This window comes from Rhinopithecus roxellana, chromosome 14 (genome assembly GCF_007565055.1).
Source record: "Rhinopithecus roxellana isolate Shanxi Qingling chromosome 14, ASM756505v1, whole genome shotgun sequence".
NCBI classification, from domain to species: domain Eukaryota; kingdom Metazoa; phylum Chordata; class Mammalia; order Primates; family Cercopithecidae; genus Rhinopithecus; species Rhinopithecus roxellana.
In genome coordinates this window covers 30,549,270-30,617,397 of record NC_044562.1, presented here as the reverse complement: position 1 = coordinate 30,617,397, position 68,128 = coordinate 30,549,270, and the positions used below count along the sequence as shown (strand labels likewise).

The 68,128-nt window shown below is 53.9% G+C and overlaps 5 protein-coding genes across 5 annotated transcripts; all 5 read right to left on the bottom strand.

Annotated features, from left to right (window-relative positions):
* Positions 1-1,791: 1,791 nt before the first annotated feature.
* FEV (FEV transcription factor, ETS family member) lies at positions 1,792-6,370 on the bottom strand. Its single transcript, XM_010360260.1, has 4 exons — positions 5,731-6,370; positions 4,935-5,009; positions 2,334-2,970; positions 1,792-2,300 (listed from the first exon to the last, which is right to left on the bottom strand). Exons 1-3 carry the CDS (start codon positions 5,780-5,782, stop codon positions 2,381-2,383), a joined length of 717 nt encoding a protein of 238 aa, XP_010358562.1. The 5' UTR covers positions 5,783-6,370; the 3' UTR covers positions 1,792-2,300; positions 2,334-2,380.
* Positions 6,371-11,089: 4,719 nt separating this feature from the next.
* CRYBA2 (crystallin beta A2) lies at positions 11,090-14,393 on the bottom strand. Its single transcript, XM_010360261.2, has 5 exons — positions 14,263-14,393; positions 13,907-14,071; positions 13,000-13,141; positions 11,742-11,884; positions 11,090-11,299 (listed from the first exon to the last, which is right to left on the bottom strand). Exons 2-5 carry the CDS (start codon positions 14,065-14,067, stop codon positions 11,152-11,154), a joined length of 594 nt encoding a protein of 197 aa, XP_010358563.1. The 5' UTR covers positions 14,068-14,071; positions 14,263-14,393; the 3' UTR covers positions 11,090-11,151.
* Positions 14,394-23,708: 9,315 nt separating this feature from the next.
* Positions 23,709-50,368, bottom strand: LOC104660081 (cilia- and flagella-associated protein 65). The gene is made up of 23 exons (XM_030916673.1): positions 50,257-50,368; positions 48,614-48,751; positions 46,631-46,877; positions 45,826-46,050; positions 44,792-44,950; positions 44,415-44,565; positions 43,786-43,914; positions 41,792-42,005; positions 41,337-41,465; positions 35,417-35,593; positions 35,074-35,140; positions 34,814-34,924; positions 32,042-32,233; positions 31,783-31,941; positions 31,178-31,321; positions 30,188-30,301; positions 29,888-29,995; positions 27,316-27,360; positions 26,890-27,089; positions 26,303-26,431; positions 24,817-25,320; positions 23,995-24,132; positions 23,709-23,881 (listed from the first exon to the last, which is right to left on the bottom strand). Exons 4-23 carry the CDS (start codon positions 46,039-46,041, stop codon positions 23,797-23,799), a joined length of 3,171 nt encoding a protein of 1,056 aa, XP_030772533.1. The 5' UTR covers positions 46,042-46,050; positions 46,631-46,877; positions 48,614-48,751; positions 50,257-50,368; the 3' UTR covers positions 23,709-23,796.
* Positions 46,320-51,016, bottom strand: LOC104660041 (cilia- and flagella-associated protein 65-like). The gene is given in 7 exon segments (XM_030916797.1): positions 46,320-46,446; positions 46,618-46,877; positions 48,614-48,751; positions 48,853-48,877; positions 50,051-50,544; positions 50,546-50,617; positions 50,807-51,016. Coding segments are annotated over 7 exon segments (1,326 nt in total).
* Positions 51,017-58,585: 7,569 nt separating this feature from the next.
* On the bottom strand, positions 58,586-61,860 carry LOC115893233 (cilia- and flagella-associated protein 65-like). The gene is made up of 2 exons (XM_030916674.1): positions 61,702-61,860; positions 58,586-58,888 (listed from the first exon to the last, which is right to left on the bottom strand). Exons 1-2 carry the CDS (start codon positions 61,858-61,860, stop codon positions 58,586-58,588), a joined length of 462 nt encoding a protein of 153 aa, XP_030772534.1.
* Between the last annotated feature and the right edge of the window lie 6,268 nt (positions 61,861-68,128).

Below are 68,128 nucleotides of genomic sequence, written 5' to 3'. Positions count from 1 at the left end.
GTGTGTTTCCAAATTTTCTATGCTGAGTGTGTGTTCTTTGGAAAACTAGAAAAAAATTAAGTGAAAAATAAAATGAAATGAATAAAGACTCTTTCCCTGGCTAAATCCTTTGGGAAGGGGCGTCAGGCCCACTCCACACCTCCAACTGCCCAGCCCCCCGCCTGCATTGCCCCTTCCTGTGCCCAAGAAGAGGTGCGCGCGTGGAAAAGAACAGCTAGGGCAGCGGGTGAAAGGTGAGCCAGGGGCTTGCCTTGAGGAGCAGTTGCCTTGAGGTTGGGATTGTCCCTTTAGGCACCTTCCGCAGTGCTGTTTTCCTCTAAGCGAAGGCGTTTAAGGCAGCTTTCCTGCCAACAGGTTTTGGAAAAGGTAGGAGCTAAGGGGCAGTGGCCTTGGTGGGCGGGCGCAGTATTCAGAAGGGCCTCTAGGGGTGAGGAAAGGGGCCCAGTCAGGAGAATAATCCACTCGACCCACTTTTCGGGCTTCCAGAGGTCAGACCTGGGATGCAGAGTTCCCTTTTCACTCTCCTCTCTGAAAGCCAAAGGAGATCTGGAGACTACTGGGTCCCGCAGTCCTGAGTGTGGCCAGGCACACGGGTTTGCACCGCGCGGCACACAAAGCCCTCGGCGTACCCTCCTCCAACCAGCAGAGGGCGCGCACCGCCCGCAAGAAGGAGGTGCAGCCACGAGCCTCGGCGTGGAGGCTGCGAGCCGCGAGCGCAGGAGCCGGGTGGGAGACAGACCCCTTCTTCTGCAAATGAGGAGGCCGAGCCAAAAGAAAGACGGCGACAGATGTTGGGGGGAGGGGGCGGTTTGTGAGGGATAGGGCGAGAAAGTCTAAGTGAGAGTCCGATGAGGAGGGGAGGGTGGTTGGGGAAGGGGATGAAATAAAGTGGCTGAGGGAAGGCTGAGGTGGGGTGAAGCTCAGCCAGAAGGGATGAAGGTTGGGATGAGGTGAGGGGCGGGTGAAAGGATGGGTGAGGGGGGAAGATATGATGTGGGTGCCTGTTAGGATGGGATGGGGTGAGGGGCGGGTGGAAGGGTGGGTGAGATGGGGAGGTGGGGTGGGGTGGGAGTGCCTATTGGGATGGGGTGGGATGAGGGGTGGGTGGAAGGGTGAGTGAAATGGGGAGGGTGGGGTGGGGGTGCTTGTTGGGATGGGGTGGAGTGAGGGGCGGGTGGAAGGATGGGTGAGATGTGGGGGTGGGGTGCGGGTGCCTATTGGGATAAGGTGGGGTGAGGGGCGGGTGTAAGGATGGGTGAGAGGGGGAAGATGTGATGTGGGTGCCTGTTAGGATGGGGTGGGGTGAGGGGCGGGTAGAAGGATGGGTGAGATGGGTGGTGGCGTGGAGTTGGGGTGCCTATTGGGATGGGATGGAGTGAGGGGCGGGTGGACGGGTGGGTGAGATGGGGAGGGTTGGGTGGGGTGGGGGTGGGGTGCCTATTGGGATGGGGCGGGTGAGGGGTGGGTGAAAGGGTGAGTGAGATGGGGAGGGGAGGGTGCAGGTATCTGCTAGGACGGAAGTATGGGTAGGGTGGGGTGAAGGGCAAGTGGAAGACCGAGTGAGGTGAGCTAGGGTCGCCTGGCAGGGTGGGTGTGAGGCAAGGCGGCTCCTTGGGCTGAGCCCATTCTCCAGGACCCTCGCTCCCTGCAGGCGACGCCCAAGCCCACGCCACCCTCCTTCTTGGGACCTCTTCCTTGGCAGTTCTCTGCTGTGGCCCGAGATGAACCTCTCCCTGCTTTCCCCTAACCACGGGTTCTGGTGCAGCAAAGAACAGAGAGAGGAGGCAGCGTAGAGCTCAGGAGCTTTAATGGGGCTAAAAGGGTCAGAAACACACTGGGCCCTCCTGCGAGTGTTAGTACGGGAGGAAGGGGGCCATGTGTCATGGGGCAGGGTGGCTTTCACCAAACCTGCTCAGGTCCCAGGAAGGAGGACTGTGAGAGGCCTCCACGTGCTGGGGTGGGAGCAGTTCCTTGGGGAAGAGCAAAAGTGGGAAAAGATGTGATATTGAACGGGGCTTCTAGAAGCCAGGCGGAAATGCACTGGAGTGGTGGGGAGACGGCAGAGGTCCACAAATCCCCTCCGGGACCTGGAGACCCAGAAGAAAAAAAGTCAAAGAGGGCGCACATCGCCCTCCTCAGGGGACTGCGGGGTGGAACGGGGACAAATCTAGTATCAGACAAGGATTGAGGGAGCTCCGGTCTGTCCCCCGGGGCTAAGTGCGGCAGGTGGAGTAAACTCTTGGTTAGAGGACGATTGGGAGGCTCCCGGTCCCCTCCCCGGGATGTAGATGGGATCGGATGTAGATGGGATCGGATGTAGATCGGATGTAGATGAGACTCTGGGCGTGTGGGCGAGGCCGCAGGCACCCGACCGCCCCGTCTAGTGGTAATGGCCCCCCAAGTGCGAGGCTGTGGCCACCGCCCCGAAGGGCCCGGGCGGGGGCTGCAAGCTGGGACTGGGGTAGAGCGCGGCGGTGGCGGCGGCAGCCGTGGCGGCGGGGCCCGGGCCTGGCCAGTAGGAGAAGCCGGCTGGCGCGACGCCGGCCGAGGCGGCCATGAGGTTGAGTTTGGAGAGGCCAGGGAAGGGCAGCGGGGCGAGGCCAGCGGGCAGCTTGTAGAGCGCGCCGTCTTGGGCGGCGGCGGCGGCAGCAGCAGCGGCGGCGGCAGCATGGGCGTGCGCGGGCGGTGGCTGGCAGGCCTGCGCCAGGCCCTGGAAGTCGAAGCGGTAGGCGTAGCGCTTGCCGTGCACCTTACTCATGATGTTCTTGTCGTAGTAGTAGCGAAGGGCGCGGCTCAGCTTGTCGTAGTTCATGTTGGGCTTGCTCTTGCGCTCGCCCCACCGCCGCGCCACCTCGTCCGGGTCCGTGAGCTTGAACTCGCCGTGGCCGCCCTCCCACGCGATGCAGCCGGCGTTCGCGCGGTCAGCCAGCAGCTCCAGCAGAAACTGCCACAGCTGGATCTGTCCGCTGCCTGTGGGGAGGGGGGCGGTCAGCCACAGGTGGGAGTGGGGAGGCGGGAACTGGGAAAGAGTGCAGGCGGGAAACCGACCCACCCCGGCAGGAACCGGCACTGGGGGAGGAAAAGTGCAATCAAATTGTGCAGCTGAGTTCGGCAGGAGCAGCCGGCCGGGGAGGAGCTGATCAGCAGAGTGGTCTCTAGCCTTTACCACGCTTTTGCACAATGGAAATGCGGCTTCCATTGAAGAGCACGTAGCTTGCCGGATGCACGGTTTTGTGAAACTTGGGTGGGGGGGGGGAAGGGGAAGCGTCGCCTCCCCACGTGAGCATAGCCGCCCCCCAACGCATTTGGCTTTCCAAGGCGAGCAAGGACAGATACCTGCCGCCACTCGCCATCTCAGCCCGGTGCTCTTATTTAGGGAAAAGCCGCACAACCGTACAGGGCGGCATTGGGCAGAATGATTGGACTGCCCCATCCCAGCTGGACCACATCCAGAGATGGGAAGGGATGGGCGTGCAGCGGGACGACCCAGCCACTGCTGGACAAGGCCCAGCCAGTCCCCAAAGACGTAGTTGGACAGGCTACACCTGAGGTGGAGTGGTGGCTGGCTTCCTTGGGACACTACATCCGACAGGAGTAGGAACAGTGGCTCCCTATACGTGACAGGAGGGGCAAGCTCTCAGGGGCTCCCCATCCTAGCCACCTTTGGGTGCGCAGGCCTCTGCGCTGACCCTGAGAGTTTGGTCTCTTGTTTTCGGAACAGGCGGGATTCCCTGCCTACGAAGGTGCCATCGTTCTCGAGGCCTGATGAGCAATTCTGAGGAGGAGAACGGACCGAGCAGCTGTTGTGCTTGGCTATCAACCTCCTCCTGTCTTTGTGTGATATCCCTCTGAATTCCCTGTTGCTGGAGGCAGCAAGGAGGTTTTTCCAGGATATGCCAGTGGTGAGAGAGTGGGGTCCCAGAATTCCTGCTCCCCTGTCTTGTAGCCTCAAGCAGACAGGCAGAGAAAACTCCCCATACAATTGCCCCCACTCCTTTTTAGAATAAAACGGATTTTCCTCGAATTGGTATGCTTACTGTCTCAAATAGAGTCTGGCGAACCCTTCTTCCTTTTTCAGCCACTGGCTTAGAATCCAAATGCTACCCTCTCCCATGGTTTCAATCCCAATCCCTTCAAGCCAGCCCAGCAAAGAGCTTCCTGGTTCCTGGTCCCCAGCGTTAAGTTTTAGAGTCAGAAGCAAGGGAAGATTTGGGTACAAAGGTGCACCTGGCACCAAAGGCGGAGCAACCTCAGCGGTTTGGATGCCCGTTCCTGTTAGGCATAGTTTCCTTCTGGATAAAACAGTCGCCAACCTCGTTTTTGTGGTTTCTGTCTCTTGGTGAGATCTAGGGTAACAACTGAGATGGGGACTGTGGGGAGACGCTGCTTGAAGAGCCAGCCGTCAAAAGGGTAATTTATCGTCTATCCGTGGAGCGCTGGTGGTGAACCTGGGAATCAATTGCAATCGTCTGGCAGACTTGGCTGGCAGAGATCAGCCAGTGTAGGCCAGCGCGGGAGGGTAAGCAGGTGGCAGTGACCAGGGTCTAGTGATTGGGAAGCCCACTGTGTTTGGGGAATAATTCCCCCGGTTCCATTGCCAGCTGGTGCTGCGGCCTTGAGCTCCTACTACCAGCAGGGAAAGGACACTAAGTGTCCCAGCCCCTGCCCCAAAGCCTGGAAAACCATACTCAGCAGCAAAAGGGCCTGGGGCTGGGATCCTCTCCACCTGCCTTGGCCTGCAAGTCTTTTCCTGGTGCTCAGAAGATGCAGGAGCCAAAAACCAAGTGAATGTCTTCCCAAGGTCTCCCCACAACCAGGCCAGGACTCCGGGCTTCAGTGTGAACCCTGAGTCCACACTGCTCCCACCTTCTGTCCGCCTGTGCCCTGACCCCAACCAACCTCGCCTCCACCGCCCAGCGCACCAGCCAGCTCACCTTTCTGAACCGCGGGGCTCAGCGGCCCCCAGGTCGGGTTCTTCCCTTCCTTGAAGAGACCGTCTCCGACGGGATCTGCAAGCAGCGGACGAAAAGAATCAGGCGAACCCCAGGCGGAAGTTGTGGGCTTGACAAAAGGGCCCCGGGCCAAGGCTCAAGAGGGGTGCTGTGGTCCCCAGGCGAGAGGCTGGGGGCCCGGGCCACCCGGCTCCTCCTCCCGGAGCCTGGTCCAGGCGCGCCGCGCGGAGCCCCTCCGTAGAGCCCAAGTCAGGAAACGCGTCCAGGAAAAAGGAAATCCGCTTTCCGAAGGGGCCGGCTGGAGCCTTATAAAGCCGAGCGGGGGAACTGCGCCAGCTGAGCTGGAGCGCGGGGAGAGAAGAGGAGGGCGCCTGGAGGGCCGGCCCGAAGCTAGTAGCAGGAAGGTGAGGAGCCGTGAGAGCGCAGGGGCGACGCCCGCGGACCACAGCCTTCTGGTACGGCTCGGCCACAGAGTCCTCCACCATGCCAGAGATCCCTGCTTTCCCTCTCAGGCTCTTTCGAGTCACTGAGTCCCGGCTTTTGGCCCCCAGGCTCCCAATCTGCTCATTTCAACTCCTCTAGACCCTGCACTGAAACCCAGAGCTCTCTGTCTGCCTTTAGGTCTCCCCAGTGCCCTAAATTACAATCGGCCCTCCATGCAACCCGAATCTCTGGACACTTCTCCTTCCCCTGGACCCCAGTACTCTCTTCCTATGTCTGAGCCTAGACTTCCCGCCCCAGGTTCCGGTGCCACCAGCGCCCGGCTGGTCCCTGGTACCTGGCAGGTACATGTTGATCAGCAGGGGCTGGGAGGCGCCGCTCTGTCTCATCGCCGCCGGGGACTGGGCGGTGGGAGATGGGGGGGACGGGGAAGGGGGGCGAGGCAGGCTTTGCGGTCTGTGGCACCGATCCCCGCCCGAAGCGACCGCGGGTGACAAGGAGGAGAAGACGCGCCAGGTCCGGCAGGGCCTGGCGGGAGGGGGCAGCCCGGGCGTGGCGGGGTTTGCGCGGGGCGGGGGGGTCCTGGAGCAACGCTTCCAGCTAAGGGTCCGCTTGGAACCCTCTGGTCCCCGCGCTGTCAGGGGCCGCAATTTCCGTTTTAATTAAAGCGCTGCCGCTTCGGCCCCCGGGACCCCGCCCCCGCCCCTCTTATCGTCCCATCGCAATAAAGTCTCCAACGCGCCGCGCCACAGCCAAGCGCACCCGGCAGCCCCCCGCGCCCCGCAGCCGGGGAGACGCGCGGGGGATGGGCCCGGGCCATGCGCCCTGATGGGGGCCGGGAGCGCGTGTCTTTTCCGCCTCCCTGATTCTCTGCAAACAGTGATGGGGCTGGTGTACCTGGCCCCACCTCGGACCCCAGCAGCCACAGCCCCCTCCCTAGTGCCCTTCTTCCAGTCTGCTCCCGCTCCACTCGCCGCTCACTCTCCTCCCCCTCCCTCCCTCTATCCCCACCCGGGTTCCCGTCTCCAGGCTGCGTTATCTGCATCTTCACTTTTAAATTTCCGCTTCCCTCCCTCTCGCCTGTCGCTGCGCTCCCGGCCCTGCAGCCGTTGCTCCCTTTATCTCTGCCCGCACCCCCGCTCCCTCCTCCTCTTCTTCCACTCTCTGCTCTTCCCTAGAGACCTGAACCCCTTCCCTGTCTCCTTCTTGCTTTGGCCCATTTCCTGCCTTTCTAGGGCCCCCAAGCCTTAGGCCTGGTGCTGGGCCATCTCTCCTGGCAACTTACGGTGGGTGACCCCCTCCTCTGTCCTCTCCACCCCCTTCTAGGTCTCTCTTTACCATCTATTCTAGGCTTTTCTGACTCCCATCTCCCCTCCAGCCTTCTCTCTCCCTCTCATCCTTCTCCCTCCCTTCCTTTTCTCATTCATTCAGTCCCCACAAATTAGTAGTGGCCTGGACTGCTGAAGGCCTCTAAAGATGTTGAGAATCTGTCCTGGCTTTCCCTGATGGGTTTCTGAGCCCCTTGCTACTTCCCTCTCCCATCCTTCCCCATCCCCTGTCCTCCCAGTCTGCCACCCACCCTCACCACTATTCCCGTTCTGGCTGTCCCTGAACCAGGCTGGAGAGGTGGAGGGGTTAAGACAGGGTTGTGCACTGTGCAAGGCTGAAATCCACTCCAAGAAAAGTATTCCTATTTCTAACTCATGCAAAGATGTTGATGTGGTTCCCAAGTGTCCTAGAGCCTCTCTGGGTACCTGTGAGACTTCCTGGCTCTGGAGAGGCAGGCTAAGGAGGATGCTGACTGAAGATGAGGCTCCAGCCCAGAAGCCCACCTTCTGCAGCCTTGCAGTATGGAATGGGTACTGTCAAAACTGGTATTCTCCAAGTCCTCTCTCACTGCTTGAGCCCAGGGGTGGAGGAGGCCTGGGAATTGGCAAATCTCCTGCTAAGTGCCTGGTCCTGGGGTGCCTGATTGAGGATGGCTAGAAAGTCCTACTTCTGGGGTTCTACAGGGCCCCTGTTCACCCTCATTTGCTGCAACTGCTGGGGTATTCATCTTTGCTTGTGGACGGTGCAAAGGAGCCAGGGAGAAGTGTGGGAGGCAGAATGTGGAGGGAAAAATGAGGGATCCCAGGTCCTGGGAGGATCCTAGTGGGACTAGGCTGAAGCCTTTGGGATGTGGACCTGGAATCTGGTGGGAGCAAAGACTAGAGGTTGGAATGTTCCCTGTGGACCAAACTCGGACTCCGCAGAAGGTAAGGGTCTTGAAGGTGGGATCAAGATCCCAATCCCTTTACCTTCTCGTTCCTCTTACTGTTTCCCCCACCCACTATGGACAGAAAACAAGGAGCAGGAGGTAAGAACAGGAAATAGCAAGGGGCAGGAGGTAAGAGCTGGGAGAGCTGGGAGGCATCAAAATTCGCCCACTTAATGCTCTCAGTGGGAGCCTGAGGTGTAAAGGAGAGGGTCCTAGAGAGGAGGTCTCCCCAAATATCCCAGCTCTGAGCTGGGCAAGGATCAACAGTACAGGCTTTATGCCTCAGTCTTACCAAGAAATCAGTTGCTGAGCAGGTGGGGCACCAGGTAATGTGTGCATGGGGGGCAGTCATCTCCACCCACCTGGGTCTTGATCTTCTCCATCCCCTTCTGCTGCAAGTACAGCTAGGGAAGCCAACGGGAGAGTCCTTGGCAGTTTCCCCTTCATCCCCTTCCTACCCTGCTGGGCGCTGGTCCCCATGTGGTTCTGCAGATGGTCAGCCTGCCCAGAATGAAGGGAGGACCAGAAGGTGAAAGCATTCGAGTTTAGACTGGCCTCTGTGACCCCCACTCCTTAGCTGTAGACAGATGTAGGAAGCAAAACATGACCCCTAGGTCCAGAAAAACCTAGAAGGTCCATGCTGGCAAAGGCTGCAGCAAATATTAACTCCCCTGACTTCTGCGTTGCACAGATGGGGAAACGAGACCCAGAGACCTGAGCCCAGTTCAGAGTCACACTTCTAGTTCCTGAAACTGTCTTGCTAATTCTTCCGAGCAACCACAGATCCCCCTGCAGGGAGGGCAGCTCAGTCAAGGGTGGATTCCATATCTCCCTTTGCTCATTGCCTGCTCCCCAAAGCAAGCAGTGGGGAAGTGGCCTGCTGGGCTCTGAAGCCAGTTTGTCTGGGTTCTAGTTTCAACTCCTGACTCTCCCATTTTTTGGTTATGTGACGTTGGGGGAAGTAACATAACCTCTGTACTGTACTTGCGTCTCCTCATTTATAAAATGGGTATGGGGCCAGCGCAGTGGCTCATGCCTGCAATCCCAGCACTTTGGGAGGCCAAGGCGGGCAGATCACCTGAGGTCAGGAGTTCAAAACCAGCCTGGCCAACATAGTGAAACCCCGTATCTACAAAAATACCAAAATTAGCCTGGCATGATGGCGGATGCCTGTAATCCCAGCTACTCAGAGGCTGAGGTGGAAGAATTGCTTGAATCCGGGAGGCAGAGGTTGCAATGGCTGAGATCATGCCACTGCACTCCAGCTTGGGCTACAGAGCAAAACCCTGTCTCAAAATAAAAACAAAAGTAAATAAAAATAAAATGGGTATGATAGTACCTGCCACAGAGAATGATGAGGTTTATATGAGATAACACATGTGAAGGGTTTAGAACAGATTCTATACATGTAGATATTGTAAATATTGCCATTCCACAAGGGGATGGGGAGGTGCCCATGACCAGCCAGGAACCACAGGTTCCTCTGGGGCCCACAGAAGTTTGGGGCTCTGCTGAGGCCTGAGGCTTTTAGCCACAGCTCAATTCAGCCTCCACCTAACAGCCTGGATTTAGGGCCAGGAACTCTGTGTTCAAATCCTGGTTTTGTCACCAATTAAGTGGGTGATGTCATCAAAGCTTCTCCTTGGACCCCCAGTTTGGTAAAGTAGAGGAAATTGGAGAGTATTAGGAGGATTGAATGCAACAGGGGCCATGGACTCTAGAGCCCATTTGAGTGTAAAGCAAAATTTATACCCCACCCAGAGCTGCTTCCCTTGGTCCCCTGACCCAATCCTAGGATCCATGTGGGGGAGGTAGGGGAAGGATGTCCCTACATTGACTACTCCAGTGCTTTTCCATAACACCACATGCTTGTGGTGTTATGGAAAAGGGGTTTCTCATGGAATCCTCCTAACAGCACTGTGAGACAGGCAGGATAGCAGTCAATAGCCCCAGTTTACAAGGTGAGGGAACTGGGTCCCCGGTGTTCTGACTTATGGTCCAGAGCACTTCTCAAAGGAGCAGCTGCCTGACTTTGCACAGCTGAACCTCTGGGGACTTCAGGTCCAAGTCTCACTGCTCCCTGGCCTTGCCCTGCCCTGCCTGACCTGGGGCAATAATCAGAGCCACCCTTCGCCACTGATAGGTCCACTGGGGACTTGAAAACACAAGAATCCCTGAAGGACAAGATGAGGGGAGTCCCAAGAATCTTGAGAGGCTCTGTCTGTGTAGGGGTCGGGGGGCATCACCAACTGGATCAAAGAGGGAACTGGGAAAAACCCATACCAGTGCCAGGGGCTCTAATGGCTGCAGCCATACTCAGCCCTGCCATGCCTGTGGGCACCTGCCACTTGCCCAGAACCCAGGCTTACTCTGAGCAACTGAGGGGTGGCTCCTACAGCTCACCAGTCTTCTGAAGGGTAGGGAGGGAAAGGAAGAGTGAAGAGGGGGTGGTACAGAGCAGCTGAGACGGGGAGGTATGAAGATGCTTTCTAAATGCTGGAGTTCAACACCACTGCAAGGGATCGTCATTGCTCAAAGGATCTGCGGTCTGGGCTCACAGGGTGAAAGTCTCCCCTTCGAAGGCCTTGGGAAGCAGTGGGATTTCCCACTAATTTCCCTCCTGCGAATGGAGGAAAGGGGACAACTGCAGGAGGCTCAGGCTTCCCTGACTGGGCAGGGAACTGGGTGAAGATAAAGGTTGAAAAATGCTCTGGGATTACAGAGGAAGCTCAGACCTTCAGTGTACAGTAAGGAAGTTCTGCCCTGCATGATGGTACCTGGGCCAGGGGATGTGTGGAACCTGCAATACTGCTATGAGTCCTGCTGTGGGGGTGTGTCCACCCCACCCACAGGATGGCAAAGGTGCCATCTGAGCTAGCAGTACCCCTGGCCCATAGTGGTGAACCTTACCAAGCAGAGGTTTGGGATGGGTGCCATTTAACAGAATTGCTAAGGTTTTTTTTTTTTTTTTTTTGACGGAGTCTTGCTTTGTCGCCAGGCTGGAATGCAGTGGCACAGTCTCGATCACTCCAGCCTCCGCCTCCCAGGTTCAAGCGATTCTCCTGCCTCAGCCTCCCGAGTAGCTGGGATTACAGGCATGTGCCACCACACCCAGCTAATTTTTGTATTTTTAGTAGAGATGGGTTTTCACCATGTTGACCAGGATGGTCTCAATCTCTTGACTTTGTAATCCACCTGCCTCGGCCTCCCAAAGTGCTGGGATTACAGGAATGAGCCACCGCACCCAGCCAGAATTTCTAAGATTTTTACCAGCACTTTGCTGTCAGCCCCACCAGAGCCTATCCACACACAACCTCAGCCATCTTACGCTTGGTAGCCAAGGATTCTGGAGCCTGTGGGGAGGATCAGCTTGGCAGGGAGGGACTCTCGCAAAGATGAGGATGGACATCACAAAGCAAGACACCAAGGAGGCAAGAGGGGCAGGAAGATTCAGGAATCTTTATTGAGGGTCCTCAGGGAAGGTGTCTGGGGCCATGGATCCTAGTGCTGGACTCTCCGGATGGACTGAAGCTGCCCAGTGTGGGCCTGTGTGCCGAACTCACTGTAGGTACGGAACTCTCCGCTGTGCCGGTCCCGCTCCAACACATACTGGTAGCCTCGGTAGCCTGGATACTGGTAGGCCACCCACCTAGGCCAGTGAGGGCACAGGGGCGGGGAGTAAGCTCTGCCCCCACCCCTACTCTATGTTCTCCACTAGCAGCCCCCCTTTTTGTAGCTCCCAACCCCCAGCTCCAAAATCATTGCTTCAACTTTCCCTACGTGGTTCTCTCCCTCCCCTGGCTACTGCTCCCAGTCTTCCTATCACCGTTCTCATCCTGTCTCCTGTACCGACCCTCCATTGCCTCCATCCCCTCATGTTCTCCAGCCCTTCTTCTGTGCCTATATTTTCCTCTGCCCCCCATTCTCCTAGGACCTCCTCATTTCCTCCCTCCCAGTCTGACTCCATCCTTGCCTCCAAGTCCCCAATATCTCTCTTAGCACTCTCCCTACATCGCTGTTCTCCACCCTCTCCCTTGGTCCCCATTGCCTTCCTGCTCTTCTCTCTGAATGGTTCCAGTTCCAGGACTCACGCTCCGGAGCTGACTTTGAGGGAACCCACATCCTTGCTGGCCCAGCCCATGGAGGGCAGGGATGGGTAGTCATCAATGAGGTCAAACTTGCAACCTTGAAAGTTGTCCCCCTCAAACAGTGTCACATGGCTGTCACTGTGGTTCTGAGGCACAGGAAGGTTGGGACAGAAAGGTCAGGGCTTCCAAAGGGTTGTTAACAGATACATCCCCAGCCTCACTTGCCCCACCCATTGCCCCACACAAGCTGTGCAGCTGTCTAGGACCCACAGGCACTCCCAGAGCTCAACCCATCAGCTCCCTGGCAGTCTGGGAAATGGATCGCTCAAAGGCTCCCCCAAACCTGGCCTCTCCCATGGCTTTGGGCTAAGGAGGTGACTGGGGAGATAGGGTTTCCAGAGACCCTTTCAGGTCAGGACTAGAGAGCACCTTGTGACATGGGCCTGTTTTGCAGGAGCAAAGCCAGAGGTCCTTAAAGAAATCTGTCCCATTCATCAAGACAGTTCCCTGAGGGCTTCATTGACTAACTGTGCAATCCCCTGCCCAGCCCCTCAGCACAGCCAGCCTCTCACAGATTAGTGCCCAGCTAAGGGGTACTGGATGGCAGAATCAGAACAGACATGTCAGGGCATCAATACTGATTGCATCTTGGCTCTGGCCTTCCCACTGCAGGGTTCTTCAGCCTCTTGGAACAGAGGAAGTGGACTGGCCTGGGCTGGGTCCTCTGCTCTCCACTCCCCAGCCCTACCAGTAACCAGGTCGGCACAAATGGAAAATGAGATCCTTTCTTCCGATGTATTTGATTCATTACCAACACCCTCACACATACAATAACACATACACAAACACACACTGAGACTCTCTTTTCAGTGACCCTGGGCAAGCCACTTTGTCCCTTTGAGCCCCATTTCCACACCTGTGTATCGGGCTAACAGCAGCCACCCTGACCTCACAGGGCTGTGTGACGCCAGAGGCACTCACTCACACGTGTGGACTATTGGATGTGAGGGAACGCTAGGCGCTCAGGAATGGGATGGCCTCAGCGCTGTCCATGGTGATGATTTCTGGATTCCAGGCCTACGCCCACAATCCCAACTTTCTTGGAGACACCCTTCTGATTCTGAGAAATAATGCTACTACCACCCATCTCGGAGTTTGTTTACATATCCCCGATGCAGGGTTTGAACAACCTTTCCAGGCGCCATGGTGAGGCCAGGGCCTGGAGTTAGGAGGCAGAGGAGGAGAAGTGGGCTGTGCTCACCGCGCAGAGCACTGGCCTGAAGGACAGCAGCTGGTTGCTGTTGTGGCTGCTGCTGCCACTCCAGGCGCTCCAGCGAGGATAGTCTCCCTTCTCCAGAATGAACTGCTGTCCCTGGAAGTCGGGGTACTCAAAGGCCACCCAACTGTTAAAGGAGAAGAGCTGGGAGGTATCTGCCTGAGCTGCACCCCCACTGCCTCCCCCTTGCTTGCCATGATTGAAAAGACTGAGAAGCACAGTATTTTTCTCCAACCCCAAACCCTTCCCCTGACACACCCACTGTATGGCAATCCAGCCCCTCTAGGGACTAAAGGTCCCAAACCTGCTGCTCTCTGGGGTTTGAGGAGCCCAGGCTTCTCGCTCAAGGACCCCAGGTTGGGAAGGAGTTTTCCTGGTTATGAAGATCTCCCGACCAAGTGCTCCTACCTCAAAGGTTTAGGCCTTTGCACAGGGACACATTGGAGGACCCCTCCCGAGTATCATAGCAGGAACTGGGACCTCAGTTGGGGCAGGGGTATGGGGCGGGAGGGTGGGAAAAGCTGGGCTCTAAGACCAGGGTGGGGCCAGGGAAAAGGATTGGGTTTCTTTTGTTAAGCCAAGCACAGAGCCTTCTACTTTTGCACAGAGAAAAACTCTGGGAAGGATGTAAATACATTAGAAACCCCTTCACGGTGGGGTACCATAGGGACCCTCAAGGGGTCGCTTCTCGCCTGTGTCTCTTTAGCACAAAAATACACACTTTCCCATGATTTATCTTGGGATGGGTGGGGAACTTTGGGGAGGCTATGGGGTTTCCCAAGTTGGCAGGTCTCTCCAGCGTTCACGGGACAGGGGGCTGAGGCTCTGAGCCTGCGCCGGTGGAGCCCAGCGCCCCTCAACCTAGCCCAGCCGCGGCCAGGCAATCACTCACACGCCGTTTTCCACCTTGACCGAGCGCACCCTGCGCAGGCCTCCGCGCTCGCAGACGTTCGCACAGTCGCTCAGCAGCCGACAGCGACGGCCCTGGAAGTCCTCCTCGTCCCAGAGCGTGAGGCTGGCGGGCGCTGGGCCCGGTGCGGGGGCGCTGCTCATGCCGCTGCGGACAGGAAGGGTGGGACCACGCGCTCAGCGTCTCAAGAGCCCCGTTTCGAGCCACAGCCTGCCCAGTCTGGGTAGGAGGTGAAGAACCCGGGGGCTGGACCCGGCCTTAGCTCTGGACCCAGCTGCCAGGGGCTCGCCCTCTTCCCGCTCTCCCCGCCCTTTCCCACCCCAGCAGCGGGCATTCACCGGGTGGGTGAGCGCCGCGCGCGAGAGAAATGGACGGGCTGCGAGGCTGCGCGCGGCCAGGCAGGCCGGGCTTTATACCCGGGCCTTGTCCCCCTGCCCGCACCCTTTCCTTCGGGGGTGGGGAGCTGAGTCAGCAGGCAGGCTGCGGTCGGCTCTGGTCTCGGCTGGGGAGTCGAGGCCTCTCCCGCAGCCGCCGCTGTGGCCCCAGCCCCCGGGGAAGACAACAGAAAGTGCTGAGGCGCGCACCCCGCGCCTGCTGCAGCCCAGGCTGACTCGGCGCTTTCTTTCTTTCCAGCCTGAGCCAGGCAGGGCGTGCCAGGCCTCGGGGCAGAACTCGCCCTCCCTGGCCTGGCCCTCGGGACGAAGGGACCTGACCTCCCCGAGGCCTCGGGCTAAGACCGCGCTGCTGACTCGCGGAGCGGAAGTTCTTCCCAGAGTCTAATCGCCAGCCTTCCTCGGCTCTACTCCAGGCCTCTCTTTTGGGAGATGCTAGGGCGGAGGTAGAGAAGGCTCTGCCCAAAGGATTCGCTTCACGTGCTCAGTTCTCTTTTTCCTGGAGGATCGGTCCACCGCGGCCCCTTTCCTCCCAAGCGTGCGTTCCCAGATCCTGCACCGCGTCCTCGGGGTGTCCTCGGGTCCGGGAAGGAGAGGAGGAGGTGATCAGGACCCGCCACGCGGCGGCGCCGGGCGCTGGAAACGACAGCCCGAGGGCCGCACGGTTTACTCAGCGTTTAGGCATAATAGCTACCCAGGGAGTGGCTTGCCGCGGGAGGCAGGAAGAATGTTGGGCCTCAGCTCGGCCCAACCCGTGCCGCTTCGGGTCTCCCACAAAGTTCCAGGCTCTAAGGATTCCGGTCCCCAACGTCTGCCTGAGAGTTAGCAGCTGGGGATGAAGCGCTTAGTTCAGGCCGAGCTCTCTGTTCAGGCTATCGGGTGCGTGAACTCCATCAATCCTAAAACTGACCTGTGAGGAAGATGCTGTTATTATCCTGCGTTTCCCAGATGTAGAAGTGGAGACCCAGAGGGCTTTGGAATGTGGTGGAGAGGTCACAGCTAAGAAATCTCGCAGGGCCGGCGCAGTGGCTCACGCCTGTGATCCCAGCGCTTTGGAAGACCCAGGTGGGAGGATCTCTTGAACCCAGGAATTTGAGACCAGCCTGGGCAACACAGTGTAACCCCGTCTCTACAAAAACAAACAAAAATTAGCCGGTCGTGTTGGCATGCGCCTGTAGTCCCAGCTACTTGGGAGCCTGAGATGGGAGAATTGCTTGAGCCCAGGAGGTGGAGGTTGCAGTGAGGCGAAATCAAGCCATTGCATTCCAGCCAGGGGACAGAGTGAGCTGGGGAAAGGCAGCGGTGGGGGGGGGGGGGGGGTGTAGAGAAAGCCGGAAGGAGAGGAGGGAGAGGAAAAGGTTGGGAGCTCCAAAAAGTTTAGGAGACCCAAGGGGTAGCTCCAGGTAGGAAATTTTCTCACCACTTGCAGTGGAATTTTCTAACCACAGCAGCTGTTAATGAGACACAAAGGCTTCTTGCAAAATTGTGACTTTTCCTTAATGGTGGTGGGTGTGGGTGGGCATATTCCAGCAGAGGTAAGAGGGGCTAGTGAGAAGGGGGCTAATATTTTGTTGCTCCCACGAGTCACGTGCTTCCCTTATGGGTCCTTAGGACAGTCCAGTGAGTTAGGTTTGCATCCACCAATATGCAAACGGAGGGTCAAAGAGGTGCAGGGCCTTGTCCAAACTCATATGGCTAGCCAGTTTCAGAGCAAGAATCAAGCTCGGACCTTTGGAAGCCAAAACCTGTGCTCCACCACTGTCCATCAGAGCTCCTATGCCAAAAAGTGCTCACAGGCCAGCTGTAGCCAGCCCAGCTCCCAGAAGCCTTGCCATACCAGCCTGCCTTCTAAGCCTTCTTCCCAGTGTTCCATGCTCAGCCCATCTCAGAGCCTTTGCACTTGCTGTTCCTGCTACCTGGAGTGTCTTGGTCACAAGATGGTGGCATAGCTGGCTCCTGTGTCACCTCCTTGGTGATGCTGTTCCAGGCACCCTTCCGTCCATCACATAAGCCTTTTTTCTTTGTAGCATTTATCATGCTGTAAAGTAATCTTTTTCATCTTATGTTTATGGGTGTACCAGCATCTGCCTTACCAGAGTGTAAGCTCCATTTAAAGGGGCAGGGACTGTGTCTTGTTCTCAGTTGTTATCCTCAAACCTAGCACAGTGCTGGATGCGTAGTAGGCACTCAATAAAACTTCTTGAACGAGTGAGTGAACAAGGTGGTCAGGCGTGGGCAAAATGTCCACAGGAAAATGGGTGTAGAGAAAATTCTCCAGTGGAAGTGGGGGTGGGTGGCTTGCTCTCCCACCCTTGAAGTTCTGGGTTGCTGAGAGCGGGCGCTGGGGCCAAAGGCTCCCTTGGGCCTCTATTTTCCCTGGAGGAGTTACTGTTGGAGCTCGCGGTGTGTGTGAAGATGGATGCCAAGAGTACAGGGCCCTAGAACTGGTCATGGAGGTAGAGTCTGAGTGAGGAGGATATGGGTCAGAGATGGGACAATCTCAGGCAGGTTTGATTGGGGGTGAGGTCAGAACCCTGTCCTGATTCCCTACCCTAGCTGGGGTTTGAACAAACACAAACCGCAAGGAGGGAATACAAACTACAGAGTGCGCACGAACCAGTTCTGGACCCTTGGTGTCCCAGTCTTTGTCTTCAGTGTCACCAGCCGGGGGTGAGGGGTGAAGAATCAGATATCTCCTTCCCTCCTTCCGCCACCTCTATCCGACAATTCTGGATTCGGCCACCAGAAGGCGCGAGCAGGCCGCGCTGGCCCGACAGCTGGCGCGGAGGGCGGGGTGGAAGGGAAGGTCCAGGTCGGTAGGGGCAGCGGGCGCGGGTGGCTAGTGCGTCAGGCTGTGCGTCTGCGCTGTCCCTGATGCGGGCGTCAAGTGTTGGTCAGAGGGTGTGGGGGTGTCTGTCGGAGACTGGACACTGTGCACCGAGCGGGGCTAGGGGCTGGGCGTACTCCCGAGGGCCGGGCTCCACATGTGGGTCCGACTGCGGCATTCTGCAGGAGGGGTGCGTAGCGCCTTTTCCAGGGTTAGGGGAGGAGGAAAAGCGGGGAGGCCGTCCAGCCGAGATCCAGGTTAGAATTAAGAGTCCCGCCTGGAGTTGGGGAGGGGACCCCGTGTGTGAGAAGGGCCCCTGCTCCTCCTCCAGTGTGAAGCTCTGGTCTTGGCGGCAGCCAGCCTCTCCCCTTCTCTACCTCTTCCCTCCTCTCGGAAATGGTATGGAGGTGTACCCCCACCCTCTCACCCCTTCACCCATGGCTTTTAGTTCTAGTAACTGCGACCAGCTCTCTCAGAAACGGGTATACCTACCAACACCACGCATAGTCACTGGCCCAGAAGACATCTAAACATCTCAGGGCTCCCCAACACCCTCAGGCCCCTCCTGACTTTGGGCCTCACAGTCATCGCCAAAGAGAACAACCACTGAGGGGAAGGGGCTTCCAGGCAGCCCTGCCTACTGTGCCAGCGGAGGACTCTGGGATCCATACCCCTTGGGTACCATGGACCCCCTCCCCGTCTCCTCCTTTCCCCACCAGGCTGGTCCAGCTCTGCCCCTCTCCGCAGCTGCCGTGCCCCCCCCCCCACCCCTAACAGCTGTTCCTGTTTGTTTTCCCAGATCAGTTGTGCCCAGAGCTTCCTGAAGGATGGGTGCCCAGGTGGCTTTGTTTGCCAGCTCAGTACAGTCACCCCTACCCCCTCCACATCCACAGACTGGCCTTGGGGCATGGAACGGGAGTTAGGTAGACAACAACCAGCAACCCCAGTCGACACCTCACAGAGCCCTCAAAATCTCACAGAGATCTTATCACCCTCAGACACCCCCACCCTGGCCTCATTCAGTTCTCCATCTCACACTGGGACTTCTGGGCCCCACAGGGAAATCCTCAGGCCCTCATCCCACCCCTAGCCACCATCTCCTGCCCTCTGATTTCACCGAAACCCCCATCCCATAAAGACCCATAAGATCCCACAGATAATCGTTTGAGCCTAAGTCCCCTCCATGAGGCCCTCAGATCCCACCCAGACCCACATCTCATGATCCCACATCCCCAGATCCCACATAGATCCTGCAAGGAAGCCTCAAACCCACTCCTAAGCTCCTGCCCAGATCGCCGTCCTCAGCAAAGGCCCTGAGAATCCCAAAGAAGTGGCACCTCTCTCACCTAGAGCCCCAACCCAGGAACAGCCTGACTGCTCAGTACTGCTGGGCAGCGGAGAGGGGCTGGTGGCTAACGTCCTCTCCTCGAGCAGCTCGCCTCCCAGCCCTCCCCCCTCATTTTACTGGGAAATTATCCAGGGTTTGGGTAGTGAAGATGCAAATTCAGGGAAGGGTGCCTTCCCCCACCCTGCCACCATCACCAGCCCCTCCTTTCCACCCCTGCTTCTCTGGCCCCCGTCCCCACCCCCAGTCTGGAGCCCAGAACCAGCAGATGAGCACCTTCCCTGGGGCTGTGCAGGACTGGTCTCCTGGGAGACAGAGATAACGGGTACAGAGACCAGTCTAGTTTAGGCCATTTAGGAGCCCCACCCCCACAGAGCCATTGTTCTATCCCACTAGAAACAGAGCCCTCTCCTCTGCCCCTCAGTGGGGTTAGAGAACTGGCCACCATCCAGGGAGCTAGCAGGCAGCTTTCACCGTCGCTCACACACCCGGACACAAAGCCACAGGGCTGGCACAGGGTGACAGGGAGAGGGCACACATAGACACATGTTCAGTCAGATGGAGACAGAGTCATCCACAGTTCCAGGCACATAGATGTGATGCCACAAGCTTCACATGCGAATAGTCTCGTTCTAGAATTCAATAGAAACCTCAATGTCATATTCATGTATAGGCAGACTTATTCCTCAAAGATTTAATACGATGTACTATGTGCCATGGGCTGTGCTGGGTACTGGACTCACACACGAATATGCCCCATCACTTTCACACGTGCACATACCCACTCCACAGTCACCCAGAGAGGCATCAGCTCAGCCACCCACCCAGGGTCATACAGACACTGAAGGGTGAAGAGAGTGGGTTAAGAGGCTGTTGTGATGATTTAAATGCATGTAAAAAAGAACTGGCCTGTAATGTCCACTCAATAAATGTCTGCCACTGCTGCTGCTGTGGTTGTGGTTATAACTGGCTCTGATGCATGTGCTTCCCATCACCCCTGGGGCTGGCCAAGTTGGGGGAGTGGTCAGGCTGCAAGCATGGCTCTGGGAGCCATACTCTCCTTCTCACCCTGGTCCCTGGCAGAAGCCAGCCTAGTGCTCAGGATGGAGCACCTTCCTGCCTCACTGTATTTAAACCACTCCTTAGTTCATGACCTCAGTTTGGGAAGATTGGGAGGGTCAGAGGGCAGTGTGCCAGTTTCCTTTGTTCTTGCTCAGGCCTCTGCTCTCTAGGAAAAGATGCTTGGGAAACGAGCCGAGGACCTGTCTTCTGGTGTCAGTGCTTGTCCTGGCGCCATTTGTGGCGTTTGGTCAGTCACTCCTCTCTTGAGGCCTCTGTTTTTTACGTGTAAACGAACCTGGCTGTGGGTCCTGGAGGGGCCTCCCAGCCTTGACTCCTGTGATGCCTCTGGAAGGTTCCTTCCCCTCCCTATCCAGCCTCTGCCTGCCCCACCCACCCACCCGCCTGGCCTAGCCAGAATGAGGGGGCGAGTTGCCACGGTCTCCATGGGGACTAATCTCCAAGAAGGTCAGTGAGGCTCTGGTACTGCCTTGGCCGGATGGGGATTAGCACCTGGGTATGAGTCTCCCCCCTGCCACCCAGTGCCTCCACTCCCGGGTCCCCCCACTCTCACACAGACATAGGCGGCCTCTACGCCCAGAAATTCCAAGGCTAGGCCAGAAATAATTGGGGCGGGTGGGGGCAGTGCAGCTGCTATAACTGTTGGCTTGTCCATCTGTGGCCAAGAGGGAAACTGAGAGAGATGGAGTCAGGTCTGTGCCTCTCACTGGCCCCCGGTGTCCAGCCACAGCCTGGGCCTTGCACCTCCCTCACGTTCTGTCCTTTATTGGGAGGAGATGGGCTTCCAAGATAAGGGTATCACCCTCCCCCCACCTCCAAACCTGGCTCCCACCTAGAAACCACCTCTTTATCCTCTGCTGGGGCTAATTCCCACTCCAGTTTGGGGTGGGATGGGGCTGATTCACAGCTTCCCCCTTTCTCCATACACACAGCACCTCCCACCTCTGGTCCCCTGAGCCCTAACCCCATGGCTCCACATCCCGCATCCCTCTCAGTGTACATCTCTTGTTATCTTGAACTGTCTCCATGTGTCTCTCTCTGTTCCTCTTCCCTGGTTTCTCTCTGGTCGTCTCTGTCTCTGGTCTCACTCTCACAGTCTGGGGTCTGCAGCCTCTGTGGCCCCTGGGATCTCCCCCGTGTTCTCACACCCCTCTGTCCTGCCTATGCTCTTGGTCTCTGTCTCATCCTTCTCCATTTCTCTTCTGCTGTTTCTCAGCTGCTGCACTCCAACTGCTCAGTTCCTTTTCCACTTCCCCCATTACCTGGTCCCTCCCCCACCCAGGGTGCTGACAGGGACGACAGGAAGCAGGCCCCAGCTTTGAGCAGGAGGGGGAGGGGGCCTGCCTCGCACACCAGCTGCTGAGTGCCCCCCTCCCCATGCAGCCCCGCACCTGCAGGCCTGCCCGGCACGGGGAGACTCCGCCCCCAGCCTGGCAGCTGAGGAGGGACCTGGATGAGAGGCCAGCAAATGCAGTCTTAGGGATGGGTGGGGGGTGGGGGGCTGGGGAAATTAGGCCCCTGGGTGAGGGGGTAGTAATTCTCAGTCACCAGGAAAGATTCCAGCCCACTGGGTGGCAGCCTCCTTCTCACCACCCTCCCCTCAAGGCCGTGTGGGTGTGTGTGTGTCTGTGTGTGTTTGGGAGGGGTCGTTCCAGGCGGAGACCTCTTTGTTGTGCAGACCCAGGATGTGGAATCCTGGCCCCTGTCATGGTTGGGGAGGGAAGCGGAAGCCCTGGAAGACACAGGGAAGGTGTGCCAGGACCATACCAGGCCCCTGACAGGCAAATCTTCCAATGCCCAGCAAAGAGCAAAGGGCTGGCCCAGGACAGAGCCGGGTCAGGGGGGCCAGGAGAGGGCTGCACACACCCTAGCCCAGGACCGAAGAACCTTCCCCTGCCCCTGGGGCTGCTCCATGAAGAGCCCTCCTGTAGTCCACCCTCTCCTCAAACCTGCCTGGGATCTGTCCAACACCATCTCGCCCCCTCCCCCTCCTCTCTCTGTGCCATGGTCTCAGGCTCAGCAGATCCTTTGGGGCCTCTGGGTGTTGGGTGACATAGGGGCAGTAGAGCGGGTGGTGGTGGAGGGGACAAGCCAGCACCTCTAGGAACATGCAATTTGGAGGGACTTCTGACCCATCTCCCGGGGCTGCCTCTGCTTGAGCCGAGGGCTGCCTACCTACCCCACCCCAGCTGATGGAAGCCAGGACGTGGGATTCTGAGGTTTGAGGAAGGTGGTGAATGGCTGTGCCCGGCGGCTTGTCCTTTTCAGTCAGTCTGACTGTCACAGACGTGGTTAGACTGAAAGAGGGACCAAGGAGGTGTCAGGGAGTGACATCTCAGGATGTCAGCAGCACCAAAGAGATCCAAGGAGTGGATTTGAGGTTCCATGGTGGCCCTCAGCTTCCCCCGCCCAGATTTTCCACACATCAGTCTTGGCTCCAACTACGTGAGGGCCTCCATCTTCCCCAGCACGGCCAGGAGTCCAAGAACCCGGACAGGAGGCTGGGGAAGCCCTAGCCCTTGCGGAAGGCCAGACCAACCGTTCACTGAGCAAATGGGAAAACCAAGAGGCCAGGAAATGACTTGCCCAAGGCCACAGAAGTCGCGGGGACAGAGGCGGACTAGAATCCGGGTTTCCACCTCCAGAAGGGTTTCTGTTCTGGGCCACGGCCCCCTTCGCCACCCGCTGGAGCCGGCTCAGCCCGTATTACGACGCAGAATGGAGCCTGGCAGCCCAGAAGCTGCGGGCAGGGCAAGGCAGGGCAAGGCAGGGCGGGTGGGGCCGGATGGGAGCCGGATCTCCACTTGAGCGGCGCACAGCCTCTCCCACCCGTATGGTGGCGATGGCGGTGGCGGTGGTGGCGGCAGGTGCCTGCGTGGCGATCAGGCCGGGCCCCCGGGCTGGTGCTGAGAGGCCGCCCCTGCCTCACGCGAGCCGAACGAACAAAACGCTCAGGTCCGGTTTGTGCGAGGGGCTCGTCGCGGGGCGGGAGCGGAGGGCCCGGGGCCTGGCGGTCGCCCTCGGAGATCTCCTGGTCCTGGTCTTCAGCGAGCGCAGTGCTGCACAGCGCCCCGCAAGCCTCCGCCCTCACCTGAGCGCATCTGCGGCTGACACGTCGGCTGCCGCGGCGGCCACCGCAGGTGCGCACCTGGCCCGCCCCTCCCTTCCCAGCCATCCTCCGCCCGGCTTTCCTGGCCCCTCCGCCCGGCCCAGCCTAGCTTGGCTTGGCTTCGTCCCCAGCCCACGCCTTGGAGCTTGTCCCGGAGCCCAGGCTCAGTGTGCTCTTATACTGCCTGTTCAGTCCCCGCCCCCAGACACACACACTCACACCTGTCCAGGCGCCCGTTTGCTCAGGGCAAATATTGACTCATGGAGGCGGAGCCCCCCCGTCCCTCCCCCGCTCTGGCTCTGAGATCGGAGCTTCTCCGAGGCCTTGGTGGCGGGGGCGGAGGGGAGGGTGCTGGGGACCTGGGCGCCTCTGGAACAACACCAGATGTCACTTTTCCATCCACCTGCCTCTGGGAGGGAGGAGCCGAGAAGTAGAGGACAGAAGCTCCCAGGCGGGGGTTAGGAGGAACCGAGAGGTGGGTATCCATCCTCATGTGAGGACTGATTCACAGTGGGAGTCGCATAGCAGGGTCTGTGGCCCGAAATTCAGTGGTGACCTCGACCCGCCCCAGCCTAATTCCTGGCCCTCCGCGGCGTGCCTCAGTTCTCCTTCCTCCCCAGCCTCTTGGGCTCTCGGAGCTCGGCAAACGCTAAAGGGTTGGCCCTGGGGGTGCCGAGCCTCAGAGCAGGCGCGGCGCGGAAACGTGAGGAGTGGCCGCCCTGCCCCGTGGACACCTGCTTCGCTGGCCAGGCCTGGCACTCAGTTACTGTGCACCAACCAACGCTGGGGCAAAGGCCAGCCAAGCCCCGCCCGGAGCGCCCTCCACTGGCCAGACCCGGTCCAGCGGCCGGCAGCGAGCGGCCAGGTCTCAGTCCAGCTGCAGTGCGGGCGGAGAGTGCATCCTCCCGGGCCCTAAGTTCCCGCCGCGCCTCTACAGTCAGCCCGGGCTGCTCCCTGCCATCCTTCCCTCTCAGAGCGTGCGCGCACGTTTCCCCCTTGTCGGGGAAATAAAGTCAAGGTAGATATAAAAAAAAGACTAGATGCTTTTACTGGCGGGGCGGCGGAGAGGGGGCCAGGCATGACCTAAGGCGGCATGTCAGAGAGGCTGGGCGCGGGCATCTACGGAAGGTCGGTAGGAAGTGGTATCACCGGGTGGAGTACCTCTGCTTGCTGCGTCGGCAGCAGCGTGTCCGGGGTCAGAATCCTGGAAGACAAAAAGTCCCAAGTAGGGGTGGGGACGAGGCTTAGGGCAGAGCCTGCCTGCCCCCCTTGCCCCTCCCGCGCGGTCTGCACGGCCGCTGGCCCCGGCGCCCCTACCTGGGCACACAGAGCGGTGGCAGGGCGATGACGCGTGGCCGCGAGGTGAGCACCACCTCCCCGCGGCTCGCTTCCACCAGGATGTTCTGGATCATGTTCTCCAGCAGCGCCTCCTGCAGGTTCGTGAAGGCCGGGAGTCTGCGACGGGGCGGGGGCTAGTATGAGCGTGGCCGCAGTGACTGCGCGCCTCCTCGCTTGCCTGTCCGTGCGGTACAGTGTGCCGCCAGCTCTACGGAGATTCCCATTCGACTCCCTTCATCCACTACAGTATGGGCCATCCTTGTTTCAATGTTACAGACGTTCCAAGTGTGGCTAAAAGATTCCAAGTTGCCAAATATGCTGCTGGTTTAAGGGGTGGGATTCAAACCCAGGCGATGTAGTAGGCATCTCAGGGTCAAGTTTGGAGAAAGGTAGGGAAGTGATGAGAGGGCGCAGAAGGGACTGGGTGGGGCCTAGGGAATCCCTACAAGGACATAAATCATCTGTAGGGCAGCCCCAGTGGGAAGTCCCACTTGCAAGACAGGTGGTCCTTTTCTGGCTCTAGGAGCCCATTTACAAGACTTTGCAGACTATAACAATTCTCCTGGTAGTCATGCCTTGGTAAATGTCAACAACCAGTTCTCAGAGAAAAAAGAATGAAGTTCAGTGTTGGTGCCCAACTGATACTCCCGCAGAGGCCTTAAGCTATCAACATGACCTCACTAAGCACTGAGTTAGGATGAAATGTGCATACAGGCAGCGGCCCTCCTTGGCATCCCATTGCCTCCTAGGAGCCTTCTGCACTTCGCCTCCTCCCATCCTCACTGGGGCCTGGCTGCTCACCTTCTGATGGCCTCCTTCTCGTCCTGTTCTTGCTCCTCCTTCACCATGACTTTCAGCTGCTGTTGCCACTGCCATTGAATGGACTCCTGGGACTCAGGCTGTGGTGTGGGCCTGATCCCTGCCCAGCTCACTTTCTCTCCCTTCTCATCCCTCTCCTCCTCCTTCTCTATCTCTTCCTTGCCCAACTCCTCCTCTTCTGTCTCCTCTTCTTCCTCCTCTTCCTCCTCCAACTCCTCTTCTTCCTCTTCACCCTTCTCCTCCTCCTCCCCCTCTTCTTTCTTCCCCAACCCTGGATCGTGCTCTGGTCTGTCTTCCTTTGGCTGCTTGCCCTTCCCGTCCTCCCAGCTGCTGGAGGATACAGGCAGGACTGGCATTAAGTACAGGGTGTTTTTCTGGTCCTTGAACTTAGTTGACAGCTCATTCCAGAACTGGCAGAAGTACGGCACCTGCTCCACCAGGCTTTGGTCCACAGCCTCATGGAAGTTCTTGTCTTCCAGCAGGCCCCTAGGTGGCAGGGAGAAGGAGAAGTCCCTTGCTGAGGGGCCCTGAAGCCCCTGGGGAGGCCTGGCTTAAGAGCTAGGTGCTAGGTGGGAAAGGGGCTGCTAGGTGGGGAGAGGGGAGAGGGGAGCCCTTGGTCAGTTGTTCCTCCTGTCCCTTCTTTTAAGGAACACATATTTGAGCCTCATGAACTTTTAGAAGCAATCATGGTATAGTGGAGGCAGGGCAGGTCAGATTCACACACATACTGGGCAGGAACCCTGGGGAGACAGTGAACTGGCTCCAGACTCATCTGCCAACCCTGGAATGGGGCAGAACTCAGGACCCAGACCTGAGAATCCCTCTAGCCAGCTCCATCAGAGCCCTACTGTCCTGAGGTGGGTGGGTTGGGGGGACAGTGGCGGGATCTTGCAAAGAAGTTGTTTCTTTTTTTCTTCTCTCGCTCTTTCTTTTTTTCTCTCTGTCGTTCTCTTTCTCTCCTCTCTTTCTCTCTTTCTCTCTCTCTTTTCTTTCTCTCTTTCTTTTTCTCTCTCTTTTCTTTCTCTCTTTCTTTCTTTGTTTTCCTTTTCTTTTCTTTTTTTGAGACAAGGTCTTGCTGTCTCCCAGGCTGGAGTAGAGTGGTGTGATCATGGCTCACTGCAGCCTCAACATCCCAGTTAATTAAGCTAATTAATGGTCTCAAGCTATCCTCGCACCTCAGCCTCCCAAGTAGCTGGGACTACAGGCATGCACCACCATGTCCAGCTAATTTTTGTATTTTTTGTAGAGATGGGGTCTTGCTATGTTGCCCAGGCTGGTCTCAAACTCCTGGGCTCAAGCCATTCTCCCACTTCTGCCTCCCAAAGTGTTGGAATTATAGGCAAGAACCTCCGTGCCCCACCAAATTATATTTCTCAAGAAAGGAAGAGTGCTGGAATGTAAGGGGCTCTGGCTGAATGAGCTGAAGGGATGAGAAAGTGGCAGTGAAGGCCCAGGGTATAGCTGGTACCTGATGATGGTGGTGAGAATGTCAACCAGGAGCTGCTTCTTCTGCTTGGAGACAGGGCCCCACTTGTTAGGGGATTTTTCCTTGGAAGTCTCTGACTCTTCCGTGGGGGCCTTCCTCTTTGGCATTTCCCTGTGGTAGCCATGACATTCTGAGTGGCCTGGGCAAGGCACCATGCTGGGGTTGGGGGCACAAGCTGTGGTGGTAGCTGACCAGTGATGAGGACCCAGATGAGTTTGAGGCACTCCCAGCCTTAACCCAAATGTAGTGCTACTGGGCTCAGAGAACCAAGCTCAAACCCTCAGAGTTAGCACAGGAGCTAGAGAGACTCCCAGTTGGAAAAAGAAGGAACAAAGAGTGGCAGGTGGTGCCTAGGTGTGTTCTCCAGGGGGCTCTGGCTGTTTCATCCCCCTTTCAAAAGAGCCTAAGTGGTAATGGGGCATCCTGGGCCCAGAGGCACTCAATGAGTCCCACTGCCACTGCCCATGCTCCACCCCTCACTATGGGTTGGGTCTGGGCAGCCCCTGCTCTGGAGTGGAAGAGGAGACAGAGAGAAGAGGAAGGTGACTGTTGCCTTTCCATGAGATTACCGGTGCAAAAAGTGGCAGGGAAACTCTGAGAAGTTAGCCAGAAAGTAGTCGGTGGCATGGGCTCGGGCGGTAAGGCCCAGGCAGAGCATGCCTGGAGAGGGTGGCTGGGGGCAGGGCCAGGACATCTCCTCCTTTGGGGTCTGCAGTTTCCAGCTGGCGGGCCGGCTGACAGACTGCTGGTTCTTGATGGGAGGCAGCGTCTTTGGGAAGGGAGGGACATGGATGACAAGGGTTTGGGCACCGTACTCACATCACCAATGGGGTCCTTGACCTAGTTCCCCATCACATAAGCGTGTGGCCCCACTCATTGGCACTTTCATCCCTCCTTTCTGGGAGGCTGGTCCAGGGGTCGGAGGTCTCTCTGGGAGAAAGCAAGGACCCTCCCAAGTTGTCCCAAGAAGATGGGCCTGGGGCTCGCTGCCTCACCTTGTACTTCCTCACAGGTTCACAGGCTGTGCAGCAAGTTCTCTTCTGTGGAAGAAGAGAGATCCTTGCTTAAGATGCGAGAGGTCCAGCCGGAGGCGGTGCCTCATGCCTGTAATTCCAGCACTTTGGGAGGCCAAGGCGGTCGGATCACCTGAGGTCAGAAGTTCCAGACCCGCCTGGCCAACGTGGCGAAAGCCCGTCTCTACTAAAAATACAAAAATTAGCCAGATGCAGTGGCATGTGCCCGTAGTCTCAGCTACTCAGGAGGCTGAGGCTGGAGAATCGCTTGAACCTGGGAGGCGGAGGCTGCAGTGAGTCAAGATGGTGCCACTGCACTCCAGCTTGGGTGACACAGTGAGACTCTGTCTCAAAAAAAAAAAAAAAAAAAAAAAAAAAAAAAAAAGATGTGAGAGTCCTAAAGAGACTCCCCTACTTTGATCCTCTTGCTGCCCTCCTGGTCCTGCCCAATTCCCTGTCACATTTTCCTCTAGAACCTTCCCTAGAGAAGTGCTGCCTGCAGACCAGGAAATTCCGGTTTCCTGAGTGAAGGAAATGCCATCAAATGTAGGTGGGCAGCTCCAAGGGTGCTTGCCCTGGTGCCCTGGAGCTCTGTGGTTCGGTGAGATGAGAAATCAGTCTCCCTCATTAAGACTTAATTCAGAAATTCCTTCTCTCATGCCCCCAAGAAGAGGTTTTTTTTTTTTAGACAGGGTCTCACTCTGTCACCTAGGTTGGAGTTCAGTGGCCCCATCATAGCTCACTGCAGCCTCGAACTCCTGCACTCAAGAGATTCTCCCAACTCAGCCTCCCAGGTAGCTGGGACTACAGGTGTGAGCCACCACACCAGCTAATTTTTAAAAATGTATTTCTGTAGATGCAGGGTCTCACTATGTTGTCCAAGGCTAGTCTTGATCTCCTAGGCTCAAGCAATCCTCATGCCTTGGCCACCCAAAGCACTAGGATTACAGGTGTGAGCTATGGCGCCTGGCCTTAGGAAGTAATTCGTATCCACAGTTGGGCCACAGCTTCAGAGGGGAGCAGTGACTCCCTGTGGGTTCAGTGTGGCAGACACCAAGATGACCGAGGAGCAAGAATACCAGAGGTCATTCTTGAAAGAGGTCATTCGAGAAAGGTTGTGAAATTAGGGGAGGAACCAAGACGAAATGCTGTCTCGTGTTTATTGTCGGACCCTCCCCCTCCCAAAACACATACTAATAGCTCCCACTCAGTGAGCACTTCCTCGGTGCCAGGCACTGTTCTAGGCACTTTACTGGTATTAACTCATTTAATCCTCACAACAATGTTACAAAGCAGATATCTCACTCACATTAAAAAATATTTTTAGACTTTTATCTTTTTTTTTTTTGAGACAGAGTCTCACTCTGTCGCCCAGGCTGGAGTGCAGTGATATGATGTCTGCTCACTGCAACCTCCGCCTCCCGGGTTCAAGTGATTCTTGTGCCTCAGCCTCCCAAACATCTAGGATTACAGGAAACTGCCACCACTGCCAGCTAATTTTTGTATTTTTAGTAGAGACGGGGTTTCACCATGTTGGTCAGGCTGATCTCGAACTCCTGACCTCAAGTGATCTACCTGCTTTGGCCTCCCAAAGTGCTGGGATTACAGGTGTGAGTCACCACGTCCAGCCTAGGCTTTTATCTTTAACCTTTTTAATATGGAAAATTTCAAATGTATACAAAAGTGGAGGGGATGCTACAAAGAACTCTCCGTTGCCCATTGCCCAGCTTCAACAACTAGCACCTCATAGCCAGTCTGGTCCGAGCTGTGCCCCACCTCTGGATTATATTGAAGCAAATCCCAGATGTAATAGTACCCACCCCTACTTCTTACAGCTGAAGGTACTGAGACGTTACATAGGTTGACTGAGATCACAGAGCTAGAAATCATTAACTCCAGGAATGAAACCTGGGCAATCTGTTTCCAGAGCCTGCCCCTGAAGCCACAGTGTCTTCCATCAGAAGGTGAACTCTAGGCTGGACACAGTGGCTCATGCCTGTAATCTCAGCACTTTGGGAGGCTGAGGTGGTCAGATCACCTAAGGTCAGGAGTTCGAGACCAGCCTGGCCAACATGGTGAAACCCCATCTCTATTAAAAATAAAAAAATTAGTCGGGTCTAGTGGTGGGCACCTGTAGTCCCAGCTACTCGGGAGGCTGAGGCAGGAAAATTGCTTGAACCTGGGAGGTGGAGGTTGCAGTGAGCCACTGCACTCTAGCCTGGGTGACAGAGTGAGACTCTGTCTCAAAAGAAAAAAAAAAAAAAGAAGGCGAGCTCTGCTTGTCTCCCCTGAATCCCCAGTGTGCAGCACACAGTAGCCACTCATTAAATGCTGGCTACACGAGGCAGGGAATGGACAGCCAGCCTTCTCTATCCAGAGAGCCTCTCCGGATGGCTGTAGAGATGCTAAGCTGAGTCTAGTGAATGGAATCTAATCTCTTAGGGAAGGCTGGCTGGTTTGGCCTGGAAGGCCACCTTGGCCCACTACCTCTGTCCCCTCTGGTAAGGCCAGACAGAAAGATCTGGGTGTTTGAGATCTACTCAGCCCTTCTCACCTTCATTTTCCTGTCAGTGATGGTAAACTCCACTTCCTGCCGCACCTTCTCATCCTTCCACTCCTGCAGCTCCTCGTGATACTGCCTCATGAGCTGCTGTGGGTACAGCTATGACCCAGGACAGAGAGAGAGAAGGCCAAGGTCTGGAGCTTGCCCTGGGCCTTTGCTGTAGGCCCTCTCCCTTCCAAGGGCTGACTTCCGCCTTTTGCTGGGGTCTGGGGATCTCACAGCTCATCTCACCCCACCCCAGCATTGGGAGCCATGTCTCCATCCCACCTTACCCCTGGGGCTGGTTCCTACCTTGCAAACCAGGTCTACACTGTAGAAGCTGGCATGCACAGAGGCCCTCAAGGTCACCACAAATGGGACCATCTCTTCAGGAGCCACTACCCCTATCATGGGACTCACGGACACCTGTTGATTTGGGGAAGGAGTCTCTGGAGATTCACAGGGTTGGATAGGATGGCATGGAATAGGATGGGATGAGATGGGACAGGGTAAGATGAGATGGGACAAGATGGGATGGGATGGGACAAGATGGAATGGGATGGGATGGAATGGGATGGGATGGGATGGGGTGGGATGGGATGAGATGGAGTTGGGTGGGATGGAGTGGGATGGGATGGGGTGGGATGGGATGGGATGGAATGAGGTGAGATGTAGTAGGATGGAGTGGGGTGGGATGGGTTGGGATGGGATGGGATGGTGTGGTGTGGGATGAGGTGTGATGGAGTGGGGTGGGGTGGGATGGAGTGGGGTGGGATGAGATGGGATGGAGTGGGGTGGGGTGGGAGGGGGTGGGATGGAGTGGGGTGGGATGGGTTGGGATGGAGTGAGGTGGGATGGAGTGGGGTGGGATGAGGTGGGATGGAGTGGGGTGGGATGAGGTGGGATGGGATGGGATGGGATGGAGTGGGGTGGGGTGGGATGGGATGGGATGGGATGGGATGGGATGGGATGGAGTGGGGTGGGATGAGGTGGGATGGGATGGGATGGGATGGAGTGGGGTGGGGTGGGATGGGATGGGATGGGATGGAGTGGGGTGGGATGAGGTGGGATGGAGTGGGGTGGGATGAGGTGGGATGGAGTGGGGTGGGATGGGATGGGGTGGGATGGGATGGAGTGGGGTGGGATGGGATGGGATGGGATGGGATGGGATGGGATGGAGTGGGGTGGGATAGGGTAGGATGGGATGGGATGGGATGGCGTGGGGTGGTATGGGATGAGGTCAGGTGGGGTTGCATGTGTCCAGAGTTCTGATGGAGGTTCAAGGGCTCAGGGGACTCTCACCTCCCCAAAATCTAGAGGACTTGGCTGCCAGGAGAAGGCAATTTCCTCATTCTTGGAGATGTTGTTGAGGAAGAGCAGGCGGCTGCACTTGCTCTGCACAGGGATGTTTCCCAGGGAAATATGAGACTGAGACAGGAAGACATTCTGTGGGTAGAGAGTAGAGGTAAAGAAATAAGAACTGGCCAGGTGCGGTGGCTCATGCCTGTAAGCCCAGCACTTTGGGAGGCCAAGGCGGGCAGATCACGAGGTCAGAAAATCAAGACCACTGGGCCTGGCCCTTTTGACACTGTTCAACACCCCCACTCCTATGCCATCTTTTAACATCCTCATCCCAGATAAGAGGGTGGGATGCAGGGCCCTGTCGCAGGTGGAGCGGCTTGAGCAGGAACACCTGTGGGCACTAGGTGGCAGGGTAGGCCTCTCAAGGAGCCAGTGCCACCTCCTGAATCTGGAGGAGGGTGAGTTCCAAGGCCTCATCTCAGACTCTGTCCCTCCTCAACTACATCTCATGTCCCTCCCAGCCTCCCCATCATTCTGTCCTGGCCACCCTGGGCTCTGAGGCTCTTCCCCAAGGCCTCAGGCCTTCCCAGTTCCCCTTTCCCCACCTGTCCAGGCACCACCAGCCTAGAGTGTATGGAACTGTTGTCCCACGAGGAGATGTTGTGGAACGGGGCTGTGTCCCCCATCATATGGGGGTCGTAGCCCACTCCCTGGAAGTGGATGAGGGCCGAGTTCCATCCCAGGATGTGTATGGGCACGTCCACCTGGGGAGTTAGGAGGGTTGGGGTAGGGACTGGTCAGAGGGAGGCCTGCTGAGGAAGCCAGCACCACCCCGCCTCCCACATCATCCAGGCTGCTGCTCACCATGTAGGTCTTGGCCTCGATAGGTGAGAAGATCCACAAGACCCGTGCAGTAGTACCTGGCTGGATCTCCCCTTTGGGGTTGAGGCAGCAGAAGATGGGATGATCGAAATTTTTTTCCTGAACCTGTGACAGGACATCGGTCTGGACCTCATATGTCACAGGCACTGAGCCACCATTATACAGCTCATAAATCTACAGGGGGCAGGAATAGGAAAATTGCCACATCAGTTCAGGACTGCAAACCAGAAAGCCTGCGCCCACTGTGGGAGCACAGGCTGGTCTCCATGATGTCACCCTTTGAGTCTGTGAGCTCCTCTAAAGATCTCTGATTTCTCGTGTGGCTTGATTACCCAAGAAGTATGTAACTGTATGTTCAGCTGGTGACATTTTAGGATAATCTGTAATCTTACTTGTAAAGGAGCAGCTTATTTTATTTGTCTTCAATTTAACTTCATCAAGTTTTTTTTGTTTGTTTTTGTTTTGTTTTTGTTTTTGTTTTTTTGAGACAAGGTCTCACTTTGTCACCCAGGCTGGAATGCAGCGGCATAATCATGTCTCACTGCTGCCTCGACCTCCTGGGCTCAAGCAATCTTTCTACCTCAGCCTGCCAAGTAGTTAGGACCACAGGCGTGCACTACCACACACAGCTGCTTCAAAAAAATATATTTTTTTAAGAGATGGGGGTCTCACTATGTTGGTCAGGCTGGTCTTGAACTCCTGGCCTCAAGCAATCCTCCCACCTCTGCCTCCCACACTGCTGGGATTACAGGATGAGCCACTGCGCCTGGCCGAGGGAGTTCTGCTTAAAGGCAAGTAAGGGGGCAGAAAGATCTGAGGGACCAAAGACCAACTCCAAAGGTTGAGAATCATAGAATGTCCTAGAAGAAACCAGATATATTCTGGTCCAATCCTTCCTTTTAGAGATGAGAAAATTGAAGCCAAAGAGAGTAGAGTCCATCTGGACTCAGTCCCGGCCCCTTTTCCCCTTTCTGAGCACTCACTCCTGAACGTGCTGACTCTATTTCGCTAGCCTGGACCACCCTTTGAGCTCCAGACCTGGTACTATGGGTTGAATGCTTGTGTCCCCACAAAATCCATATGTTGAAACCTAATCCTCCATAGAGTAGTATTAAGAGATGATCAGGAGATGATTCAGCCACAAGGGCGGAGCCCTCATGAGTGGGATTAGTGCCCTTATAAAAGAGGCCTGTGGAAGCTCATTTGCCCCCTCCACCATGTGAGGACACAGCAAGAAGCCACCGAACCAGGAAGTGGGCCCCCACCAGACACTAGATCTGCCCATGCCTTGATCTTGGGCTTCCCAGCCTTTTTAATTACGATAAATTATAATAAATTAAATTACAATAAATTATAATAAATTTGTGGTCTTTATAAGCCACCCAATCTATAGTAACTTGTTTTAGCAGCCAGAATGGACTACGGACACTTGGTGTCCACCTTCTACCTGACAAGCCCTCTTGGTTGTCTCATTAGCATCTCAAACTTGGCCAGAACCAAACTCTTCATTCTTTTTTTTTTTTTTTTTTTTTTTGAGACGGAGTCTTGCTCTGCCACCAAGGCTGGAGTGCAGTGGCCGGCTCTCAGCTCACTGCAAGCTCCGCCTCCCGGGTTCACGCCATTCTCCTGTCTCAGCCTCCCGAGTAGTTGGGACTACAGGCGCCCGCCTCGTCGCCCGGCTAGTTTTTTGTATTTTTTAGTAGAGACGGGGTTTCACCGTGTTAGCCAGGATGGTCTCGATCTCCTGACCTCGTGATCCGCCTGTCTCGGCCTCCCAAAGTGCTGGGATTACAGGCTTGAGCCACCGCGCCCGGCCCCAAACTCTTCATTCTAAAGCCTATTTCTGCTCCCAGTTTATCTCCTTTTAGCAAATGGCACTACATATTCCCAGTAGCTCAAACCAGCTTCACTGTCACAGCTCCTGCTGGGATGCCAGAGGGGTAGCAGGTGTCTACAGAAGTGAACAGAGTTGGGGATAGGAAACTCCCCTCTAGATCCAGGAAGCCCATTCCTTGGCCTCTAGGCTGAATGGCTGGAGGCCCCTGCTCAGAAACACATGGGCTTCTAAATGATTAGAAATTGCACAGCTGTGAAATGTTTGGCAAAATATTATGTCCCCCTCTTGGAGATGACCAATGTACATTTCCAGAGCAAGGAAACTGTATTGCTGTCAATCAGTAAAGAAAGAAAAGTCTAGAGTTTGCAAGTTCTTCACATTCCAGAAGGACATCCTTTTTGGAGCAGTGATTTTCACACTATGGCTAAGACCTACTGGTGAGCAGATCTAAATCAATGTTGTGGGTCACGTCCAGCATTTTAAAAACTGGACAGAATAGAATAAAAAAGAAAATATCAGTATACTTTGCATGTAGTAGTATAATTATCAATTTGTGATTCTTCCACTTTGGTTGTATGTTTACATATATACTGGGGTATAAGCATATATAACATCAAATATATTAGTATGGTTCATGGTCAAAGAAGTTTGAAGAACATTTTGCTAAAGGAAAAAAAAATCCTCATTTTTTAATTGGAATTGGACCTGGCAAAGGGCTTAGCACCAGGCACCAGGACACTGCAGCCTCTCCCCTCAAGTCTCTCCCAGTTGCCCAGTCTGGGGGTTCAACCTGCTGGCCCAGCCCCTCAAGTGCTTCCAGACAGCCATGTCTTTGTCACTCTTTCAAGGGCTGACACTCATACCTAGAGACCAGCACCTAGGCCTTCTTGGTCAACAGGACAATGTGGACCACTGACCTGCCGTGGGGGTAGTGTGTCACCAATGGGAACAGGGATGAACTGGTGGGTAGTAGAGGTGAAGTGCACATACTTCTGCTCCGGCTTCACTGTCACACCTATGAAATTTAGCTGGAAATAAAAGTTCCCCGGGAGGAACTGACACAGCCAGTGGAGATCTGGACCCCAGCTCCCCAGGAGAACACAGCTCCCTGCTCCTGTCCAGCCAGCCCCCTCCTCCAGCCTGAAACCAGGGCAGGGCCAGGGTGCTGGGGCCTCACCAGGATTTCCCGGCCATGGGACACCTTAAAGAGCACTGGGAGGTGATCAGTACCGATGAACAGGTGGCTAGAAAGAAAAGTCTGGGAGTGAGTTCTGAAGCCCTGGTACAAGAAAGAGAGCAAATGGACATGACATTTCTGTGGCTTTGAGCTGGCCAGCACCTGGGAGCAACTCACCCTTGAGTTGGGATGGGGCAAGAAGGAAACTAGACCTCCCCTGCAGGTAAGAAGGTAGTCCTCCCAGGGAATGGCCATTTGGGGTGCCCTGGAGTCACACAAGGAAAGGCCAGGGGTAGGGGTCTCTATGACTGGAAGTGCAGGGGACTTGGGAGGTGGGGAACACCTGTATTTTAACTCCACCATCTGCTCCTGCCCGGGACTTAGGCTCCCAGCCTTGGGGCTGATGGAGAAGATGCAATTGTCCTGCACGCGCATCTGGTGGAGCTCAGTGGAATTCAACTCTGCTTGCTCTGCCCAGAGCTCCACGTCAATCCGCTGGTCACTTGGAAAGAGGAAGGCCCTGGGAGACAGATGCAAAGCCATACAAAGAACTGGTCAGGCAGAACAGAGAGGTAGGGGCTCTGAGACCCCCACGGGCAGGTGAAGGCTTCTTCCATGACTCCCACACTTCATGCCCCATTTGGCAAACTGTCCCATGTGTGTCTGAGCAAATGTGGCTGTTGTGGATTCTCATTTCATAGTGGCCCCCAAACCCGGGAACAGACACAGGGCCATGGCAACTCAAGAAGTGAAGAGTGGGGCTCCCACTGTGGGTGCCAGGAGTCAAGGTGTTGCTTGAATATGGGGGCCACTTTGAGTTGGCCATGAACCCTTCTGTGACAAAGCTCTTGGGAAAGGGCCATTTGGGACACCTAGGAAGGCTGGCACCACCAACCAGCAGCCCCAGGGAGTGGGGTGTCCAGGTCAACTTGGGCACAGGGTGGAGAACAGATGCCCCAGCAGTGTTGGCACTCTTGAAACAGAAGCAAGTCTGTGCACAGAGTTAATGTCCCTGACATGCCTAGGACTGCAGTAAAGTAGATAATGCACCTTAAGTAGCTGATAAAACTAGTGACAAAGGGGTCCTGAGGTCACAATTTGAAAGGAGAACCCATTTCACCCTCAGAGATGGCACAGAACTGGTTCCAGGTACAAACCGGGTGGAGGATACGACAGGGAGCATCCAGAAAAGGGAAAAAAAGTGCACAACACACACCTGAGAGAAAGTGCGCAATGCACACCTGAATGCACACCTGAGAGGAAGCGCAACGCACACTTGAGCAGAAGCATGCAACGCACACCTGAGAGGAAGCGCGCAATGCACACCTGAGGAGAATGCGTGCAACACACACCTGAGGAGAATGTGCGCAACACACACCTGAGAGGAAGCACGCAACACACACCTGAGAGAAAGCATGCAACACACACCTGAGGAGAATGCACGCAACACACACCTGAGAGAAAGCACGCCACACACACTTGAGGAGAATGCACGCAACACACACCTAGGAGGATGTGCACAACACGCCTGAGGAGAATGTGTGCAACACACACCTGAGGAGAATGCACACAACACACACCTGAGGAGAATGCATGCAACACACACCTGAGAGGAAGCATGCAATGCACACCTGAGAGGAAGTGCGCAACACATACCTGAGAGAAAGTGTGCAATACACACCTGAGAGAAAGTGTGCAATACACACCTGAGAGAAAGTGCAGAGCACACAAGTGACAAGAATGCGCACAACACACACCTGAGAGGAAGCGTGCAATGCACACCTGGGAGGAAGCGTGCAACACACACCTGAGAGAAAGCGCACAACACACACCTGAGGAGAATGTGCACAACACACACCTGAGGAGAATGTGCACAATACACACCTGAGAGAAAGCACGCAACACACACCTGAGGAGAATGCGTGCAACACACACCTGAGAGCACGCGGCACATATCTGAGAGAAAGCGCACAACACACACCTGAGAGAAAGTGCAGAGCACACAAGTGACAAGAATGCGCGCAACACACACCTGAGAGGAAGCGTGCAACGCACACCTGGGAGGAAGCACGCAACACACACCTGAGAGAAAGCACACAATGCACACCTGAGAGAAAGTACACAATGCATACCTGAGAGAAAGCACTCAACGCACACCTGAGAGAAAGTACGCAACACACATCTGAGCAGAAGTGCACACCGCACACTTGAGAGGAAGTGCGCAACGCACACCTGAGGAGAATGTGCACAACACACACCTGAGAGAAAGCACACAACACACACCTGAGGAGAATGAGTGCAACGCACACCTGAGAGGAAGTGGGCAACGCACACCTGAGGAGAATGCGCACAACGCACATCTGAGAGAAAGCACACAACACACACCTGAGGAGAATGCGCACAACGCACACCTGAGAGAAAGCAAACAATGCACACCTGAGAGAAAGCGCACAACACACACTTGAAGAGAATGAGCACAACACACACCTGAGGAGAATGCGCGCAACACACACCTGAGAGGAAGTGCGCAACACACACCTGAAAGAAGGCAAGCAACACACACCTGAGAGAAAGCACACAACGCACACCTGAGAGAAAAAGCTCACAACACACACCTGAGAGAAAACACGCAACACGCACCTGAAACAAAGCATGTAATGCACACCTGAGAGAAAGCGTGCAACATGCACCTGGAAGCCACAGTAGGAGTCAGGGAGGCCTAAGTCCAAACCCTCAGAAGGAACCAGTCTTAAATTTTTTCACATCTGAAGCGTCAAGAATAGTAACATTCAACACTGGTAAGTTTAGAAAGAACAGACTCAAACACAGGTGGATGGAGAGGGAACTGCTCAGCCTCTTGGATGGAATTTTGGCAGCATATGCCCTTTGACCCAGAAGTCTCTGGGAAACCAATTCGTAGGAATAAAGGCACATATGTGTGCATGTACATATACACATGGATGTCTATCACCACTTTCTTTGTAGTGGTCATGAAAAAAAGCAGCTGGGAACAATTAGAGCTTCCAATAAAGGAGTGATTTAACGATTTAAAGTCCACCCATATTATGGCATATTATACAGCTATTTAAAAGAATGCATTAGATATATGTATTGATCTAAAGGAGATGTTACTGATATAATGCTGAATGAAAGCATCACTATTCCTGAAAGTAACAGGTATAGTATTGGGCTATTACTGTAAAAATAAGAAAGAGAATCACTGTAAATGTGTGCGTGTCTGTGTGTTGTGCAAATGCTGAGTGTGAAAGGCACATTCTGAGTCCTCATCACCCTAGCAGCTGGTCTTGGAGAGGGGACTGCAGAGCTTCTTACTTTTTTTCCATAGCTCCTATGTTGTCTGACTTGTTACAAGTGAGTAAAGCACTGTTGTCATTTTATTGGGGATACTGAGCAGTGGCAAAATTGGAAACCTTGTTAGTTTGGGGTCCTTTAATATTTCAGCCCCTCCTTTGTCCTCACTGCCTTCTGCCCTGGTCCAGTCCTTTTTTTTTTTTTTTTTTTTTTTTTTTTTTTGTGACAGTCTCACTCTGTCACCCAGGCTAGAGTGCAGTGGTGTGATCTCGGCTCACTGCAACCTCCACCTCTCAGATTTCAGCAGTTCTCCTGCCTCAGCCTCCTGAGTAGCTGGGATTACAGGTGTGTACCAGCACATCTGGTTAATTTTTGTATTTTTAGTAGAAACAGAGTTTCACCATGTTGGCCAGACTGGTCTCAAACTCCCGACCTCAAGTGATCTTCCCACCTTGGCCACCCAAAGTGCTGGGATTACAGGCATGAGCCACCATGCCTGGCCCAGCCTCCCTCCTAAATAATTCCAACCCCTTTTCCTTCCAGCCCTCTAGTGTGGGCTTCTACGCCATCTTGCACCCCTCTATCTGGAGGACCACAACAGCCTCCCAACCTGTCCCCTTGCCTCAAGCTGCTAACCCATTCTCCTCCAGTGTGACAGGTCTTGAAAGCTGATCCTGTCTTTGCTCCTAACTTCCCGATGCCCATCCCATGATGTCCTCAGGAAGAAGTCCAAACTCTCTGAAGGAGGATTCCAAGGCCCTGCACGTCCTGGCCCCTGCCTGCCTCCTCAGTCTCATTTGAGACTCTCCACTCTCTCCCACTCGCTGCTCCAGCCATGTGTTGTACACACCAGGCCCTCTGTCTGGAAGGCGCTTCACGGCCTTTCTGCCTTTTCCCGCCAGGCTGTAGGTCTAGCTTAGCTGTAGCTTTCCCTAGGAAGCCCTTCTGAAATGCTGCACACACCTCCTTCACAGACCATATGACCCCGCCAGAGGAGGCTAGTCTGCCGTACCTGGAAGGAAGGGACTAGGCCCATCCCCATTTCTATCCTGAAGACCAGCCCAGAGCCTGCATCTAGGAAGCTCGCAGTAAAGGTGTGGCCAATGAATTAAAGACTGCATGAGTGAACAAATGCCGTTAACCAGCATATTTGACATCTGAAAAGAATCTCCCCTTAAATGCAAGACCCTACAAAGGCCAGAGCCAGATAAAGCAGAGGCGCGAAGGGAAGAAGGTGTGGAGGGAGTGGGGCGGCTGCATGGTTCCCTGCTTCCCCTGGAGCTCCCCCTCCCACGTGGGGTTCCTGCCTGCTGCTGCCTCCTGGCCCTCTCTGACAGGCCTTGGCAGGAATAAAACTCTCCGTCTGTTCTTTATGAGCTCAGAAGAGACGGACTAGAATTTTCAAAAATAGCCTTCTAAGAAATTGAAAGGAAATACAACAACACAAAAAGCATAGGAGAGTCAATCTACTTAGAATCCTGGAAGAGGCACAGATTGCCTTCCTGCACCTCAGATGATGTCCTGATGGATGGGCCTGGCTGGCTGGGCATGCTGCCTGGGTTTCCCCCGCCTCTGTTTCCAGCAGCCTGGACCCTCTCCACAGAGAGCGTGAGTTGGTTGCTCCTACACAAACACCGGCGCGCAGTCCCCTCCAGGACACAGGCCAACACCGCTTTTTCTGCCCCCACCCTTCTCCCTGGAGCTCTGTAGGGCCTGGCTCCGGGCCCATTCAAAGAGCCCAGTGAATGGCAGGTCTGGAGCTCAAGGCAGTCCCTGGCCTTCCCCACCAGGCTGGCAGCTCTGCCAAGCTTCCCAGTCATTCAGGGCTGGGAGCCCTCAGTTACGCACAGTTCTGGCCCTTCTCAGACAGGAGCCCCCTAAAGCGCCAGTTTCCCCATCTTCCTCCACCATGGAGGAGAAAGGGGACAGTCAGAGAGTGAGGGGCCGCTAGTGCCCACCCGATGATGCAGACCCCACCCCTTTCACCCCACATTCCCCAAGGCTCTCTCTGCTTAGGCCAGCGAGTTCCTGATCACAGAAGCCCCCACCTGCCTATTTTCATTCTCCCCCACTCACTGCCATGCCCTGGCCAGACCCCTTGATCCCTCTCCCAAGTCTGACCCAGATGGAGACACTTCTTTTTTCACCTCTCTTTAGCCAAGCAAAGTTGGAAGTCATCAAAAGGGAGTTTACTAGGAAACCAAGGCACATGGTGGAGGGAGGAAAAGTCCAGGCATGGAAGCAGGATGTTTGCTGGACACAAGTTCTGAGCCCCTGGGGGAGAAAAGCCTCTCAGACAGGACCCTTGGGGGCAGCTCTGTCCCCAGCAGCAGGTCCCTGTCCTTCCCCACCAGAGACCCTCAACTTGCTCCCATTCAGGCCCAGCCTCCACTAAGCTGGGGCTGTGTCAGGTGGGCCGCAGCACCGAGCCACTGCGTACTATGTGGAAGCAGCTCAGGCTTCTTGCTGACTAACTGGGGTAGGCAAGGGCTCTGGACCGGACAAATCCAGCTTTGAACCTGGCTCTGTCCATTCATGGCTGAATGGTCTTTGCTGAGTCCTTAACCTTGCTGACCCTCAGCCTCCCTGTCTATGAAAGAGTCTAGAGAAGAGGAGTTTCCCACAGGATTGGAGGAGAAAAGGCTTGTAAAGCGCAGGTCCTGGTGTGCAGCAGATACCCAGTGAATGCGTCTCATTTGTTACGCTATTAAGGCCACTATGGGCAGTCCCACCACTTCTGAGCCTATCACCACATCTCAGCCGGTGACAGGCCCCAGGTCCTGCTGGCAACCCCAGTCCCACCCTGGCTTCCACAGCCGTCAGTGAGAGACCCACTCTTCACCGACAGCAAGCAGCCAGGCCACCACTGGCAAGAGAGTGCAGCTCTTGTTCTCCTTCAGCCTCTAGGCACTTGTCTCCCAGGCCCCTCAGTGGCCCCCTTCAAACCATACCAGTCCAGGGGCACCACTCCATTGTTCTTCAGGGCCAGGAATACCACGGAAGGTGGGGCCTTGAACGGTGCGGCCCCGAAATTGAAGTCAAGCCTTAAAGGGGTGAGGATGCGGGGGATCTGGCTCATGCTGTGTGGAACAGAGAAAGGGGGTCAGACATGGGGATGGAGCCAGGGCAGGGCCCTCCCAGGGATGGCTGGCTTGGGCACTCCCCTCCCTCCAGGTGGGAACTGGAGAATCTGGGACTCAGGGACAAGGATGGGCTGGCTCTTCAGACCCCAAGCCAATTCCTCCCTTCCCTGGGCCCCTCCAGGGATGGGCAAGAACTGGGGAGCTCTTCCCTCAAAGAGATGGGAAACAGCTTCCTTGTTCTGGGAGTCTGGGCAGGAAGTTCCATGAACATCTCTAGATAGGCCCTGCCCCCAGCCCCCACCCGTACCCCAGGCTCAGCTCACCTGTGCCGGGTGGGCACCTTGTAGGTGAGCTCACAGGGGGTGGGGTCACGCTCCAAGTAACTGTTAAGTAGGTCCAGAGAGAAGAGGCGCCACAGGTGCTTCCGGGTGATACCCTCGGCACTGCCCATGGAGCTGATATCCAGGATGGAAAGCAAGGGGTACACGGCCACCAGGGAGACACAACACAGCTCCTGCTTCTCCCCAGCCTTGTTATCTGGGGAGAGGGGTGAGGAAGAGAGAAGTGGGCTTGCCTCCCACCCTCCCTTGAGGGGGCATGCAGGCCATAGGTGCAGGAGTCCTGGGCAGTTGGCCCCAGGACCCTCATCAGGAGCAGTGGACCCCTCTTGGGCTGTAGAGCATTTCCAACAACAGCCAGCCCTTGTCTGACACTTTCTGTGTACTGGGCATTGTCCTCGGTGCCTTATACACATGCCTGCACTTAATGTGCACCGTGATTTGTTTTCAAACTATTTTGTTTAATAACAGCTTTATTGAGACACCATTATATACTGGGTAACTTACCCTTTTAACACATACGATTCAGTGTTTGTTTTGTTTTTTTTTTTTTTTTTTGAGACGGAGTCTCGCTCTGTCGCCCAGGCTGGAGTGCAGTGGCCGGATCTCAGCTCACTGCAAGCTCCGCCTCCCGGGTTTACGCCATTCTCCTGCCTCAGCCTCCCGAGTAGCTGGGACTACAGGCACCAGCCACCTCGCCCGGCTAGCTTTTTGTATTTTTTAGTAGAGACGGGGTTTCACCGTGTTAGCCAGGATGGTCTCGAACTCCTGACCTCATGATCCGCCCGTCTCAGCCTCCCAAAGTGCTGGGATTACAGGCTTGAGCCACCGCGCCCGGCCGATTCAGTGTTTTTTTTTTTTTTTTTTTTTTTTTTGTTTGTTTGTTTTGTATATTCACAGAGTTGTGCAAACATCACCACTATCTAATTTTAGAAAATTTTCGTCATCCCAAAAAGAAGGCTAGTACCAATTAGCCATCCCTCCCCATTCACCCTCCCCAGGCAACTGCTAATCTACTTTCTGTCTCCCTCTGTCTATTCTGGACATTTCATATAAATGAAATTATTTAATATGTGGCTTTTTGTGACTGGCTTCTTTCACTTAGCTTAATGTTTTCAAAGTTCATGCAAGTGGTGGCAGGTATTGTGACTTCGCTTCCCTTTTCTGGCCTGTGTGACATTATTATCCCCATTTTTATTTATTTATTTCATTTCATTTCATTTTTGAGATAGGGTCTTACTGTGTTGCCAGGCTGGAGAGCAGTGGCACAATCACAGCTTACTCATTGCAACATTTACCTCCTGGGCTCAAGCAATTCTCCTGCCTCAGCCTCCCAAGTAGCTAGGACTACAGGTGCATGCTAACACACCCAGCTAATACTTTTATTTTTGTAGAGGTGGGGTCTTGCTATGTTGCCCAGGCTGGTCTCGAACTCCTGGCCTCAACCAATCCTCCCACCTGGGCTTCCCAAAGTGCTGGGATTACAGGTGTGAGCCACCATGCCCAGCTTATTATCCCCATTTGAGACATGTGGAAACTGAGCACAGGGAGGTGAAGCAACTTGTTAGGGTTACAAGTGCTGGAGCCAGGATCCAGGTCCAGAGCCTCTGGCCCCAGTCCACACTCTTAATTTCCTTTCTATGCTGCCCTGGACTCCTTCCAACCTGCCTAGGGCAGGCTAGTAAGAACTCCATTTTATGGAGAAGGAAGATGATGTCCAGGGAGGCTTGGGAGCTAAGATTTCACAGTAAGTCAGCACAGCTCCTAACTCTGCATTGGGCATACGCACATATGGACACTCATCTGGACAGACACATCTGGTGTGCGGCATTTATGCCAGACACCAGAGACACACTCCAGCACACCCCACTCACCCTGCCAGCTCTGCCTGATGCTTAGCATCCACTGCCTCACACAGCCCTCCCCCTTCATCCCGCACTTCCCTGGCCCTGACTCTCTATGCTAGGTGGTCTAGGTACCTCTGTGGGAAAGGAGAGAGTAGCTGATGGTCCAGGAGTACTGGGACTGGTGCTTGGGATAGGCAGTCAGGCAGATGGTGTCCTGGGACCTGGGTGGCATGCTCCCCTCTGTTTGGTCCAGCTGCAGAGCTGCTCAGGGATGATGCCGGTGGGTCAGTGGGTAGAGGAGGCCCAGCCTTTCCTCCTGCTCCTTTGTAGATACCCTCCCCTGGGCACCAGGGGAGGACAGCAGGCCCTGAGGCTGGAAACAGGGACTGGAGCCCCTCCTCCCAGCCTGGGTCAGAGGGACCACACCCAACTTTGTGTCACTGGCACCTGCTAAGCACTTTTCCCCACCTAGCAGCCCTGTGAGGTAGGTGCCTCCTGTGGCCCCTTTTAACCGATGAGGAAGCTGAGGTTCAGAGGTGGGGTCTCGCTATGTTGCCCAGGCTAGAAGGCAGTGGCTCTTCACAGTTGTGATCATAGTGCACTGCAGCATGGAACTCCTGGGCTCAAGCAATACTCCCAGCTCAGCTTCTTGAACAGCTGGGACTACAGTCACATGCCAATGTGCCCAGCAGGTTAACTGATCTTAACCAGTATCTCCTCCCACCTCCCCCTGGCCCCAGTCCCAGCTCAGGCCCAAGTACCGAGTGGGTGGTTGTCAACGGCCTCAGGGCTGCCCTGCTCCAGGTAGAGGCGGTAATAGAGGGTGCAGTTGCCATCATTCAGGAGGACAAGGAACCTGGACTGCTTGCTGTTCACCAGCACATTCCCAAAGTCCAGCTGCTTTTCCTTTGCCTGGAGGCCACAGTCAGCCAGCCAGGAGTGGGGGCTCCTCAAGGCCCACAGCCCCACTCTCCCAGCCCCATTTTCAGAGCATCCCCCAAGGAAGGGCAAGTTTGGGGTGTCCAGGGCAGAGGGCTCCTATCCCCTGCCCTCTTGAGGTGAGGTTCCCTGGGGCCTTCCCTCCCACATGTCCAGGGCCCCTCCACCAGCCCCCTCCTGCCAGAGCCCTCCCACTCACAGAGAGGCTGCTGGTGAGCCCCACGCCCACCAGCCGGAGCATGTAGTGGGTGGTGGCAGCGGGGTTGGCATTTGGCGACAGGCCAGCTTCCCAGACCCACATCCCCACTTGGAACAGGTACTTGGTCTCCTCCAAAGGGCTGAAGGTCCACGTCAGCGTCTGGGGTCACAGAAATGATCCCTGCAGTGGCCTTCGGAAGCCCCTCCACGGGTACTCGGCCATCCAAGGCCCCATTGCAGGGCGTCATGCTATTGGCAGCCCTTTCTCAGAATCTACCCTGTGCCAGGCATTGTACACGGCACATGCATGGAGTCTCCCCAAGCCTCTCGATCCTATATCCCCACGGGGTCAGCAGCATTATTTCCATGCCTCATTTTCTGATGAGAAACTGGAGGTTCAGCGAAGTGGGGTCCCTTGCCCAGGGTCAGACAGTAGTGAGGGTGGGAGCAGGGTGTCAACACTCCAGGCCAATTCCACAGGCTATGAGGCCTCTTGTCCCCCCAAGGGACTGTCCCTCGGGCTCTTACAGATGCCTGTGCTGGTGCTTCTTGTCCCAAGTTTGGCCTCCCCAGCCCGTCTGTAAGGCTCTAGACTAGGGACAGGGATCTGCTATTTTGAATCCCAGCCAGCACACCTGCTATGACTGCAGTCCTCTTCCTCACCCTCACTGGTGGCTGGCCATTTGGGCCCAAATCCAGCTGCTGCAACCCACCCTCCCAGTGACCTCCCAGCTTTGGGGACCATGGATGGGGAGGTGACATGCCCCTCGGCCCTGGCATCAGAAACACTGGTTCTAGTCCCAGCCCTGCACAGCCTAACTTATGCTCTTAGTAAATGGCTGCCCCACCAAGCCTCAATTATTTGTAAAATGGTAGGGGGACAGTGAGAGTAATATTAACACCTCATCACCAGGTGGGGGAGGTTACTGTGGATGGAATAGGGGGTGCACTTGGCAAGTCTGGGCTATGATAGGCACAAGTAAGAGATGACAGAGGTGAAGGCTGCCGTCACTTGGCAGGAGGGGAGTCACTCACAAGTCTCTCACTGGGCTGGATTAGCCCCCTGGAGGGCTGGACAGCCAGCAGCTTTCGGTGCTGCTCAGAGACCCTCCACTCGAACTGCAGGGGCAGACGCGAGGGGTTGCGGAAGGTGAAGGGGCTGGTGGAGGAGCAGCCCACCCAGGTGGGCTTGAAGTAGAGGCTTTTGTGGGTGTCCAGCTTCAACTGCAGGGGCTCCTCCCGGCTGTACATGCTCACCTCCTAGAGCCAGAGGAAGGAGGGCAGTGCCCTGACCTCACTCTGCAGTCCCAGCTCCACCCACATGTCCAGGAAGCCATGGCTAGGCAACCTTCCCCCCTTGGAGCAGGGCAGTGAAAGGCCCTCTGTCAGCCTGTATACTGGCAGTTTCTGTCAAAAGCAGAGTCAATGGTGACTGGCCCAGGAGATAATTCTTGAAAAGAACTCAGGGACTGAGAGAGGATCCTATAGACCATTTCATGGGGTCAGACATGGACCCACCATCCCAGAACCTATTGCTGGCCTGGCCCCAAATATCCCTCTACCACCTGCAGGTGTCTTGCTCCCCCAGATCCTTCCTCTGGGTTCTCTGCACCCTCTTTCTTGGCCTCGGACCCCACGGGGTGGACAGGCAAGGTCCTGAGGGGTGGGAAAGTTGTTCACAGTGTGGTCAAGGGAGTTCCTTCCCTACTATGCTACTTCCTGGAGGGGAAGTGGCTCCCTGGAAATCTTAGGGGCCAACCCCAGAATGTGGCCTTGAAAAGGGTGGTTCAAGATTATGGCCCATTCCCAAGGACCCAGGTCCCCTACCTCTGCCTCCTACCTTGAGATACTGGGGGGAAGCATTGCACTGCAGGTAGAACTGTGTGCTGCTTCCAGGAGCTGCCCTTGGGGTAGGTGCAGATGAGGAAGATCTGGTGGGCCCCGGGTGCCACAAGGCCTGAGGTGGGCCGAAGGATGACGTCTGAGCCTCTCTGGGGGGCCAGGCTGAAGGTCAGCAGCATGCAGTCTTTGTTGACCAGGAGCAGGCTGCGGTAGGTGGGCTCACCGGAGGACACTGCCGGAAATAGCTGGGGGTGGGAGAGGAGGAAAGCGGCCCCCCGCTCAGCGTTCTACCCTGCAACACACTCAGGGCCGAATGGGGACTTGGGAGGAGTTGTCTCCAAGGAAATCCGAGGTGCTGCCCTGCAGCCCAGTCAACGCCCGGGGAACAGGGAATTGAAGGATGCCATGAGCTGACACCAAAGAATGCTTTTGTTCTCCAGAGACCTCCAGACAGGGAGACAGGGAGCCACAGGCCCCTGGAAAACTCAGGCCTCCAAGGCCGCTCCTCAAGGATAAAGTAGAAGTTGTCTCATTTTAGGGTGTCTTTGCATCACTCTTTGGATAACTCATTTTCAGAGAACCTGGTCCAGAAGTTCTGGGGCTGCAGTAACTAACCCCTTTGGGCCAGGTGCGGTGGCTCACGCCTGTAATCTCTGCACTTTAGGAGGCTGAGGCGGGTGGATCACTTGAAGCAGGAGTACAAGACCAGCCTGGTCAATATGGTGGGCCCCATCTCTACTAAAATTACAAAAATCAGCCAGGTGTAGGAGCATGCATCTGTAATCTCAGCTACATGGAAGCTGAGGCTACAAAATCGCTCGAACCCAGGAGGCAGAGGTTGCAGTGAACCAAGATCATACCACTGTACTCCAGCCTGGGTGACAAAGCAAAATTCTATGTCAGAAAATACAAAATAAAAAAGCAAGTAACCCTTCTAGATGATTCTCATGCAGGTAACTGATGGAAACCAGCCCGGACAATCTCAGCTCCCAACACTCTCCAGGCATCCAGGGTGTGGCCACCACCAGCTGAGAGCGGAGCAGGCTGCAAAACACAAAACCTGCAATCCCTGACCAGAGGTCCCCATCCAGCTGGGGTGACAGTGCCTGTGTGTGAGCCAGTGAGGGAGTGACACCAGATCTGCTGGGCTGCATAAAGGCCAGAACCCACCAGGAGGAACTGCCAAGGGAAGGGGGCTGAGGGAGGTATTGAGGGGGACTCTGTGAGGCAGGAAGGCCTTTGGGAAGCAGCGGCCTCCAAGCTGAACCTTGGGGTGGCATAGGTTTGGGATAGGAAGGCAGAAGTGTAGGTGGTGAGGGGAGCAGAATCAACCCAAAGCACATTGTCCCAAAGTGGTGCTTTTCCAGCAACCAGAAGTCTCATGCAAAACCTCCAGGCGATGGAGACTGGAGGAGACATTGAAGGTGAAACTGATTGGAAGCCAGAGGTCTGGCCCTAGGCTTTGTGCTTTTCAGCCCTATGTCCTCTTGCTTGTCAGGTCAGGGCTTCTGAGGGCCTTGGGGTGGCCTGGGAATTATGATCTCCTGAGGATGGGACTGGCTGTCGCTCTCATAGGGCAGGGTGCTTCCCAAAGGTGGGGGCTGCTGGTGTGGCTGTCACATCCCTGGGCCCGAACCCAGGACTTGGGGCACCCAGGCATTCAGTAAACAGGACACAAACAAATACAGGAGCTGGAGGGTTTTGAACCTGAGAGTCACAGGAGCCAGTGAGTATTTCCAATGGAGCAGCAAGGGGCCAGCTGTCCAGGCCCCAGACTCTCCCCAGTCCCAGTGTCAGGGCCCAGGAGCAAGTCCTCAACTGGCCCAGATCCCCAGAATTGGCACGGCGGAGGTGGGAACAGCCAGGGAGGGTGCAACGATGTGTTTCTGAGGCCATCAGAGAAGGGGAGAGGAATCTGCAGGCCAAGGCAGAATCTAGGGCTCTTCTTTCACCCTCCCACTGTTGTTGGGGCCACACTCACCTTGGGGACATCTAAGGAATACTGGGGGATGTGGTGCTCAAAGCCAGAGAAATAGCTGTGGCCTTGCGCCCGCACCGTCAGGCACCAGGATGGGCACATGGTACAGTCCTCCTCAATATTACTGTAGTTCTGCAGGACCTGCAGGGGGGCCAGACCCACGGAAAAGCTCAGAGTCCTGTGTCTGCCCTGTGGGGTGCCCCACCTTGCCGTTCCCTGCCCTTGTGCTGCAGGAGTCCTACACTGGACACAGACAGGAGGGCCTCCCTGGGAAGACAGTGCAGAGAACAAGCATCCCAACCAAGCCCCTCCCGCGGGGAGCTAGGCCCTGCATCCATACAGCAATGCTCCCTTTAGTCCTCACAACCCAGGAGGAGGGTGGGGCTGGGATGTGAAAGCACTATTCATTCTGTAGGAATGAGCCTAGAGAAGTGCTGGCCAACAGAAATATCATGTGAGCCACAAACGCCAGCCGCAAATGTCATTTTAAATGTTCCAGTAGCCACATTAAAAAAGTAAAACACGTGAAGTTAATGTTAATAGTATATTTTATTTAACCCAATAGATCTAAAATCTTATCACTTTAACATATAACCAATATAAAATTAGTAATGAGATATTTTACATTCTTTTCATACTAAGTCTTTGAAATCCAGTGTGCATTTTACACTCACAGCACTTCTCAGTTGGGACCAGCCACATATTAAGAGCTCAGTAGCCACATGTGGCTGACAGTGGCTGTACTGGACTGTGCAGGTCTACAGCCTGTAACCTAAATATCTGACAGGCTCAGCAGAGCCAGGCATCTACAACCTTGTTCCTACAAACCTCCACGTCACCCCACTGCCAAGGCATTAGGATGGGGGCAACTAAAGTCTCCACTTTGGAAAGCCTCCTCAAAAGATTGGATGTGGTCCTAAGTTTAGAGATGACAAGATCAGGACTCAGAGACATTAAGGAACTTGCCCAGGGTAACATAGCTGGTAAGTGACCCTGATCTTGACTGCACAGCCCTACTCTTCTCTAGGCCCCAATACCTTGGCCACTGGGCAAGGGCAGTGGGGTGGGCAGAGCCAATAAGAAAGGGACAGGCAGGACTAATGGATGAGGAGAGAGCATCATGCATCTGGGGCCAGAACAGCAGGGCTGGGGACAGCCAGCACTCGGAGTTCCCTGACCCAGGGAAGCTGAGCTAGAAGCCCCTCCCATCACAATCATCTGGTGCTGCTGACTTTGTCTCCAGGCCCAGGTTCCTGCCCACTCAAAGCTCCTTTAGAGGGACCACTTCTTAATTCAAGTACTAGTAAAGAAGCCAGGAGGCCTCCTAGCCAGGAACCCCAGGGAGTGTCCCCCTGTGCACCCAGTTTTCCCTGTGCACCCAGTTTTCCCAAACAGCTCGATGTCAGCTGAGTCCTCCCTTGGAGGGGAGGGGAGACTTACATAAGAATGAGAAAATCAGATGGACCTAGCTGGGCCAGGAGCTTTGGAGGAGACAAACCCATAGGGGCCGCTGTCCAGCCAACAGAAAGCCTGGCATGCAGAGGATGGAGCCCGAAGCCGCCCTCAGTCACTCCCTGCCACCCTACCCAGCCGTTCAGGCTCCCAGCAGAGACCCCGCATTCCTCCCTCTCATTGTGTGCACACACCTTATAGATGGCAAAGGCTTCGAGCTCCACCGCATAAAGGCAGTTGGGGTGAGGCGGCTGGAAGTGCAGGCGCATGGCCATGGACTTGAGAGGGGGCACGTCACAAGTCTCTGGGGTCACCCAGAAGGGGCAGTCAGACCTCCTCGTCCAGACAACCATGATCTTGCCCTTGGTGTGGTTCATCAGGCACAGGGGTATAGGGTTGGGGGCCTCAGGCCCTGGGCAGGCACCAAAGTCTACCTCGACAGGCTCTATACTGACGGGTGGGGGGAAGATGGTCATGTCGCTAGGTGCCGTCGAAGAAGAACTCGGTCATAGGGGGGATGTAAGGGTACTGCGGGGCCGGCATGTCCTCCAGATCCTGCATGGGGAAAGAGGTAGACAGGGCCCAACTGCCATTCCTCTTGCTATGGCCCCTCCTGGACACACTCCTGTCTAGAAAAGGCTGCACCAGTCACCCCGACTACTAATGGTGCCCATGGGACCCTGGGGGCATGGGATTGCCCAAGAATCACTAGGGAAGGGATATGCAGCTGGGGAGGGCATGTACCTGGATGGGAATCATGAGGGTCCCGTTCTGGTCCTGCGCCAGCTTCTTCTCCTTCAGCATGGCATCCAGGATGTCAGGGGGGTAGAGCGTCAGGCCCCGGGCCAGGTGTATACGGTACCAGGTGAGGTGCTGAGGCTTCAGGATGGCTGGCTTAGTGGTGTCTGAGTGGCAGGTCCCCATCAGGTCCAGGAACAGTGGGTCCTGTGACATTTGTCTGTGCGTGATGGGGCATGGGAGGGGTGGTGGGGCAAGGGGGTTGCTGGGGGGTTGAACTGAGGACAGAAGCTGGGTAGACAGGGTAACAGGCAGTGGGGCAGAAGCTCCAGGTGGCCAGTGAGCGAGCACTCAGCAGTGGTCTGGCTCAGCCAGGGCACAGCAGGAGTCCAGGGAAGGTCAGGAGAGAGCACCCCTGACCTTAGGACACTCAGCCATTACCCACCCTCCCCCTCTGCCATGGCCCCTGGGCATTCTCCCACCCACCCTACGGCCAGCCCAGAGGCCTGCCAAACTAGAATTCCGGCCCTCCCAAGGGAGGAGAATATGCGGCCTCATCAGGCCTCCCTCTGGGCTTCTGTTCTTTCCTCCATTCCCAAGGCCTCCCCTAGCCCATACTAAACTGTCAGGAGAATTAGAGAAAGGCACCCATTCCTCCAGATACACAGACACAGCCTGAGCCTGGGCACTAGCTCAGGAAGGGATTATGGGTTACATTTCAGCCCCGTTTGCCATCTTGGCCAGGCTCCGCTGGTCAGGGCACAGTGTATCTGATCATGCCCAGGGGCCGAGGGTTGGGGTCTAACTTGAAAGCTCCCTGCCCTATGCATGCTATGTGGGGTGGCTCCAGGGAAGAATTAGTCTGTGAAGTCATTGAAGGCAAAGAAAAGGCAAAGCCTGCAGGGCTCGGCGGGAGAGTGGGGGGCCGCGGGTCCAAACCGCCCTCTCCCAGGCCATGAGCACAGCAGCAGGCAAGACTAGCACAGAGTGATCTCCCCTGTGCCCAGGCCGCACACTGGCTCCAAAAGCTAGGGCTGGGACCCAGGAGTGGGAGACGACCAGGCAGACAGCTCTAGAAGTTCCAGAATACAGGGGAGTGCCCACCAAGCCTTGTCACCATCACTGGGCCCCAGGGGAGCCCCTCCTCTCTCAGCCTCACGCCCTCCCCATGACTCACCTGGTGGTGGATGAGACAGGCCACACGCCGAAAGCAGATGATGGGGTGAGTGGGCTGGAAGGCACAGTGCAGGGTCATGCGGGCCTTGCCCACCAGGGTCCCAAAGGCAGGCCTGATGCTAAAGACACTCTCCAGGCAGTCGATGGCAAACTGGAAGTAGGCCGTGCAGTCCGACTGGTTCTCAATCCACAGGGGCTGTTCGGAGCGCTCCCCAAGGTTGACCCAGCTGAAGTTGACACAGTAGTGCTGCAGGGACACAGCAGGGCCTGGACACAGGAGATGGGGTATCAGCTTCCCCAAGAATGTCTTAGACAAGGTCCCACTGAAGGGAGGTGGTACTCTCAGGGCCAGGCTACAGAGGCCCAGAGCCCTGGCAGCCTGAGCAGAACTCCAGCATCACTGGGTGCCCGTGGGACTGGAATCTCCAGGTAGTCACAAATGATTCCCCCACGGGGCCACCAGAGGGCAGCAGACACCCAGGCTGAGGCAAGGTGGCCCTGGCTCTTAGGAGCAGGGAAGGAGCTCTTCAGAATCTTCAGCATGGGCTGCTCCTGTCCCCAGGGGAGACCGCTGGGGTCATCAGTACCTCTACAGAAACCAACGACTTTGAGCACAGTCTTGGAGGCACAGCCAGAAGGCATGATGGAGAAGTAGTCCACAGTCCTGGTGTCCAGGGTCTTGGGGTGGAAGAACACTGACACGCATTTCTTTTCTCCTGGGAGCACGACGCCACGGGCTGTGGGGCATGAGAAGGCCTGGTCGTCGGCCAGTTCATCTGGGGAAATTTCAATCCTGAAGGGGGCATTTACCTGTAGGGCCAGGTAGAAGGACAAGGGGTCAGGTCGCGGAGTGGAGCAGTGTACGATGCGACAGTCTATGCATTGTACTGGCGTGCCCAGCCAAGGGGGTGGGGGCAGCTGGCATCCAGGCTGTGCCTCACTAGCCAGACTGCCTCCACATTCTGGAGAGAAGGAGCCGAGTCATGTGCCCCGTGCTGGACCTGCCTTTTAATTCTCCCCAAGGTACTATCACAGCTAACTGTGGTCCTGGGGTCAGGACAGTCTTAGGGCTGCTCGTGGCTCTGGCTGGGGTACACCCCAGCCCAACCCCCAGCTGAGGAGAAGGACACACCTGTTGACAGCTGACATGGGTTATATGAGGCTTGGGGCCAAAGGTGTAGAAAGAAAGGGTGGCATTCAGTAAGGCGGTGATTTTAGGAGACTCCAGTCCTGGAGGCCATGAGTCCTGCCGCCCCTCCCGCCTGGTGCCTACCGCCGACGGGTTGTGTAGCCTGATCTGCCTCTCCGAAGGTGCAGCCCACAGCAACAGAGCCGAAGTACAACAGCTTCTGGAAGCCCTCGGCATCCTGGTCCTCCAGGCACTTGTGCTTTATGCTCACCAGCAGCTGGGCGCACTTGGCTGGGTCAGAGATGGGGGAGTCTTGGGGGACCACCGGGGCCTCTGTGGCCCCAGCTGAACAGCCCCTCGAAGAAGGCAGATGGCCCCAGGGAAAATTTAGTCTGTAGCATCATGGAAGACAAAGGCAAAGCCTTCGGGGCTGGGGGGAGGGCAGGAGGCCAGTGGAGGCCCTGTGGGGGCCAAGGCAGATGGGAGGTGGGGGACACTGAGGCCTGGAGGCCCCAGAAGGTGCAGCAGGGGCCAGTCTGGGGATGGTGGGAGGTTGGGCCTCACCCACAGCCTGCAGCTGGATGCTGCTCCTCTGCCGGCTGCCCGCCCCATACCAGCACGTGGCCTGCACCTCGTGGATGACGGCTGTAAGGGGCTGAAAGGTCACCTTGATCTGAGAGGCCTGGCCTGGCTCCAGGAGCCCCATGGTTGGCAGCATCTGGAATGGGCTGGAGAACTCCCAGGTGAAGAAGGTGGGCAGGTCCCTGGGGATGGGGGGCAGGTCAGGGCACTGGGCTTCTGGCCCCTGCTCCTGCAGTAACAAGTCAGGGATGCTGGGCAGAGCCTCAGACTACCCTACCCCCACAAGGGTATGCCTGTCTCTCCTGCTTCCAGACACCCTCCTCACAGCTCTTGCTCTCCCCGCCTGCACTTCAGCCTCTTACTCACCCCACAGTTATCCAGGCAGAACCAGGCCTCGGTCGTGTCCCCCACAGCACACATGGGCAGCTGCAGGGATGGCGGGCAGATCAGTCTGTGGCAGGGCAGGGTGGCCCGCAGGCCCACACAGAACATCCCCTCCGCTTTCTCAAACCACAGCTGGTCCACGTACTCCTTCTGTAGTGTGAGGCGGGGCAGAGGCAGTCACCCATCAGTGGCACTCAGGGACTGCACATCCAGCCCACCCTCAGCCATCCCCAACACAACCACTGAGGGGAGGGCTGGGCCGTGGTCCCCACGTCAGACTCTAAGGGGAGCTGGGCACCTATGTTGTCTTGGTCTCAAAGATTAGAGTCTCTTTTGTAGAAAAAGTATTTTGAGGAATTGTGGGTGGGGGGTGGCAGGAAGAGGCCAAAGAATGTAGAAGGGGTTTCTTTTTTTTTTGGTCGGGGGGGTCTCGCTCTGTCACCCAGGCTGGAGTGCAATGGTGAGATCTCAGCTCACTGCAACAGCCACCTCCTGGTTCAGGTGATTCTCCTGCCTCAGCCTACCAAGTAGCTGGGACTACAGGCATGCGCCACCACACCCAGCTAACTTTTGTATTTTTTAGTAGAGATGGGGTTTCGCCATGTTGGCCAGGCCAGTCTCAAACTCCTGGCCTCAAGTGACCTGCCTGCCTCAGCCTCCCAAAGTGCTGGGATTACAGAAGTGAGTCACCATCCCCAGCCACGGACTGTAGGGCTTTCTGATGGTCAATATAATATTGCAGCCTCTACCCCCAGCATCCCCTGGGGAATGCCCTCTGTCTAATGAGATGAGGGGCCAAGCCCTTGACAGGGCCTCCCAAGCTGGATTGCTGCTGGAGTGGGCAGCATGTGTGTGTGTGTGTGTGTGTGTGGCGGGGCGGGGGGGGGGGGGGTGCTCCTGGGTGCTCTGTCCTGCTTTCTGTTCTGAGGTCACTGTTCCCAGGTGCCTCCCTGCCCTCACTCACTATGGCAGACCTTACCGCCTCCAGAGGCCGGAAGACGATGGGGAGCGTGAGGGTTATGCCTGGGCTCAGGAAGATGGGCTGAGGGATGACTGTGAAGAAGAACTTGGTCTTGGGGGGCCTGCAGGAGAGAGCGGGGAGGTGAGCACCTCAGATCAGGGCTCAGAACAACTGGAAGAGGCAGGAAATGAGGGAAGCCCTGCAGCCAAGGGAGCTTGAGTCCTTGGGACCACAGAGAAAGAGATCAAGAGATGAGCACGTGGAGGTAGAAACTCAGGGATTTGGTTACAAGAGGACCCGTTCTCCTCCTCCCCCTCCTATTCTCAGAGATCTTCACTCTGAACAAAAAGGGAGTAGTGTTTGTACCTCTGATGAGCATGGAGGCCTGAAAGGGACAGGGACAGGGAAGGGTTGCCCAGATTTTAAAGAGTCCCTAAGCACTGAGGCAGGGGAACCAAAGCTGAGGAGGGTGGGACTGGGGATGCCTTTCCAGAGACCTCAGCAGAGCTGTAGCATCCCACAGTGGGTCAGAACCACAGCTGCTGCAGACTTTCAAAACATTAATAAGACGATGACATTGTCAGCAACTTTACACCAACAAATGTTTAAATTTAGATGAAAAAAACAATTGCTATAAAAATATAATTTATCAAAACTGACCAAGTAATTGTACAATAAATATTATGGCTGCTCTGCCTAAAAACACCAAAAAATGGAATGGGTGGTCAAAAACCTTTCCACAGGCCAGGCACAGTGCCTCACATCTGGAATCCCAGCACTGTGAGAGGCTAAGGTGGGAGTATCATTTGAGCCCAGGTGTTCGAGACCACTCTGGGCAACATGGCAAGATACTGTTTATAGCAAAAAAAAATTTTTTTTTAATTAGCCAGGCATGGTGGTGCATGCCTACAGTCCGAGCTACCTGAGAGGCTGAGGTAGAAGGATTGCTTGAGCCCAGAAGGTCATGGCTACAGTGAGCCATGTTAATGCACTATACTCCAGCCTGGGCAACAGAGTGAGACCCTGTCTCAAAGAAACAAGAAAGAAAGAGAGAGAGGAAGAAAAGAAAAAAAGAAAGAAGAAATTAGATAAACTTTAATGTGTGTTTATGAGAAAACCTCTCAGCAAAGCAGGAATAGAAGAATATTCCCATAATCTGACAAGGTATACACTTTTACAGAAATCCTATAGGAAATCAATCCTACCAGACAGCTTAATGGTGAAACATTGCAGTCCTTTACTCTGAGATGATAAACAAAACAAAGATGCCTCTATAACCACTTCTGTTCAACACTATTCTATTTAACAATGCAATAAGGAAAGACAAAAGGTGTAAGGACTAGAAAGAAAAAAAAATGTCATTTTCCATTTAAAATACAAATGTGTGCATGAAAAAACAAGAATACTAACAAATAAATTATTAGAATTAATAAGAGGATTTGCCAAGACACTGAACACAATACCTATATAAAAATGACATTTTAAAAACTAGCAACAGACAGAAATAAAACAACTAAAAAATATGTCATATATAACAACAGCAAAAATATAAAATACTTATGAATAAATCTAACTAAAGATGTGCTAAATGTCTATGGAGAAAACTTTACACTTTATTGAGAGACATGAAAAATAACCTAATGAATATAGAGATAGCCCGTGTTCATGGATTAAAAGACTCAATATTGTAATGATATCATTTCTCCCCATATTCATCTATAGGTCCAATTAAATCCCAATCAAAATCTCAAGAAGTGTTTTATGTGCATGTATGATAAGCTGATTTGAATATTTATATAAAAGATCAAAGGAAGGGCCAAGAATAGCTAAGACAATCTTGAAGAAGAAATAAGGCCGGACGCGGTGGCTCACGCCTGTAATCCCAGCACTTTGGGAGGCCGAGGCAGATGGAAGGTGGATCACGAGGTCAGGAGATCGAGACCATCCTGGCGAACACGGTGAAACCCCATCTCTACTAAAAATGCAAAAAATTAGCTGGGCGTGGGTGGTGGGCACCTGTAGTCCCAGCTACTTGGGAGGCTGAGGCAGGAGAATAGCATGAACCCTGGAGATGGAGCTTGCAGTGAGCCGAGATCGCACCACTGCACTCCTGCCTGGGCAACAGAGCGAGACTCCGTCTCAAAAAAAAAAAAAAAAAAAAAAAAAGAAGAAGAAGAAGAAGAATTAAGTAGGAGGACTTATACTACCAGATATCAAAATTTACTATTCATAAAAATCAATTCCATATAGATAAAAGACAAATATTAAAAGGCAAAAATATAAAGTCTTTAGAAGATACTAGAGGAAAATATCTTAATGACCTCGGGGTAGAAAAGGACTTCTTAGGAAAAGCATAAAAAAGCACTAATCATAAAAGAAAAAGACTGATAAAGTTGATACCTTTAAAATTCAGAACTTTTGGCCGGGCGCGGTGGCTCAAGCCTGTAATCCCAGCACTTTGGGAGGCCGAGACGGGCGGATCACGAGGTCAGGAGATCGAGACCATCCTGGCTAACATGGTGAAACCCCGTCTTCACTAAAAAATACAAAAAACTAGCCGGGCGAGGTGGCGGGCGCCTGTAGTCCCAACTACACGGGAGGCTGAGGCAGGAGAATGGCGTAAACCTGGGAGGCGGAGCTTGCAGTGAGCCGAGATCCGGCCACTGCACTCCAGCCCAGGCGACAGAGCAAGACTCCGTCTCAAAAAAAATAAAAAATAAAAATAAAATAAAATTCAGAACTTTCATTCTTCAAAAGACACAATAAAGACAGTAAAGACAAATCATAAGATGAGAGAAGATATCCACAATGCATAACTGGCAAAGGGTGTTTAATTGGGATAAGAACTTATACCAAAAAGAAGAAAGAAAAGATAATGTGATAGAAAAATGGCCACAGACTTGATCATAAATTTCACACGTGAAGAAACACAAAGGGTCAATAACCTACAAAAAGACACTCATCCCCATTCATCAGTAATCAGGGAAATGCACATTAAAACCACAAGTTACCATTACTGGCAAAAATTTTAAATTCTGACAATAGCAGTTATTGGTAAGGATGTGGAGGAATGGGAACTAACGCTGCTGGTGGGCGTCTAAAGAAATCTGTGCACTTTGGGAAATAATTTGGTTTAATTTACAGAAAGTGAACAGGTACATGGCCTAAGCCTCAGCAATTCTACTCCTGCGTCTATTCCCCAGAAAAGACAGAACGTGGAGCAAGGTGGCGGAATAGATGGCTCCATCCCGCAAGGACACTAATTTAACAACTACGCAGAAAAACAAACAAGCAAACAAAAAACCACTTTCATAAGACCCCAAAATCACGTGAGCCTTCATAGTACCTGGTATTCCCCAGAAAAACTCTTGTACTTATGTAACTGGACACATATACACAAATGTTGGTAACAGTCCCAAACTAGAAACAGTCCAAACCTGCTTCATTCTGGATGAATGCATTATGGTACAGGCACACATTGGGACACTATACCACAATGAAAAACAATGGACTATAGTTGAACAATTATTCATACTGCACGTGTTTTAAACACTCACTGGCTTTTATATGGCATGTTGAAGGTTTTTTGTTTGTTTTGTTTTGTTTTGAAGAGAGCCTGCTTTAAGGGCTCAATGCTCTGGCACTGGGTCCTTGATCCTTTATACTGGTACCTGTATTTCATCTTCTGGAGTTTCAAGGATCGATTTTTCAGAACCAGACTCCTTGTGGTCTCCTTTCCTAGCTCCCAGCCTTTCCAGTGCAGCTCCTCGGCCACCTCAATGCCCCAGATGACCCTCTTCTTCACTCTCTCCTGCTTCTTTGGGGAGTGCATCTGAGTGTCCATGGAGCTTGTAGGCTGTTCGGGTGGCAGGGAGAAGGGGGAGCAGAAAGGATGTATCAGCAGGGTAGGATGCCAAGATCCAGAGAAAAGGTGAAGGTCTTCCTCCTCCACCACCAAGAAAATAAAGGACAAGACAGAAAAACAATGATTGACACCACCCCTCACCCCTGGGGGATGGTCTGGAGACAGATAGTGAGAGGCAGGTAGGCCCTGAAGTCAGATATCACCTCTTCCAAGACTGGAACTGTTTTGCAACTAGAGCCCCTGCCCCTGAAGCTTTCCCTGGGCAGCCCCATCAGCCACTCCGTGCAAGCACACAAATGCAGGCTTCTGTTCTGTTCTTCAGTGCGCCCTCAGATACCACCCCATCAGGTACCTCCTCCCCTCTTCTTCCTCCCAGTCCTGCCCCTTGCTACAGATGCCTCTCCTAGCTAGAGCAGTCTCTCCCAGGCCCTTTTCCAGACCACAGTTCCCTCTGCACCATTCCCTCTCCCATTCCTCAATTGGCTGGTGGGGCAGAGGAGGAGTCCATTTGTCTGCTGTTCACCTCACCCATCCCCTGACTTCTGGGGCCACTCTAAGGGCTGCTCCTGGTGATTGATGCTAGCACTGCCATGTGCAGAATTTCCATCTGTAATGGAAAATCTTTCCATAGGCTTATCCATCACCCCTTTCTAGATAAAGAAGGAGGGGGCATGGAAACCCTCCCTTGGGTGGTAAGGTGGAGGGAGGATGAACTGGTTGCCTTTTCCTACCACGGTCATTGCCATGAGCACTCAACTCATTGGCATTATATATGTGTGTGTGTGTGTGTGTGTGTGTGTATATATATTTTATGCTATATATGTGTGTATATATATATTTTATACTATATATGTATGTGTGTGTGTGTGTGTATATATATATATTTTTTTTGTTTTGTTTTGTTTTGTAAGAGTCTCGCTCTGTCACCCAGGCTGGAGTATAATGGCACAATCTCAGCTCACTGCAACCTCTGCCTCCCAGTTTCAAGTGATTTTCTCACCTTAGCTTCCCAAGTAGCTGGGTTTACAGGCACCTGCCATCATGCCCGGCTGATTTTTCTATTTTTGTAGAGACAGGGTTTCACCATGTTGGTCAGACTGGTCTTGAACTCCTGACCTCAGGTGATCTACCCACCTTGGCCTCCCAAAGTGCTGGGATTACAGGCATGAGCCACCATGCCCAGCAAGAATTTTTTAAATCTTTGACCAAGTATTGCTTTTATATTGTTGCATAATATAATGATATAGTCATCCATTCAACAGATATTTTTTGAGTACCTATAATGCACCAGACACTGTGCTAGGTGTGGGACTACAATGATGAACAGGACCAACAAATCCCTTTTCTCTTGGAGCTTACATTCTCAGTTTCAATATTTACTGAGTGTGTCTGATGGCCAACATACTATTTTCTTTCCTGAGTCACCTATGGAAGAAAGGTGACATGGATTATGGGAGGTAATTTGCTATAAATATCAGTTGGTGCATCAGCCAGTGTCCAGGCAGGAAAACAAAAGCCACTCTGAATGTTTAAAACAGGGAATTTACTGTGGCCAGACGCAATGGCTCACGCCTATAATCCCAGCACTTTGGGAGGCCGAGGTGGGCGGATCACAAGGTCAGGAGTTCAACACCAGCCTGGCCAACATAGTGAAACCCCTGTCTCTACTGAAAATACAAAAAATTAGACGGGCATGGTGGCAGGAACCTGTAATCCCAGCTACTCGGGAGGCTGAGGCAGCAGAACTGCTTAAACCTAGGAAGAAGAAGTTGCAGTGAGCCGAGATTGCGCCATCGCACTCCAGCCCAGGTGACAGTGCAAGACACTGTCTCGAAAAAAGAAACAAACAAACAACAACAACAAAAACCAGGGAATTTACTGCATAACCATGGGTAGTGAAGGAACCTGGGAGTTGGCAACATCAAGAAGCTGCCACCACACCTAGGTTAGAAGTGGTGGGGTCAATACAGCCTTGAGGCCTGTCTGGTGGGAACTGGAGCCACAGGGGAAATGCAGCTGCTGACAGAGACACCGTGAACAGCAGAGAGAGGAAGAGAAATGCCCTGGCTTCTCCCTTCCTCCCACCTTCCAATCTCCTACTAGCTCAAAGCAGAGCAGGGAAGGGCAGTGAGTGAATGCAAGGGCAAACAGGCCCAGTATGGCACAGAGGACAGAGATGTTTTCTAAAACACGACCCTCCGTTCACAGGGAGGCAAGGGCAGCACATCTAAGGAGCTAGGCACTGTATACCACACAACACAGACACACACTGTATCATACACAAAGCCATACCCATAGTCACACCCCTGGACAGCTGCATCATCACATAGAGAGCACTACAAAGAGCTGCAAAAAGTAAACAGCATCCACACATTATTGGTCAAACACAAAGTCCTAGGGGTCAAGACCAGAAGAACTTTCTGAGGAAAGAGAAATCCTGGCTATACAACCAGCCTCTGGCTCATTCCTCTCTGGCACTCTCCTATCCCACGGCCTCTCGGGCACTCACTGCTCCCAGCACTCCAGCGTGCCTGGTACTAAAGTGGTGAACAGGACTGACAAATCCCTTTTCTCTTGGAGCTTACATTCTCAGTTTCAATATTTACTGAGTGTATTCGATGGCCAATGTAGTGTTTTCTTTCCTGAGTGGAAAAAAGGTGACAAGGGAAGTCTAGACAGGGTCTAGTGCTAAGATGCATAGGGAAGAGTCAGGGCCTCTCAGATTCCCACCCCAGTGCCCTGCCCCCCATGCCCTGCCCTGGCCCTGCTACACCCTGCTCTGCCTGCCCTGGCTGTATCCTTACCCGGGCGCTGATGGTGCTGCAGGCACTCATGGCTGCACTGCTGTCATTGATGGCGGGGATGGCCACCGTGCTGGTACTCAGGCAGGATCCGCCAGAGTTCATGGTGTGGTCCTTGCTGTTCCTGGACCTCATGATGGAGCTTGGAGCCTGTGTAAGCATCAGGCCCTTGGGACACAGTCCAAAGGGAGCACTCTGAGTATGGAGCTGGGAAGAGAGCAGAGGGTGGGGGAGACAGGAGTGACATGAGAAAGAGAGGCTGAGGGAGGAGACTCTCATGGCCATCCTTGTCATGGAGGAAAGGGTCTGCTTCCCAGCTCTGGCAATAGGTGCTAGGTGGCACCATGAGGAATGAGGCTCTACATGAGATCCAGGGCTTTGCCTGGGAGCCTAGGGACTCACCATCAGGAAAGGCACTCCAAAGAGAGACTTGGGAACAAGGCCCACCCCACTATGCCCCTCTGTGGCCACTCTTGGCACTACTCAGCAAGCTCCAGTGGGTGTTACTGAAGTGTGTGCATTACCTTTATGTGGCTTTTACTCTCTGCTTGTTTCCTCTGAACGCTCTTGCCTCTTGTGAGAAGAGGAATAAGGGGGAAAGAAGAGGCAAATGAGACTGACGGATTCTCTACAACCTCCTAAGGTAAACATCACTGAAATAGATCAATGAAAGCATAAGTCAATCCATCTCTAGAGCAGCAGGATCCCTGATGACTGTAGCTGAAATCATATGCAAATATATGTGACACATATGTAAAGGATATGCCAGGTGCTATGTATGCATACATATCTGTTTTCCAGGGGGAATGGCCACAGTTTTCACCAAATGCTCAAGAGGATGCTTGACCTCGATCTAAGGGACACAAAGTATCTCAGACTAGCTCTGGCTCCATCACCTCGAATCCCCTCTTCCTTTAGCTGGCTTCCCTTAGCACACACACTCAAGTGTGACTTTGTTACCTCTATAAGAGGACAGCAATTTTCACACTCACACACCAAGACTAAGCCAGCCCCACTCAAGCACATGTGGAAGTGGTTTGCAGATCCCTATAATGACTTACCACAAATGGTTCATCTCTGATTTCCCTTTACACTTGATACAAAGCCATCATCCATGAAATCACAGAACATGGCACTGTTCCCCAAAATATAATGCAATCCACATGTGTACTTTAAAGCATTCTAGTAGCCACATTAAAAAAGTAAAAAGACACAGGTAAAATTAAATTATAATGATATATTTTATTTAACCTATCATATCAAAAATACTACATTGAATATGTAATCGATATGTAAATAATATCAATATGTAAATAATTGATATGTAAATTGATATGAAAATAATCAATAAATTATTTAGATACTTTACTTTCGTATTTTGTATTAAGTCTTTGAAATCTGGTGTGCATTTTACACTTATAGCACATCTCAATTTGGACTACCCATATTTTAAGTGCTGAATAACTACATATGGCTATTGGCTACCACATTGGACAGCATCACTTTAATACCTTTTTTGAACATTTGTATATTTTTCAGACTACTCAATATCCTCCCCCTCTTCTTCAAATAACAATCTCAAAAATAATAATGTCTATTAACATGTACTGAGAACCTACATGCCAGGCAGTGTTGTAAGGTCCTTACAGGGATTTTATTTATTTATTTATTTATTTATTTATTTATTTATTTATTTGAGACAGAGTCTTACTCTCTTGCCCAGACTGGAGTGCAGTGGCAAGATCTCAGCTCACTGCAACCTCCACCTCCCAGGTTCAAGCAATTCTCCCTTACAGGTATTTTAATTCTTACAACAGTTTATGATTACGTGTGACTTACCCATTTATTTGACCTAAAATGATCCTTTTTCAAGTTTGTCGTTCAGTTCCTTACTTTAATGTATTCAGATTTAGCAATTTTAAGATCAGCCTTTAGGAATTTATACAGTTCCATCAGACACTCTCTTATCCCTCCCGCACCACCCAGCACCACCCTTCCAAAGTGGAAGGTTCTGTTGACCCTGGTTTTCTTAGTTGGCAACATTTCTAAACCCTCTGGAGGGGACTATCTAGATTCAGTCATTCGTTCATTCACAAAGCACTTGCTGAGTGCCTATTATGTACCAGGTACTGTGCTAGGCACCAGACAAGGCAGGCAAGGCTCCTACCTCCAACTGTGAACTAGATGTTCAGATGAAATCAAAGAAAATGTAAGCTGAGGAGACACGCAGAGAATCCATTACTTCTCTGCCATGGGATGGTCTTGCAGCACTGCCCTAACTCATTAATGCCTCTGACCTCAGGGGATTGTACAGACAGCCCCTGCCTCAGAGCTCTGAAAAAGCCTCCACTCAACACATGAAACTATTCCAGAGAGTGCATAGAAGAGATGAGAGATAATGGAGTAGAAAGCTGGTCCAACCCAGGTCATAGGGCTAGGGAAGTGGTCCCAGGGCAAGGGAAGCTGGATGCCAGCATCTTCTCAGACTCTACGGGGATAGGCAAATTTCTCCATCTCCTGGAGCCTCAGTCTCCTCGCCTGTAAAATGTGGGTTATCCTGACGATTTCACAAAGTTGATGTGCAGCTCGAATGAAACAGGATTTGAAAAAGCACTAAACAAACCTATGTTATAGTAATTAACAATCATAACTTTCCCACTAGCCTGCACTATTCTTCCAAAAGACTCACACATCTGCAGTCGTTGTGAAGAGACTGGGCAAGAGAGGTTTTTTGTTTTGTTTTGAATTTGTTTTGTTTTAAATTGAAGTTTCCAATTTCGAGGACTTTGAAAATATGTATCATGAGCTTCCTTTATTTGCCTAATTGCTGATCTAAAAATCTCCAAGATGACCACTAGAAAAAGTGGCAGGTCGTCGTATAGAGTCGAGGGAGAAAGAAAGAGATGAAACAAAAGGGGACAAAATACACTTAGAGCTGTCTCTCCTTTCTCTTCGGGATCCTTAGTCTGATTGATCTCGCCCAAGACTCAGTCCCATGGGGCTCTCTGAAGGGCATGGAGGGGACCTCTGGCCACGATTTCCCGAAGGATAGGGTCTCCCGGGACAGACACCTTCCCAGGCCACTCGCGCCGCTCCCTAGGACCCTGGGACCCTGGGACCTTGGGACTAACGCTCAGAACTTACATCGCCGCCATATTGCCGTCTCCATAGACACAGGACGCGCAGGAAACGGCGTCTTCAGATATCCCAGGGCAACGACGGCAGCCCGAGTGAGGCAAGATTCGTAGAAGGCGAATGCGCCGCCCAAGTTTATTTTCTGTATTCAGTTTTGATTCCCTGATTTTTCCTGCTGGCAGTAACTGTGGGCTTCTACCTGTCGCGACATGGTAATGTAGAGCCCCCTAGTTGTCGTGACTTTCCAGCAATCATGACTTTAATTGACGACCAAATTCGCAGGAAGCTACTCGGTGGGCTTGGCACTCTGACACGCATAGAGACAGAACCTCATTCTCTGTGATTGCAATTGTTAACTTAAAAGCAGCCCGCAGTTATTTCTTATTTGAATATTGCTTTGCAAATAGATCCCTTTTGCTGATGACAGGGAAGGTGTCCTCTGCGTTTTCTCCCGGCATTTCTTCTTGCTCAGCAACAAGAAAAACAACTCTTTTGAAGGGATCGGAAGGTTAACGTATAAAGGAATTATTATACATAATGTAGACTTCTGGAAGCCCGTTGGTTCATTTGCTGGTATGTGTGTTGGAGGAAGGGTCTCATTTTGTGAAGACTCCTTAGTATGTGAAGCTGAAAGTCTCAAAGTTACTCTTGGGTAACTAAGGATATTTTGCTCCCCAAAACAGCGAACCGGTTTCCTTTCAGATGGAAGAGGGGACGTGACTAGGCGGAGAGAGCTTAGTGAGTCGAGGGTTAAACACAGAAGATAAGCTATCATTTTGGGAGAGTTGGAGTTGACTTGTGAAAGGTGAAAGATGGACTGAGATGACAAAGTGACCTGAGCTGGCCTGGGAGATCACATGGCCAGAGACTGGCAGGGCTGGAGGGAAGGGGCAGGCAAATTACGCCAGCATGATTAGTAATTTTCCGGGAATCAAAGAATGTGGAACTTAGTGAGCTTTTCACTGGTTTTAACGGGATTCTCAGAATCTGAAACCTGCACTTTGGACATGACGATTTTCACACTGTTTGTAGTTTCTATAATGATTTCCTTTTTGTTTTTCCCCAAATTCTTTTTGAAATGGTCAGCTTGACTCAGCTGGACCTTAGGGACAAGGAAAGGAACTGGTTCATTTTTAGGATAAAAAGAAATAGGAACTTTGGGGGCAAGGTTTTGTGTTGGCCCCAAGAATTTCAGTGGGAAAACCCCAAGGAGGAAGAACAGCTCATGCTAAAGGCGTCCCTGTGCCTCTTCACTGGGGAGCCTCCTTCCAGAGCTCTTGCCTGCTCAATGGTGGATTCTGAGTTTGGAAAAATTAAAAGGGATGGTTCCTCCTCTTAGCAGGGCCCCTGTAGGCTCTGCTTCTGTAGGTGTCTAGCTGCCTCCTGGAAGCCCTGATGCCTAGTGACTGCAACTGACATCGGTGGACTCCCAGGGAGAAGCCTGCGTGCTGGACTTTGCCCAGGGAGGCACACACATGGAAAGAGGCTTTACAATGGATTGAGCCTGAGAAGGGAAAAGAGGAAGCTGGGTTTGCTTTGAAACTCTCCCTTTCCAGGAGCCCAGAACCAGTGGAATAATGGATACTGGGACCTGTTGATCATATTCTCCCTAGACCCAAAAATAGATCATGGGGGAGGCGGCCAAGTGTGGTAGCTCACACCTGTAATGCCCACTCTTTGGGAGGCTGAGGCTAGTGGATCAGGAGTTTGGTCAGGAGTTCAAGACCAGCCTGACCAACAGGGTGAAACCCTGCCTCTACTAAAAACATAAAAATTAGTCGGGCATGGTGGCTCATGCCTGTAATCCCAGTTACTCGAGAGGCTGAGGCAGGAGAATTGCTCGAACCTGGGAGGTGGAGGTTGCAGTAAGCTGAGATCACACCACTGCTTTCCAGCCTAGGTGACAGAGCGAGACTCTATCTCAAAAAAAAAAAGAAAAAAAAAAAAAAAGATCATGGGTTCAAGACTGGGTGATGATACAGGAAACTGATTATCAGGATGTAGGAGAAGGGAGGAAGGATGGAAGGGAGATGGCCTCAGATCCTCCTGGCCTGGAAGCTGGGGTGAGGAATAATAAAGGTAAAAGCACACTCCATGATTTGAACTTCAACACACATACAAAAAAAACACATTTTCTAAGCTTCTTTTTCCCAGGTATCTTCCCACACCCCTATGCCCTCCATCATATAGAGAAGACCCTGGGCTGGGAAATCAGGCAGACCTGAGATTAATCCCCACTCTATTACCAACTGTCTGTGTGACCTTCAGCAAGTCACATGACCTCTCTGAGCTTCAGTTTCCTCATCTGTTACCTGGGGATAATTCTCAGAAGCCAGGTGGGAAAATTGAGTGATAAGGTATATGTAAAGTACTTGACATGTGGTAGGTAATCAACAAAATCTCTCTCTCACACACACACACACACACACACACACAGAGAGGGAGACAGAGAGAGAGAGAGAGACAGAGAGAGAGAGAGAACATTCACTAAATGGGAGATCTCTGTAGGTAAGCCACTCAGCCTTCTGCACACCTGCACCTCCTATAAGCATCCAGCCTCTCTGCTGCATGCTGGAGAAGTGGGAAATTTTTGCCATCTCCACGTCCTCCTGCTTTGTTTCTCCAAGAAGGAGGCTACCTTGCTGCTCTGGATGGAGAAAGACAAAAGGAGACACCAGGGTGCCTTCCTATCCAGTTACAAGTCCACCCAGATCCAGCACTTAGAAAGCCCTCTCCTGCCTCTCTCCGTCCTGAGATTCTGACTCCATTTTGAGTGTTGGTTCTGGAATCAGTTTGCATTCAAGCTGTACTTGAGGGATGGAGGTGAAAAGGTGGGCTCTCCTCAAAAAAGGATGAGTTCATGTCCTTTGCAGGGACATGGATGAAGTTGGAAACCATCATTATAAGCAAACTATAACAAGGACAGAAAACCAAACACTGCATGTTCTCACTCATAGGTGGGAGTTGAACAATGAGAACACATGGACACAGGGTGGGGAACATCATATACTGGGGCCGGTCAGGGGGGTGGGGGGCTGGGGGAGGGATAGCATTAGGAGAAATACTTAACGTAAATGACAGTTGATGGGTGCAGCAAACCAACATGGCACATATACACCTATGTAACAAAGCTGCACATTGTGAACATGTACCCTAGTACTTAAAGTATAATAAAAAAAAAAACAACAAAATAAAATAAAATGCAAAGGTATACCTTAAAAAAAAAAAAAAGGCCAGGCGCGGTGGCTCAAGCCTGTAATCCCAGCACTTTGGGAGGCCGAGACGGGCGGATCAC

Excerpts from the sequence above, each read along its gene's own strand:
- CRYBA2 (XM_010360261.2), bottom strand. The coding sequence starts at position 14,067 with ATGAGCAGCGCCCCCGCACCGGGCCCAGCGCCCGCCAGCCTCACGCTC. Across the intron at positions 13,142-13,906 it reads GTCAAGGTGGAAAACGGCGT|TTGGGTGGCCTTTGAGTACC; the intron begins GTGAGTGATTGC and ends CTCCTTTAACAG. Across the intron at positions 11,885-12,999 it reads TCAGGCCAGTGCTCTGCGCG|AACCACAGTGACAGCCATGT; the intron begins GTGAGCACAGCC and ends CCTGTGCCTCAG.
- FEV (XM_010360260.1), bottom strand. The coding sequence starts at position 5,782 with ATGAGACAGAGCGGCGCCTCCCAGCCCCTGCTGATCAACATGTACCTG. Across the intron at positions 5,010-5,730 it reads GATCAACATGTACCTGCCAG|ATCCCGTCGGAGACGGTCTC; the intron begins GTACCAGGGACC and ends CGCTGCTTGCAG. Across the intron at positions 2,971-4,934 it reads GAGCCCCGCGGTTCAGAAAG|GCAGCGGACAGATCCAGCTG; the intron begins GTGAGCTGGCTG and ends CCCTCCCCACAG.
- LOC104660081 (XM_030916673.1), bottom strand. The coding sequence starts at position 46,041 with ATGTACAGCCGGGAGGAGCCCCTGCAGTTGAAGCTGGACACCCACAAA. Across the intron at positions 42,006-43,785 it reads CTCTCTCCTTTCCCACAGAG|ATAACAAGGCTGGGGAGAAG; the intron begins GTACCTAGACCA and ends CCCTCTCCCCAG. Across the intron at positions 29,996-30,187 it reads GTGTAGACCTGGTTTGCAAG|CTGTACCCACAGCAGCTCAT; the intron begins GTAGGAACCAGC and ends CCTGGGTCATAG.
- LOC115893233 (XM_030916674.1), bottom strand. The coding sequence starts at position 61,860 with ATGCTTACACAGGCTCCAAGCTCCATCATGAGGTCCAGGAACAGCAAG. Across the intron at positions 58,889-61,701 it reads GCAGCACCATCAGCGCCCGG|CCTACAAGCTCCATGGACAC; the intron begins GTAAGGATACAG and ends CCACCCGAACAG.